The sequence below is a fragment of the Eublepharis macularius genome, chromosome 19 (genome assembly GCF_028583425.1).
Source record: "Eublepharis macularius isolate TG4126 chromosome 19, MPM_Emac_v1.0, whole genome shotgun sequence".
Taxonomy (NCBI): Eukaryota; Metazoa; Chordata; class Lepidosauria; order Squamata; family Eublepharidae; genus Eublepharis; species Eublepharis macularius.
The window spans coordinates 6,021,805-6,092,855 of record NC_072808.1 but is presented as its reverse complement, the minus strand read 5'-3'; the positions used below and the strand labels follow the sequence as shown (position 1 = coordinate 6,092,855).

Here is a 71,051-nt window from a genome sequence, read left to right as displayed (position 1 = left end):
GCGTTCCTCCTTCCCTACAAGAGGCAGCTCAAATCCCTCCCTTCTCCCTGGCAACCACAGATTCATGGAGAGGTATGTGAAATCTTTTCAGAGCCTCTTGACTTCCTGGTGGAATCAGGGGTGATGGGCAGATGAAATGCCAGGGCAAAGTAAAATAAATAAATAAAAATAAATAAAAATCCCCCACCAGCATATGCCAGTATAAACAGACCCCTGGGTAAGTTAAGGAAGCTGAGATATGAGGCAAACATTTTAAAAGAGTGAGATTATTGCAGTGCAGGGCTTTATCTATCGCTTACATTAAGAAGATGGGGCACAGGGAGTCGGATTAATCCCTCGTACTGCTTGATAACAATTATAGTTGAAAATCATAGCTTGCAGGGCCTTGCAATATTTTACTTGATAACAATAAAAGTGACACATAAAGTTAACTGTTTATGTTTTATTTATTAGACTAAATGTGCCAGCGGTGTCGGAGGCTCTGGGCTGGTTGTAACAGTTTTTATGGGGCTGTAAAACGCCATAAATCAGTCACTTGAAATGGTTAGGTCGCTCGCTCTCCCTCTTCCTCTCTCTCTCTCGCTCTCTGGCAAAGGCTTGTGCGAGCTTGTGCGAGCGGTTACTGCTCTTCCTTCTTTCCAAGAAAAGTAATAATTATGATTTTTATAATCAGGAGCACTCTTAGCCTTCCCTGTTCTTTTTAAGTAGGTGGAGCAAGGTAGCTTCTCTGGCTCTCTCCTTCCTTTTTTTTGTTAAAAGTATTTTAAAGTAAGGGGAAAAGAAAAAAAAACAAATGCCACCCCCCTCAGATCTTTGAGGCTTTAATGACAACATCTGCAACTAAGGGGGGCATATCAGAAAGTTAAAGCTCTGGCATCGTCCATATACTCCCCTAGAGACGAATTTGTGATTGAGGCGCAGCACACAAATTCGATTCTACAGGGTACATATAAACGACTGGAGAATTTGGCCTTTGTGGGACTGAGATAAGGAGGGGGTACCTCTCTCCTTCCTAAAAATGAGGTCCTCCAGATTTGGGGCGGTCCTCCCCATGTTCTCAAGGGGGAGGGATTCTCTTTTTAAAAGTCCTCCAGCGAGTTAAACTGTGTCCAGGTAGAGCATGCTGTATGAAGACCAGAAAATCAACCCTGGGCTTGGTTGTATTGCCTCTGGGTTGAAGGCTGTACCTTTACTAAGTTCTTGGCTAACTCTGCCCTTTATTCTGGGTGTGTGTTAATCCGCAGCCTCCAGATCTAAGGCAATAAGGTTGGGTTGTGTCCATCTAAGCTCTGCTCTATTGATGCAAGGGGAGGAGGAGAACAAGGAGGAAGGCTCGGCCCAACGAGAGCAGCAATGATCGAAAAGGGCCCCCCCTCCCTTCCTGAGAGCCCCACGCACAGCTTGGAATAGAGAGCGGCGAGATCCTCTCCCCCAAGTTCTAACTTCTGCTCCTGAGAGCGACGCGCCTACCTCTGCCAATTCAACTCGTTCTAGAGAGGGGGGGGGGGGGTCCCTCGTTTGGCGGCGCCAACTAGGGTGCCCGCACGTGTTAATGAAGCTGTTTTTTTCCTGAATGAAGCTGTTTCCTTTCGCAGTTTTGCCTTTAAAGCAAGCCATTAACATACCCATCCATATTTAAGCACATGTCTCATTGTTTCTAATGGGGGGAAAGAGTTGGCAATTGCCACGACTGCTACTGCCTCTGCTGAGATGATCCTCACTGCTGCCACCACTACTGCTGTTGGTTCTACTACTAGTAGTACGATCTGGCCCATTTGTAACTGTTTTTATGAGGATATAAAATGCCATGAATCAGTCATTAGCCTGGAACGGAGTCTCCTTAGCTCTCTGTCTCTGTCTCTCTCTGTCTCTCTGGCTGGGTGATTTTGCGTTCCCTCTTTCTAGGCAATGAAACCATCATGGTGCTATGACCACGAGCGTCTTCCCTGGGACGGTCGACTGCTTCCTACTTATATAGCGCTTTCGACGCATGTTTAAGGAGCTCGGCGGTGATACCGGACACACGCTTAGCCCTTTCCCACCGATTCCCACGCCCCAGCCTTCCTCAGTACGATTCCCACCCCCCTCAACTTTCCCCAGTGGCTGTTTCTCACCAAAGCTCAGATTGAAATAAATGTTATACCTCCATGAGACGCCAAGGGATTTTTGTCTTATTTTACACGGGCTTGACCATGGATGGACTTAAACCGTTTGCAAATGGAAGGAAGGAAGGAAGGAAGATGTCATTCTTTTAAGGACTGTATATTAAACATATTTCTTAAGAGTCCCACTTGACTCCAAATAGAACTCCTCTTGAGAAGACATGGTTAGGACAGCATTGTAAAAATTAAACAGTTCGCTATTTGTGCAAAACAGCTCCTGCTTTATGAGGGCAATCCTGATAAATATTTTACTAGCATTAATCTACATACCGATCACTATTCTTCTAATTATTATTATTATTTTGCTTGTCTCTGGGAGGGAATGCAACTTCTCCATGTAGAAACCGAATTCCTTGGCAATTGCCTCACTGGCAATAAATTCCTAGAAGCAGCTCCAGTGACACATATTTAAAGCCATTCTTACTGAACACAGTGGGATTAACTTCCGGGTGAATGTGTATATAGGATGAAACTGTGGAATGCCATCCGAGAGCCAGCCTATGCATGCTTACTCGAAAGTAAGCATGTATGAATTCAATGGGTTTTCTTCCCTGCATCTCGAATTACAGGCTCCCCCTCTGTACACACCCGCTACCTCAAAGGGCTTGAAATTAATTACTTCCATGTTAATTTCAATTTACTCCCATGCCTGATTTTAATTGCCCTTCAGTTTTATTTTTTTTAAAAACTGCTCTCTTTTCTAAAGTTTAATTTTCATCAAAAGAACTGTTATTGTTTTTTGAAAGCCTTGCTTTCTTAAGTGTTTGGAACAATTTCCTTTTATTGTCTCTATCGAAGAAGGCTCCAAGGACGTGTGAAAAAAATTAGGGAGCACAAATCTCTTTTGTCTCTAAAGCGTCCTTCCCGCCCCTCTCGCACTGGCCTCAGTTTCTCCCAACCAGTAGAACAATGTCGGCAAAGCAGAATTTGTACACACACACACACACACCCTTCCTTCTAAGCAACACAAGCAAAGAGAAATATAAGACTTCGATCAAATATATTTCTGGTCTTTATTTCCTATCCTAGCCAGGAATCGAGTCGCAAGCACGTTATCTATCTGGTTACCATTTTCAGGACCATTTTTGAGTACAAAGCGCCTCCTTGACAGTACTGAAGAAAAATAAGCGCTCATTGTCCCTGCGGATTCATTGTGAAAGCTATTACCATACTGACCGCTTGGTAACCCACACCTCTGGCCATTTGCAATCTGCGCATCTTGGTTAGAAAAAAAAATATGAAGTGCCTATTCACCGAAGCCTTGCTATTTCAGTGTTTAGGAATCATAATAGTTATAAGACTAATAATAATGATTAGACAACCCTCCCCTCTCTTGCCATTTGAACTGTTTCCTAGTTAAGGTTACACACAATCACCCAGTAAGGGGTGGGGGGACCGCCCAGAAAACAACCAGTGTTTAATAGCTGAAATACAGGGGGCTCCATATAGGCACAGCCTTCTCCAGTATTTCAGACCACGAGTTATTATTCAGCAAAAATACCCATCTCCTAGACTGTTAGGGAAAAAAATAACCAATTAAACTCAATAAATTATACAAAATACTTGGGAGGGGGATTTAATCTTGAATAATATCCAATACAAGGTCTTTGAAACTTACAGGGACTCTTGAGCCATCTGAACCCTGCCCCCTCCCCCATACCCTGCTAAATTTTTACCATTGACTTCAGTAGTTGGATTCTCTGAGATGTTATGTTGACTGAATGATTTTTTAAAAACCAGCTAGTTTTCCTGCAAATAGCAAAGCTAATGTCATTATAGAGTTAAATAATGACTTTCTTTCTTTCTTTCTTTCTTTCTTTCTTTCTTTCTTTCTTTCTTTCTTTCTTTCTTTCTTTCTTTCTTTCTTTCTTTCTTTCTTTCTTTCTTTCTTTCTTTCTTTCTTTCTCCCCCTCCCTCCTCTCCTTGTCCCGCACAACGCAAAGAGACAGGTCTAATTTATGCAAAGAAATATGCAAATGTTTAATTGATTTTTCCTTAAATCTGTTGTCACTAAAAGTAATGAGTCGGCGCAAAACGATTTGAATAACCAAAGCATGTCACCAGAAGTAACACACCCGCACACACACACACACACACAACATATGCACCACACATTTTTCTTTTAGCCTCTCAAGAAACTAAAGTCGTGTAAATATTTATCCCTCCGTTTTAAGGCACTGAAGGCTAATTCTTCCTGTTTGTTAAAGAAGGAAACGTATATATGCAAACAATTTTCTCTTGCTCTCCGAAGGGCCCCCCCGCCCCCGTTTACCCCTCCCTTCCTCTCCCAGGAATTCAATTTTCTTCAAATCTCGTTGAAAGTGGCTTTTTAAGAAGTGGGCGCATTTTAATATTGCTTAGACGGCGTGACCTGAATTTCACCTCAACTGCTTGACTTGATCCAATAGGTCACTGCCAAGGAGTTATTGATGGGGGACCTCCATTGATATTTGTCTCCTGGCAAATGGCCTTTAGATCTTCTAGCGAGTTCAATAACTAGTTATAATGTAAAAGGGGAAAAATGAAGCCCAAAGGCAAACGAATATGATGTTTCATTTTTACGCTGGAGAAATAGTTGTTATTTCTTTCTGCCCCCCCTTTCTTTACCCCCCAATACCACCTTTTTCACCCCCTCAGAACAAACAGATAGGGGGGGGAATCTGGTTTGGGTGAAACAATCCCCTCCCCCCACCCTTTTAGCTGAAGCCACCGTTTCGAATCTATATTGCAAATCTCCTTCATTTATTTATTTATTTGGGGACTAATCGGGGAGTCCCGGTTCATGAACTCTTCAAGAGTCATCTAGTCGGGTGTCCAAAGAATAATTTTCAGCTGGAGAGGAATCAGTTGGCTTTACTGTTTGTTTGGGTTTGTTTAAAGACCTCTATATCTGAAACTATCAATAGACTGAATACAGCAAGCTGGGTCTGTCGAGGATGGAGGGTAAGGTGGTCTCAGATCTTTCCCGGATACCATGTACCTCTTTTTTAAAAAGGCGAACAAATCATCCAACTCTATTAAAATGCTAATTTGAATGCAAACATAGGGAGGAATGGAAAGGAAACAAAGAAAACATCCCTTTTATTTTACTGTAGTTATATTTTCATCAGCCTATGATTAACCCCTCTTAAAGAACTGTTTGGATTTTTAATATATATATATATATTTACTTTTATTTCTGGGCTCCTTTATCTTTGGATCTGGTCACTTAGTCATTGGGTCTCTTAGAAAGTGCTATTCCAGATAAAGATTTCAAGACCTGCTGCAGGGGTGGGGGAGAGACAACCCTCCCCCCTCAATTCCCTATCTTATAAATACCTCGAACGAGTTTTTTTTATCACCCCCTTGCAAAACCAGCAGAACAGCTTCTGAGGAAAGTAGTGTCTTGTTATCAGGGGGAAAAATTACAAAAGGAGAGAGAGAAAAGAATGGAAAGGAAAATAAAAGCACACAGATAAAACTTCTCATTTGTCCACTGCAACGTCCACTGAGAAGTTGTTCTAATACGGGCTGGAAAGGCAGACACTTTTGGGCTGCCTTTGGTGGACAGCCTGAGGGGTCCTGAATAAAAGTCCATTCGGCTTGGGGCATGCCTCCATTCTTGCTTAGTGATAACATCCACAAGTAGGCGGACACAAGAACGTGGTGTTATAAGGTCTACAGCTTGGCTGTGCTTCATTTTGTATCAGATATGTTTCTTAGAGAAAAACTTGGGCAGACGGAATGGTTGAATCTGGAGCAAAGATCCTAAACAGCAGGAATGAAGCCAGACTATTGCTTATATGGTGGTGTTAGTAGGAAAAGGGATACCAATAGTATCATATGTTATGATGCTGAGAAACAGAACTTCATGTTTTTGCCCCTTGTGTCTGGAGACACACAAGACTGATTCACACGTGCATAACATCTCTCCCTGCACTGTCCTGCATGTGGACGTGTGAACAGCCTCTCTGAAAAAATTGCTGCCTTTTTAGATTCGCTGATGGAAAACCTTCCTCTGGGGCGTGTCGTCTGTTCAAGTCATCATCACTCGATGTTGGGGTCCTCCAGGGGTGAACAGGCAGGTATGAACATGCTAACTTGCCAACTACCTTCAGGCCATCTTTTGGCATCTGGACTGAGATAATTTCAGACCTCCCCTCCCCATTCTGACCAGACCTGATTTCAAACGCTGCATGACCTTTTCTTTGACGACCTGAATTTTTATATGAATTCTATTGATCTAAGAGATTTGCATGGATTTGCAGTACCCCAGAAATTACTGAACTACCCGAATGGGCTGGCGCAGACCAATCAATTCTACAGAGAGTTGTGATGGTGGTGGCTACTGGCATAACAGTGCGATCCTATGTAGAGCTAGATCAGACTAAGACCATTGAAACCAACGGGGTTAGAGAGGAGTAATTCTGCTTAGGGTCGCACCGACGGGCGTGAAATTGGAACTCCGTTTTTATTTTTCCCAACTTCCTCTTGAAGTGAGAGAATCTGCCCAAATATCAACATCCTTTAGCGGTTTCACAACAATAGGGAAATGGGGAGAATCACAGGAGGGTGTGTGTGTGCAAAGCTTTCCCTATATATCCTTTCCAAAGTGGGGCTTTGGAATCACGTGTGTGCAGTCTAACCTCGTGAAGACATCACTGCTTACTGCCTTTGGTGCAAAGGTGTGTTATTTTGGATGGCATTTTCACACACACACACACACACACACAAGAAAGAAAGAAAGCTATGTCATGCTTATACGCACTATTCTCAATCATTTTATTTAGGCATTTCCAGGTATATGTATAGATGTATATATATAATATGTATACACATTCATGTATATACTGAATATATCTTTGAGCTGTACGAGTTATCTGACTGCTTACTCTCTCCCCACAAACACCCCCCAAAGAACATGTGTTTTGTACATGTATAATATGTACATATATAATATGTACAAAGAGACATTGCTTTCCCAATAACTGTTTGTTTAAGTAAATATAGTTAGATACTGACCAGCCAACAAAATTTTGGGTAGACGTGCTTCTTCCCACCCCCAACCCGCATATGTCAGATTTTAGTAGCTGCCTTTAGTTATTCTCATTACTTGTATGGACAATCGAGAAAATTCATGATTTGAGATTACAGTGCCCGCGTTTTAAGGAGAGCCAGAGGACTTTAATTCATACGCTGGCAAAGGAGTCAGTTCCTCCGATGTCTACCCAAAGGGCAAAGACTGCAGCCCCGGTAAGATCTGCTTTGGTGACAGAAGAATCACTCTGTATTACAATTAATCTCATTATCTGTGCATCCTTTTACAGGATACTCAAACCTGGAATTTTCTACCTTATTATCTATGAAGCACTGGCTCCATTCCCACCCCCACCCCCCAAAATACGCAGGAAGAGAAGGTATGAAAATGTATATACGGTTGTCTAGGAAGATCCTTCTAATTGCCTTTTAATATCAAATGCGTATTTGAATCCGTTGGAAAAAAAACATCTAGTGAGTTATGTTTTGAGCCTGGGAACAATGGTGTGTTATGCTTAAAGAGGAGCCTTGTTATTTGCAATGTTTATTTTTTTTCCCACCAGGGTACTCTCAGTTTAATCTTTCACAGTGTAATAAACTATTATCTTAGTTAATCCCAAAGGTGAATCCATCAAAACCTTTTAATAAAACGTTTATTAGTTCCAGCAAGTCAGGGAAGGCAGTAGACTGTAAGTACAGTGCAGCAGGCGGAACTTAAAGAAACTTGGGCTGATGGAGGGTGGAGGGGAGGGGGGGAGGTATAAAAAGGGTGTAAATATCTCCCCGCTGAGGTCGGTGATGATAATTCTGCAGCATTTGTCAACTGCAGTTGTCATTAGTCAAGACCAGCGAAGCCAAAGAAGATGCAGGGCCGGACAAAAGAAATCTCAGGAACCATACAGCACAGAACCAGGCCTTCTGCACTGGGTCAGTTCTGATAAGAAATCTCGTGCCTTGTTTGGGAATTGGGGTGGGGGGCGGAGGATTGACTCAGCCTTTTCAACCCGAGTTTCCACGCTCCTCAAATTCAGTACCCAAACTAGTAAGAATAGGAAAGTGGAGACCTGGAATATCAACAAACATCTACCAGGAGACAGCAACAGCGATAGGACGACCCCCCCTCCCCCATAAGGAGTCGCATGGAAGATCACAGAACAAAATGGCAGCTATCCCTAGTCATAACAGCTGTCCAATCCTATCTTTTCATCTTCTTTTGAACAATTCAATAGGAATATATGTGGGGGGGGGATGAACTTGTCATAAAGTATGTTTATACACCTCTTCTTTCGCTTACACGAGACCCAGAAATTTCAAGAAAGCTGGTCCTTGTCTATTTCTCATCGGCATGATAAAAGAATTAATGTCGACAGTCCGGTATCCCATCCAAACGAAAGAACACAGATGTTAAGTGCCCTAGCATGGAGGGCAGGTGAATGTATTTCTCTATATTGGCCCCGAGTCTTGGAAGAATGAAGGACGACTCAAGAGCAGCCGCAGAAATCACAACGGAGAAGAGAGCGGGTTGGGTTGAATGAAAACCGCAGGCTGTGGGTGCCGATTGGAGTGTCATTTCCTACGATTATCGAAGCATTGCGGATTTAGAGGAGGCGAACTTTTTTGTTTGTTTCAGAACTGGTGAAGCACAGCTCTCCAACGCATATGGGAACCCACTCACTTATTCCAGAAAAAGAAGGGGAAGAGTTTCCTTCTATCTGGTCTTTTGCTAGTTTGGTAGGTAGGTGGGTGGATCGATCGATCGATCGACCTTCACAGAAAGAGCATGTTGTACTCTTCAGGGTATACACTCCACCCACCCAGGCCCACCAGCCCTTAGATGGCTATGTAAAATAGACCCCCTTTAATCTCTTTTTTCCCCCTTTAAATATAATCAGGTGTCCTAACAACCCCTCATCAACAGACTGAGTTGTTTGCGGCGCATGTGTCCATGGACTTTTGGCTCGCTGTATTCCCTTTCTCTGTGTGTTTGTTTAAGGAGCAAATCTTGTGAGGTCCCAAACCTCGGTGGCAAAAGCTGACCTTTTCATTCTTTTGCTGTCCTGTCGCAGGGTTAGAACGCTCCACAGTCCAGAGAAGGGGAGGAGGGGAGGGAAGCTCTCCCTTGCCCCCTTGTTAGTTATAGTCCTCAGTCTAGACCTCAGTCCAGAGAGAGCCCTGAGATCCAAGCAACGTCTCGGTCTGTCCAAAGGCTGCCCGCCCCTCTTCGCAGCCTCCCCAGGAAGCCTCGGTGGGGCCAGTCTCGCGAAAGCTTCTGTTCCCTGTCTCTGCTCGAGGGGTCCTGTTTAGTGCAAATGAAGTTACTGTCCAGGGGGAGGCCAATGCGCCTGGCGCATCCATCTTCACTCCTAAGGGGCTCTATCCCAACCATATTAGCAGTCGCCTTAGAGCAGTTGAAAACTACAAATAAACTTGAGATTCCAGGCAAGTGTCTGTTTAAAGCAAAGACCAGAGAGAGAGAGAGAATGACGGCGCCTTCGGTTAGACAGAATACAGTCTTTCCACACTAGAGCACCGAGGGGGTTTATTGGACCCACCTACCCCACCCCCCACCCGTCCGCCCACTCCCACCCCACTCCTCATTCCTTGTTGTTTCATCTTTTCACAGGCACCTTTGAGGAAAAGGAAGGGAAAGCAGAGGGCTGGCAGGTCGGTGGAATTTACAGCTTCCAAGCCACCCATCTCCCCAACCCCCACTTCCTGTGATTAGACAGATCAAAACGGACACCTACCTGCGTTTATGACCCCCTCCCTTTCCTGCCTGGAAAGGGCTCTTGTAATAAAAGTCTAGCCACCCATCGCTTTTATTTGAGGAGTGGGGGGATTGTATGATTGTACACCACCTGGTGAGGCAAGCCTGGGGGAGGGGGAGAGAAACTAGGATGATTCTAGAGGGGGGTGTGTGCTATATCCTTTTTGAGAAAGAAGGGGTTCCCAGTAACACTAGGTTTTTTCCTCTACTGCCCCTCCCCTTCCTACAATCAAGAAAGAAAGAAAGAAAGAAAGAAAGAAAGAAAGAAAGAAAGAAAGAAAGAAAGAAAGAAAGAAAGAAAGAAAGAAAGAAAGAAAGAAAGAAAGAAAGAAAAGTTTCCTGCCTTGAGGATTGCTACAGCGGATGAGTGTATTTACCACTGACATACTTAAGGGACTTCCTAAATCTCTTGCATTACATTACAGTTCATGTTACTGTTACTGTTTATGTTATAGACTCAAGCAAACGCTGATCCTTCCTCGGACAGAAAATAAATACTGAGGTCAACAGTAGTGACTTGCTTTCCCCACGTGACTGTTCCCTCCTTGGTCAGGAATGGAGAGAGATCTGTACTTGTCAGGAAATTCCAGGCACGGTCACATTAATAGTTATGTAGATATAGGGCTACAATCATCTATGTGCATATATCCTCGTATATAGGATATGTGCAATATATATCCTCGTGTATAGGATATATGCAGATAGCTATATAATATAATATAATATAATATAATATAATATAATATAATATAATATAATATAATATAATATAATATAATATAATATAATATAATATAATATAATATAATATAATATAATATAATATAATATAATAGGGGTAATGGACTGTATATGATTTGTCAGTTTTTGCCTCCTGTAAATTATTCTTTCCCATTTTCTACGCTGCAAAAAGCAAGGGGGGCTATTAGATATGTGGGTGCATGGGTGGGTGGAGAAATTGATTTGTTTTATAACACACACAAACACATTCCAATCAGAAGGTGTTTATACTATTGAGTATTGTGTAAGCGTTGGATTCCTAGGAAGGGTTTCAAGCCCGGATGTCCCCAAGCCACCAAGAAGGACGCAAGGAAGGGGAAGGAAGTCGTGTTTACCATCCTAGGGGGTAGTTAAGATGGGTATCTGGCAGGAGAGCTAGAAACTGCAAGTCAAGCAAGCCATAATCATACAAAAATCAATAGCTGGGAATTCAACTCTTGACCGAATAGAAACGCCATTTGATAGAGCCTCTCGTTCAGAACTGGACCATAAATCAATGCAACCAACAAATCAATGCAGTTTGCACCGGTGCAAGATATACTCCTTTTTTTTTTTAAGGAGATAAAATCTAATATATTCAACCATCTTTCTCCCCTTGCCCAGAAAAAGGCAGCTGAGATTTAACAGAAACTATTGAACTCAGTACAAGCAGCCACGCCGGTGTCACCATTATATCTTTCCAACCTCTCCCCCGCTTTTCATCGAGATGACTCAACCTATTACAATATTTTAAAGGAGAATATTTTCAAACGCCCTCCCACAGATTCATTAATATTCTCAATGGGCTTCTCCTAAGAAGCAAATTCTTTAGTGTTCTAATTTATAAAGCACCCACGGGAGACATACAAATAGAATTCCATTCACAATATCCTAATATTGGAACACGGAAAAGGAAAGGAGATGATTTTCCAATAAAGAGTGTGTGTGTGTGTGTGTGTGTGTGTGTGTGTGTGTGCGTGTGCGTGTGCGTGTGCGTGTGTGTGTGAGACAGAGAGAGAGGGAGAGAGCATTTTGAAACATGCATTTCCCCAAAAGGAAATACTTTAATGGTCTCTTTAGTGGTGAGAATGTAATAAAACGCAGTCATTTGCTCTTTGCACGGAAAAAAAGGAGGGGGGAATGAAAACCCCATTTAAATAATCGAGATTTGTCTACACGTTGCTGGAGGTAGGTCTTTGCGGGGGACAAGAGGCACTACTTCGGACGCTCAGACCCTAGACATATTTGCCCAGAACTGAGAGCGCTGATTTTGCCTGAACACCTCTCCCACAAGAATTTGCATTTTTGCTTTTTGTATACACAGTTGAAACATACGTGCCTGGGACCGGGAGGGAGGGAATGAAACCAGGCAGTTGCCATAAAATGCAAACCCCAACCTTTTCGACTCCAGCCCCTGGGATTGTTAAGGCGCTCCTGCGCCCTGTCTCGTGTTAATGTCTGCAAGGCTCACAGCTACCGTGGCTCCCTCCCCTCAGGTCCTGCCTGAAGTATTGGGTCAAGATGTCATGTGCCACCATCCCTTGAAGTAAGATTCTCGAATGGGAAGGCGCTTTTGTACCCTGGCTTAACAACACTGGGCTCAGCTTGTAGAGCGTCCTTGCAAACTTTGCGCAACTCTTCAGACACACGGAGCTTCTGCGGACCAGCTGTACAAAAAAGCTCCACTCCTTTCCCTCCTGTGTCTATTCCTGATAGTTACTCGGCTTCAGCCTACAGGACTGGGAGGGAGATCCCTGTATAAATTCACCGCAGTCTTATACCCTCCTCTCTTTGAGTTCGAATTGCACCAAGCGCCACCGTCCCTTCAGACGCATGCAAAGACAGATAAATTGCTCCATGAAAAGGCCACCTGGTTTTTCACAACCTCGTGAGCGGCTATTGTTTCTCCTGCCCTCCCGCCACCCCCAGGTCGCTCCGACTTTTATTTTTAACTCCCTATTTTTCCATACATCACGTAAGGCAAAATCTCCCTCCCCCTCCCTTCCTACCCAGCTCGTTTGTTATCTCTCCCCTCCCCCAATCGTTCAGAAAGAATTTGATAGAGAATGCCGACGAATTACAAATATTTCCAATGAGAGAACACAAGACGAATCGCTGAGCATTGCGATCTATCCACTCTACCTGTGGTGGAACATGGGCTGTCTTTATGGTTCATTGAAAAGGGGGGGTGGGTGGGATACAACTTCCCACAATGATACAATTTCTAAGTCAAAATAAAATATCAGGCTCCGACTAATGAAATTGGACCGGATTGCTTGGTGGGGGGAGGGGGTGGAAATGTGGCAGACGTGTGCGAATATCACATTGCCTCTGTCTGTCAAAAGATGTCCCCCTCTGTTTGGCTTTGGTATACATATATTATGTGCGATTTCCTCTTCTGGAGTGGAGGGCTGGGATCACGTGGGCCCACTCCGGGCATGCTCCCGGTCCTTCTAGAAATAGTTTGCGATTTCACACAAGGGCACAAATCTTCTAACTACCTTCCCATCATTCGGAGGAAGAAAGGCCAGTAAAAAAAAAGGATCGGCCACCCCCAAATATCAATTATCAGGAAACAAAACAAAAGAAGGGCAGGAAAGGGTAGAGTGGATGGATGGGGGAAGGCGACCCCAAGCTTGCGATGATCCTAACTCCTCCAAGTAATTCCCTCCCACGATATAGATGGAACGCTTTGCCAAGAGCTTTTCAGGTGTGCGCAGAGGTTCCTTCCGTGGGAGTTAATAATAAGGGAACTGGAAATCAAAGGGAAAGTATCTAGCGCCGTGTAAATAAGGGTGTAGACCGAGCGAGATCTTTTTGGCTATCAGGAGGCTATCAGAGATCGATCATAGGTACTCAAGAATCAAGATCTATTAGTGTCCAGCCTCGGCTAACTGATATTCTAGGACCCAACCGCAGAACATGAATCTGACAGCTGCCCCCTGATACTTGCCATCAGCGTTTGGAAGCGATTCGTGGCCATTGGTATTTTTTCCCCTCAGAGTGGACATTATCACCTTTGCATTGGCTCTCTCCATAAACGAATGATGCGTTCTAGAAGCACATGAATGCAAACCCAAACCCCGTTGCCTGCGCTCATCTCTCTCGGAACCGGAGTTGCCGGATGAAGCCATATTTGAAAGCCCGGAGAAAGTGAGCTGCGACAAAGACACGGATCCCAGCCTCAACCTTGGCCCGACCTCTTGAAACCCTGATTTCTCCATCTGCCTGTGAGCTCCCTTGGCAACAGGACCTTGACGGCTTTTTACATTAATTGGGCGTACCGCTTAGGAGAAAACCCCAAGTTTAGGATCCAGGCAGGAGCATTTTGGATGCCCAGCAGCCAGCTCTTTCGCCGAGTGGAGCTGCCATGTCAATAGGGCACCAGCAGTCCGTTTTCCAACTGGCTTCCCCTGGCTCCCAGCACCAACATTAAGGGAGCTCAGCTGTCGCCTAGTCCAAGCGCCTTGGGGCGATGCTGGATCTTCTCTGCACCGGAGCACAATGCCTGGGCGCAGGTTGAGCTACACATGTTTGGAAGGCTAAAATGCCCGTCCTGAACTTAATTGAACACCATGTTGTTCAGTCTGACGGAGCCAAGGCGAGCTAGGTGTGCTACTGCGTCACGCTTTGAAGTAATCACTGATTTCTCCTATATTGCATCCCCGTTGGTTTGTTGCAGACATCTTCCACCCCGATTTGTGTGTGTGTGTGTTGACCAAAGGAATAAAAATTAGGAAAACCATCATCATAGGCATGTGCAGCTCTTCCCACACAGCTCTTCCCACCCTACATCTCTCAAGGAGCGCCTTCCCAAGGATACAGCGCTGTACAAATCCAGGCTCCTCTTTCTCCTCCCTATCCTCCATTGTCTGTCGACTCTTTGGACTGTTGGATGTTTCAGAAAGATCGTGTGCCTCAAATGAGTGGAGCCGCGTGGCATAGACTTTCCCCTTAACAGGATTCTAACTACAGATTGCACCCCTGGAAGTATATTACAAGTGGAGGAAAACCCAAAAGACACCTGCCAATCCGTTCCCCCTTTAGGCATCTTCAGAACAGATTGGATTTCCCAAGGCGTCTGGGGAGGTGGTGACCATAATGAGTTTAGTTACCCTGGTCCCAAAACAGGAAGATCTGGAACCACAGAAAATCTGCTCCCCCCCGGATTCCACCCCCCCCCCCTTTCTATGATTGAAAGGCGTCTCTGAAAATCTCCTCCACGAAGAAACAAGGACTCGCCTGGCTTCATTTCACAAAACATTTCCCTTAAATGAAAAAGAGTCGTTGCCATCACAATGGGCTCATTCGGTATGCAGTAGGGATTGCTGTTGTGTACCTCTACTAAATACTGACAAGGCACAGGAAGTGGTCTTACTTCAGGCCTGTTAAGTGTCTTCCCATCCGAGAATCACCCGATCCAGTAAAACTGGAGTTCTAGCACGCACCTGCCTAAATTCTGTTGCAATACAGAGAGGGTATGTGTTTTAAAAGTACAAGAGTCTGGTCCAATAGCACCTTAAAGACCGACTAGATTGACAGAGTGTAAGCTTTCCAGAGGGAGCTTTGACTCTCAAAAGTTCATACCCTGGAAATCTACTTGATCTAGAGAATCTTGCACTTCTACTGCAGATCATCACAGCTGCCCATCTGAAATTATCTGTAAAACTTCTGGATTCCCATTACAGGCACAGTTCTGGCCTACAAAGGTTCTCTGAGGCCTTATATACATACAAGAGTGTGGAAACTCTTCAGTAGAAGTCAGGTGTGTGTAACCATGCTTACATAAAATGGCACACGCTGCATACAAAACACACACACACAAATACACTATGACATGTTCTGGAAGTGTGGCTCTGTTGTACTGAAAGAGAAGGAGTGACCGGCATTCTCGATCTCTCCACCAACGCAAATCAAACCCAGTGAAAATAATAAATTTATTTTCAAGGAAGATGTTTTCTTCTGAGTACTAAAGTGCAATTCATATCAGGTTTCACTCTCCCTTTTGTACGTGTGAGAGGGGGCACAGAAAAAAAATGAATGTGATTTTGTGTTTAGGAAAAGTTGCAGAGAGGGAGCTTTGTTCGAAAGGGGTTGTGAGGGAGTGTACACTTGTGTGTGTGACCTTTGCTCCACAGTTCTCTTTCGGCCACTGCTGTTAACTGAATAGCCCAGTCCACAATCCATTACAGCTTAAATGCTTGATTTTGCCCCTATTTATGCTTCTCTTAAATATGTTCCTTCAAAAGCACCTCTTATTGATTCTTGGTAGGTTTTACTTTCAAATAAGTGCAACCTTTGAGCCATCTGCTGAAACAGAAGCAATTTGGTTTAGAGTCAAAGCGGGACAGTTCTGTGATGTTGATGGCTCCCATTGTAATACTCTTTTCAGGAGGCCCAAGAATAATAAAAAAATGTGGTGGGTTCCAAACTTATACCAGGGAATTCTGTTGTGCGGCCTAAAGTAGGAGCATGGAGTCCTTAGAAACTCAAGATTTTAATATATATATATATTGTCTGTTGTGCATGCTTAAACTCACTGGCTCTGGGAGCTCTATATATGCAGCTGTGTCAACTTTTCTTTTCTGATGTTTACAACAGGGATACCATATAGGGAAAAGGCTATTATCGGGACAGAATGGAAACTAATCAGAACAATGCTACAGGGGTTTTTGGGGAGGTACATTTTTTCTTGTTAGGATTACCAAGAAACTAAACTGTACAGAGTTATTCCAGTCTAAGCCCTTTTGCACTGTAAACCACAGAAAGAGTAACCAGAAAAAGGTACCCCCAGGAAAGGAATATCTATCCTGTCTCCCTAAAGCAGAACCTTCTTCTACAAAGACCTACTGACTTTCTCAAGGGCTTTGAAGGCCCTTGGCCGTGGTTTTTACGCTTAACAGGAAAAGTTGCCTGAACAGACTATCAGAAGCTTTCATGAGTGAAATTTGATCATTCTGCTCTTTCTCAATATGGATGGGAAGACTGGTAAATGCAGTCTCTGAGTTGCACTTGTCCCAATGAACGCAGGGTAGACACCCAACATTGCTCTTACAAGGATTTTTTCCCCAATAAAGCAGATCTGTTTTCCTTCCCCTATGCTCATCACCCATTGCTTAAGGCCAGGCTTTTCTCCATTTTCTTGAGGATGTATGAAGGAGGAAGCTTTTCCTTCTAACTGATGTCTTCTGAGTGCTAAACAAATGACTGCCCGGTAGCCTGGCGACACATTTGAGCCCATTTCAGAACCTTGTGGGACAGTGAATCTTGCCAAAGGCTGCCCACCTGCTCTCCAGTCTCCTTCCCATCTCACTCAAAACCTTTGTCAACTCCCCAGGTCCCCTCAAGAGCCTTTGGCTGGTGCGTCTCATCAATGAAGCAAGACAAGGCACTCCTTCCAAAGCATGATGCCTCCTGGCTGTTCTGAAGCTCCTATGTTGCTGTCTAGGGGGCCATGGGACGTTTGGGGAAGCCAAAGAAGTCCTCTAGACAGGATAAAAGAACTTCCCCCATTGATTTCAGGGAAGGAGGATGTCAAGGATTTGTTCAGTGAACTCTTTAAAAATGATAAGTTACAAATATACCTGAATCCTAACTACAACTGTCCTCTGTCTGTCTGTCTGTCTTGCAACAGTCACTGCAATACCCAAGCATCTACCCAAATTCCAGTAAAGGCAGCCTCAGCGTGATTCTCTTCGAATCACCTACCCTTTTTAGGGTGACAAAAGGTGAGAAAGTCTCCAGGTTAGACTATATTGGCTGGGTGGGGGGGGGGGAGAGTCAAGGAGCTGTGGCCCCTTAGAAATTAAAAGGGTTGTGGTGCTTTAAACGAACTGCGTAAATGCATAAAGCGAATTGACATGGATGGGAGAGGACGTCTCAAGGATAGAGCCGCACTGCCAGTACTAGCATTTGCCTAACACTTTATGGAGTGGGCAAAGCACTTCACAGGCCTCAAGATTACCCAGTAGGCAGCCTAATCTTATCATCTTCAGATTGCCTGTGAGCTGAAATGGAGAGGCCGTGGTTTGCCAAAGGCCACCAAACTACTTTATGAAAGAGGCCTGGTTGGAAGACAGGATGTCCTAGCTTGGGGTTCAGGGAGAGCTCTGTTGGTGAACTGCCTCTTCAATCTCCCTGGCAGTTAGCAGAGCACGTGCCCCTCCCTGTAGTATTCCTTTGGGCCAGGGGAGGAGGGGGGGGTCAAAGGGAAGGACTTGTGAAGCAGGTTTCTGAAAACGGACGCATACAATGCCGCTGGGACATCAGATCTCTACCCAAAAGCATCCTCCAACTTTCCTTTCTCTCCACTCCCATCTTTCTACCTCTCTCCTTTCTTTCTGGCGCTTCCTCCTGTACCCCACCTGCCTACCCTACCAAAAGACAGAGAGTTGCAAACTTTCCAGCCCACCTCCAATGCGCATGCACTTTCCTTTTCAAACCCCCCCCCCGTCCCTTCCCCCATTCCTTTTCAAGCTATCATTGTACTTATGAACAAAGTATCCAGAGCCAAAACTTCTTGACAGGAGTTTCTCTTTCGCAGCCACCTCGCTCTCACTCTCAACCTCCCCCCCCCTCCAGGAATCGAGCTTTGCAGAGAGGAATGAGAGAGGGGAGAAGCCATCTCAGCTTCGCCAGTCTAATAAGCCTTGGCTCCTTATCTAATTTTTCACAAGCCCCGAGGAAGTAAGCCATGGGGGAAGAGCTCTGGTCTTACTCCAGAACCAGCGGCGCAGCTCCCACAACAGCTACTTGCACAACTTTGATACACAACACTTCCCCCAACTCAAGGTGCAACTGAATTCACACACCCAACACATACACACAAACAAAGGTTGAAACAGCGTTGGAACAGAGGAGAGAGAGAGAGGAAGAGGAGGGGGAAGAGGGGGTAAAAAACCGAAATTAACTTACAGATCTCGCCAGGGATCCATTTGAGAAGACGTACCTTCACTAACTGCAGCCCGAGAAGTCGTAATCCGCTCTAACTGCCTTGTCCCACCGTCCCAGCATTAAACAGCTCTAGCAGCTGCGATGGTGGACAGTTAAGATTATATATGATGTAAATATATTGTGGGTATGTCAGCTCCCCCAAACCATAAAACTTAGTTTAATGACACCACGTGCTCACCGAGAGCCATTCAGGGCTTTTGCTTTGGGCTATCCACATAAATAACCTTCAAAAGTTTTAAACTACTAAATTCACTTAGAAGCCACGGGTATTTCGGCTAATGTTCTGAGGGAAAGCCTTGGCTTTTAAAGTCCTGGATTATTATTATTTGTTGTTGTTTTTTTCCCCCCTCTCCTCCTCTGTGTCTCTTTGAAAGCGCACACACAAACACTGGAACTTTGGGGGTCTCTCTCTCTCTCTCTCCCTTCCTTCTCCCCCCTACCCTTTCTTTCTTGTTTGGAGGCCTTTTTTTAAAGTCCCTACTGTGTTGACACGGATGACAGTGAAGGTAAGCGATGTTTCATTTCCTTCTTGACTTTGTAAGAGTTCTCTAGGAAGGGGTGGGGGGGGGGGAAGCAGGCAAGAAGGGGGAGGGAACTAGGTAGTGAATACCAAAAAGCCAACGACAAGCTCAACAACCAAATATTAATCAGTCCTGAAAAATTACTTTTTAAAAAGACAGGGAAGAGGCCCAAATAGTCCCACGTTGTTCGCTGGATAAACGAATAATTAATCATAAGGCCGTGTATACTCGCCTGGTTCGCGTTATGGTAATGGAAAAGTTTGGACTGCTACGCGCGAAGGGTCTCTCGCTTTCTCTCTTCTTCCTCCCCCCCCCCCTACATTTAAGATAAAACAAAAGTGCGTCTGATTTTGTTAACTCTAACCTGTCAGGCCCAATTATTCTTTGGCAGACTTCCGATTAAAGGGAAAGCAAACCCCACGACTTAAAGAAAAGAAGGGAGGGCAGAAAAGACAGAATAGATTGAAACAGATGTGTTAAAAAAAAAACACCTACCGGTTTCAGAGAAGAGTTACCTATATAGGCGACGATCTACTCTGTGCCTGACTAAATAGGTGCACACAAGGTTTATTTTTCAAACATGGACAGAAGATATATTTGAAATTATTACATAATGGGCCATTATTTTGATTCCCCCTTGGAAATCGTGCGTGATAAGGCATAGCATAATATAAAAGGCATTTTTTATTATTTTTAAAAAATCTGAACAACAGCCCTAGATCAGACAAGAAAGCCTAGAGCTTTGATCTGGTTTACCCTTGTTTTATTTGACATTTGATGGCTAAACAAGCAAGCAAATAAATAAATAAATACATGAAATGACAAGATGAGCCAGGAAAGGGGAAGAGAGAGGCTTCCAAATGGACTGTAAAATTGCAATAAAATAAATCGGTCATCTTATTATTTGATCTTGTTGGGGACTCACTAATAATTACAATAATAAATTCAATAGGCTGCGGGAAGAGAAGAGAGTACACGGGTCTGAGGGACGCTGTGTCAAGCTGGAAATTTGTTGGGGGACTGCTGCAGTGGTACCCTTAGAAGCTTCCTCCACCATGAAAAGAAATGTTTGTTTCCAGCTCCAGGAAATTGCTCCATTGTTTGCAATGTGTAAAGGAAATACTATAAAAGTTTTATTGAGCCATTGAGGTTCCGCACCCCACCCCAAATTTGTTTCCACTGTAAATCGCTCTGAAGACGGGTCAGGCACATCCATTGTGAATGTGTGTGCGCGCATGAGAAAGAAAGAGGGAGGGCAGAGAGACAGACAGAGAGAATGGTTGGTGTATACAGCGAATGCATGTATGTATATTGCCACACACGCACACAAAATACATGTGCAAGCTCTCAATGTCTACTGGCCTGTACCTCCAGTTAAGTCAAACTTCAAGATTCTTGGACAAGTTAACTATATAAGATGATATGAGCTATTTTTATAAAAACCATTAGAAATTGGGGGTGAGGTCTTCAGGCACCCCGAGAAAGCTAGATTTCAAGGAACACGGTCGTACTTCCTTCTTATCTAACATCTAAAGCATAGAATGTTTCCCAAAACAAACTACTTGTTAAAATCCTACAAATGAGTACGACCTACCTTACTGGCGTAGATGTCTGTCCTGCAGTTCTCACCTGATCAAAGTGTATACATTCTTGTGCTAAAACACACCCTCTCAGAAAGTACAATTACCTTCACAAAGTCAGTGGTAAAGTTATCTGGATGAGGCTATACATATAAAAATGGATTCTTTGGCAAGAGGGTCTTGTTTATTAACTGAGCGATCCCAGTTTTGCAAGCGAGAGAAAGGGAAAGGAGGAAACATATCAAGTCCTTTAAAGGCCTTTCAAAGGACTCACAGCTATGATACATACAAGCTAGGATGTATCAAGGACTGTTCAACATTTCAGCAAGGAAAGGGAAGACAGTAGAGACAGACCAATGGAATACACACAGTCCAAAGTACTTTTTCCCCCACGAGGAAAGAAAATCTACAAGTGTCCCCAACTCCTCCTAAACTAGCTCCCACAGCAATCCCATACATATTTATTTCAAGGTGTTACGTTTGTTTATAATCAGTTGGACTCTCTTACAGCTTGTGTTTGAGGACTAACGAGTAAGACCCATTGATCTGCAGAGCACTTAAGAAATCCAGTGACTGCAACTAGTGAAAGTTTGGGTTTAGCCTTTTGTTTGTGCGTTTTAACCCTCCCTTCGGACTCAATGGGCTTTCAAAGAGGTTCGCTGTGGTTGAGTCCTATCTCAAGATTTTTTAAAAAACTTGACAAGGGGAGTGGGTTAAAATCGGCAGGATTCCTCCCCCCCCCCCAGTACCTGAGATAATTTGAAACAAACAGTTGATAGGGGGGAAGTTGGATACTGACCAACCGCTCGAGAAAAAAGGCACCTCAAAAGATTTCTCCTTTCCGCACGCCAATCTCGGCCTCCATTGTTGAAGTATTCTTTAACGTTTATTCAATATGACAAAATATATATGTTCCATGGTCTTTCACATATGAAATTACAACCAATAAATATATGGAATACAACATCAGGGAGAGAGGAGGAGGAAGTGGCTAGAATGGGCTACATGTAAACAAAAGGTGTACATTTGTATGAAACGTCAGTATATTTTTTTTTGCAAAGCTACATTAATTACGCAACAAATAAATACACAGGAATATTTAAGTCAAGAGACTTCACACTCTTCTCCCCTCGCCCGCCCCCTCCCCAACAGTGCTTCAATATTTTTGCACAGATATCTCCCAGGAGAGATGCGAAAGCAAACATGTTCATTGTCCATTGACTTTTCTTTCATATGCAAATAATACAAAAATAAGTCAGCGAGGAGGGGTGGGGTAATAACATGAAACACACATACACACTCGCACACCACCCCCGAAGAACTCATCTCTTGAGCGAGCATACCCTCCCCAACATTTCAAGTTAAGTGCATTCAGACAACCACCCGCGTGGCCAACTTTCCCTCCGCGTCACAAGTCAACAGGCGCTCTCACATTTAGGGCGCTCTGCTCGACCTGATGCGCCTTTACTCGGAAGTAAGTCTCCACGGAGTCTGGTGGGACTCGCCCGCAACTAAAGCGTGCCCAGTTCTTGTAGTTTTCAACCCCATTGGCCTTGGACAGGACAGTCCCCAGGCATGTCAGAGAAGCTGACTTCCGAGTCCAGCCGAGTGAAGCTTCAGGACTTCCTAAAAGTAACCAGGATACCACCACCACCCCACTTCTGCCCCTTACTTTTCAAACTCATAACTTGGCCTTCGGGGGAATTTCCCAGGCTGACGATAGCGCCACGGGTATGACTGGGTCGAGGACTGGTCAAATGGCGCCCATTCAACTCTGAGATGGGTTTGGGTTTGACCCACACACACACACCCCAGTTCTCACCCATCCGCGGCTGCAACGAGCCTTCCAGGGGGGCATGAAGCGAAGGTCCGGGGGCTTTATTTTGCATACTAATAAGAAAACGCCTTTGTCTGATAACTCTGCCAGAATGTGTCCTTCAGTCCAGTCCGCGACACCCCACCACCCTTTCCCACTCTTCCCGCCAAAGGGGAAAAAAAAAGTTTTCCCAACATAGTGTCGACACGAACTGACTCCCCCCGCCCCCGCCGCCGCCCCCCGCCCCAGCCCAGACGTCTACCTAAAGGGTCTCTTTGCTTTTCATTTTGGAATCTTTCTTCCATTTCATTCTCCGGTTCTGAAACCATATTTTGATTTGCCTTTCATTCAAACACAGGTTGTTGGCGATCTCTATGCGCCTCCGGCGGGTGAGATATCTGTTAAAATGGAATTCTTTTTCTAGTTCCAGAGTTTGGTAGCGGGTGTAGCTGGTTCTGGAACGTTTCCCATCTGCTTCTGGAAAATAAAAGACACCGGATAAAAGCCCCCCCAAAAGCATAAAGTTTTGGTGTGTTGTTGTTTTTTTTTAAGAACAGAGGGAGACAAAATGTTGGAAAGGCCAAAAGAGAGGAAAGGAGATTTCTTGGTTTTAGCCAGTTTGTAAAATTTTACTGGTAGATCCAGGGAGGTACATTTTCCAATACCTTCTCCTTAAAGTTTGGAGTTCAAGCTAAGGTTGGCCTCCAAGGAAATTATTTCTACTCAAACAACGAGAAAAGGGGCTTTGAGAAGGAAAATTATACCTAGTCGTCCATTTCCTAGGCTAGGAAAGTCATAGTTTATGGAATAATGTGGTTACGTTTGAAATCCATAATCCCCTTTCTCCTTCTTATTAAAGAACGCCTGCGTTTCCAAGTTCTCTCCCCCCCTTAAAAATCTTTCCTTCTTCCCTACTCCACCCGCCCCCCCCCAAATGGAATATTGCCTTTATACCCGTTTTGTTTCTATGATCCAATTATGCCGCCATAAATTTGGGCGTATAGAGCCTCTAAGCCTTTTAGAGGACAGTTTTACGAGCAATTGATGCCTTAGTCGTAAAATTTACGACCCCAGGTTTTTTTTCCCCCCTTATTATTTGCCCCGTATGGCCTATAAAACCCAGGCAAATCCTGCGAAACAAAATCGAGAAGCGAAAGTTTACCGTGGCTCATGTGCAGTTTGGTCATCCACGGATATATTTGTGGAGGCGGCTGCGGCTGCGGGTGCTGCTGCGGCGCTGGCGGCCCGCTTTTCTGGGCTGCTTGCACCGGTTCACTCTTGATTTCCCCACTGCTTTTAGATCTATCTTCCATCGGCGTGTTGCTGTGACCCGTTTTCTGAGTGTAAATTCCTGGGTTTAGAGAATCTTGGTCGTCTCTGCCTAAAGTGTGCCCTGAAGGTCCCATAACTGTACAGGACGGTCGGTCGGGGTTAGTTCTGGGAGTTGAAGTCATGTCCAAACCGTTCAGAGAGTTGGAAGCCCCCGATGAAGGGAATGTAATGCTCAGATCCAGCCCACTGTAGCAATACCTGGATGGATGAACCTCAGATACAGATCCATAATTCCCATAACTTTGCATGGCATAGGCTGGAACATTTGAATTTTGCTTATAGAACGAATTGGCTACGTAGGAACTCATGTCAAGAGTTATATTTTCCCCCACTCTCTCTCTCTCTCTCCCTCTCTCTCTCCCTCTCTCACACCCCTTTGATTAGGCTTGATTTGTGGCCCTTTTGAAGTTCAGGGTTTTTTGTTCTGTAAAGTGCAGAATTTATAGGTGGAGATTCTTCTTTTCTTTATTCTATGTGCGCTGCCCAAATATGGGATGTTTAAATAGAATCACGTGACGGTGTTGGCCAGTCATAAATTTGGCTTGATGACCCCAGGAGGTTATTGATGGAAGCCCGTGAAACGTATGTGATATGTTGGCATAGCGAAACCAAGAGGAAAAAAAAGGCCCCACACTCAAAACACGGAGACAATGAGACTATAGCGTCACCTGGTGCTGGGTCCGGGGTATGACGTTTCATAAAATACTACCCCTTTGCTAGCGCTCCAGGCTTAAGGGTGTGGATCAACTTAATACGCACAGACGCCCTAAGCTTGCAAAGGATGGAAGGCGCGAGCTAATTTCCCGTCCGCAGAGATTCCAAGGGAACGTTCTACCTTTGGTGTAGATAATGCGAAATATGGCTCTGAGAAGAAACGCGTGTAATAATAGTTCCGTGTGTGTAGCCCGGATATGAGACGCTATCCAGTGGAAAACACGTTTAGGTTGTACACGGGTGCGCGCGCGCCTGTCTCAGTTCTGTGCGAGGGCCTGGATTTAATATAGATGCCAGAAACATATTCGACCGTCCCTTGGTGCAAAATTCAGCAAGCGTTGGATTCGAATTCTCACGGGTTCACAGGGAAACCATGTGTACATGGGACCAGTCATAGGCAATGTTCTCAGAATGTTTCATCTGTATTCGGATCCCCGTGGTTGGTGTGCATGCATGTGGTGTACATGATGCAACCTTCCCATGCATGGACTCTTCCCATGCACGCATGCATAATTGATCGCACAGAGCTGCTATTGTGCTCTACCACATGCGCAGATGGAAACCTAGGCTATATTAATCTTCCGGTCTCTGTGTGCAGTATCTGTGAGCCATGTTGATATCTGTGCCTGTGTGTTTGTGTGTGTGTGTATATATCCAATGGCGGCTGTGAATCAAATCGGCCCGGTCATAAATCATTTTTGTACCTTGGGTGAATGAAATAAACACAGACCTTGCTTCTCCTTTATATGGGTTGTATGTGGGCACGTGAGAAGACTGTTTATAAAGCCTGGGTTTCTTGGTAATGCACAGGTAAAGGTATGTGTTCCCATCCCCCTTGCTCATTTTAAATTTACTGCTTGCAAACATGAGGGTGGCTTTACCGGGGAGTCTGGAGAAATAAAATAACTTCCTGGGAGTTTAGTAAACACCTGAGACCATTCAAGAGCTCTTTCCCTTTTGCTAAATGTTTTAAATTCAGGCAGGGGACGAGTGTAAACCTAATTTCTTCTACCTCTGCTCCAATTTTGAAGTTTTGGGGGGTAGGTGACTTAAAAACTTCTCCTCTTACATCCTAAATCTCTTGCAGGCTTTAAAAAACCTTTATATAATCTCTGGCTAGGTTTTTTTTAATTTATTTTTTTATTTTTAGTTAATTTTATTTTAGCCCAGCCTATAGCCAAAAGTTTGGGGGCGTGGGATTGATCAGGATAGTTAAACAAGACCTTATAATAGAGAGGAAAGGAATGCGTATGTGTGCTTATAGATAGATAGAGATATATTTACTGTACTTATTAAATGATCTTACTTAAGAATTGAGTTCTGTCTTATACACATGCCGGTAGCAAGGAAGAACTTGGGACTCTCTCTCTCACTCGCACGCACACACAAACACACACAGAGACAGACAGACAAACAGACAGAGAGAGGGAATATAACACGTCCACTGATGCATACACACCCGAAGACACATTGGAAGGGCTGTGGAGAAGTAGAGATCAACAAACTGCGCCGATGTTAACTGGCCTTTTTGTTTAGTTCAGTTGGCGCCTGATGGTTTAACGCTACACGTTAAAGGAGCAGCTCAGGCTTCCTAGCAAGTGGATATACTTAGATACAAAGATTTCCCTTTCAAGTATTTATCTGTTTCTAAGGTGCCTCTAAACATAACAGGCAGGGCAATTGACGCCCCAGCGGTCCCAATGAAGCCCGAATGGGTGCGATATCACACGAGGGCATTGTTAACTGAACTTTTAAAGCGTCTGCCTTCCAAAACGTTTTTTTTTCTCCCACTGCCTTGTTCCTTATGGCGAAATAAATTTAGAAAAGGGTGTTCCAGATCTTTAGAGAGACAAGGTAGTGGCCGAGGAAGGAGGGGGGTGGGAGAAAACGCTGTTTTGGTATTTGTAATATATTTTAAAAGGATCGTTTGATCTCGGCGACCATAAAACAACCACTTCCGCCTGAGATTGTAAAATCAGACCGCCAGAAGGGGTAGAAACAGGGTTTTTAGGTAGTTTTCACCGCACAGTTGCGAATAGGGTCTCTCCATCTTTTGGCGTGTTTACACACACACACAAACCGACACGTAGGCACACAGAAAAGGATCCTACGCTGGCCGAACTGAACCTAAGCTCCCCCGAACTCAACGGGATTTACTTCCGAGTAAACATGGCTGAGCTCCCACTGAAAGGGACGAAGTGCCCTGGCACCTCGAGAAAGGGCACAGGGGCAAAATCTCCACCTCGCCCGTCCATCTCAGGTGTCCCCATTGAATTTCAAAAGCCATTCAGTAAATTTTAAAAATAATATCCAGTTTTTATTAAATACTCAACCATAGTCCTCTGGACGCGACCTTTATACATGATGTTAGAGAGTGTTAACACAAGAATTCTTTTTCCTACTTGCTATAATTCCATTCACTTGATACTGTTTGGACATTACAGTGCTAAACATAAATATAAATACAAGAGACCACAAATACAGCTAAAAATATTCACACAGAAACGGTCACAGTTTGTAGAATGCATCATGACCCCAGGTAGTGTTTAAATACAATTAGTTTACTCTGGAAAAAAATGCTATATTTAGGTAGACGTAGCTTAGAGGCTGGAAGAGGGGGGCATGGAGGAAAATATTTTTCACAGGGACTGGAAACTCAATGGTGCCCACCACGCCAGTTATAGTTATTGTTTTGGAAGCGAAACTGCGTGGAGTTCATATTGACATGGTTGGTTTCCAATGAAGCCAGAAGCGGCCCTGCAGGGCGCTCTACCTTTTTTGTAAGCACAGGAGAAGAAATGGAAGGGTGTGTGTGTGTGGGGGGGGGTGTTGCATTAAATACAGTCCGTATGCAAAGGTGGATGAATAGGCTCGGATGCCAGGAGCAAGGGTGGGTGGGGCTGGTGGCAAAGGGCTGGTAGGCTTTCTGGGCAGAAAGTAAAGACGATTTTGGACCTCGTTGTGAAATGGGTGCATCAGTGCTAGAGATGGGGGAGGGGGAGGGGAAGGGTATTTCCCCCCCCCCCTGCGTCCACAGTCCTCTCTCTCTCTTTCCCTCTCAATGTACAGAATTTGACAGTGGTGGCAGAAGCCAAGCAGCAACGTGGAGTGGAGGTGGAAGAAAAGGGGACCTCGTGTTTTTGGAGGGCAGGGGAGGGGAAGAAGGCGCGGGCGCCATCCACGTTCATTCCTTTGGCTTCTCCTCCTCTGTGTCCTCTCGTTTCTCTTCCTTCGCGCCCAAGCTATCCGCAGCAGCTCCGGCGCCGCCTGCCCCGGACAGAGTGGAGCTCAAGTTGCTCTCTTTTTTCCATTTCATCCTCCTGTTCTGGAACCAGATCTTGATTTGGCGTTCAGTGAGGCAAAGCGCGTTGGCGATCTCGATTCGCCTCCTCCGCGTCAAGTAGCGGTTGAAATGGAATTCCTTCTCCAGCTCCAGGGTCTGGTAACGGGAGTAGATCTGTCGCCCCCTCCTCCGGTCTGCTCCATAGCCGACCCCTATGGATTCGGAAACCAAACAAACTAAAAACGATTAGCTGCGGGTTTGGGGGGGACGACAACAGCAGCAGCAGCAACAACAACTGGAGGAATAAAAACGAGAAAAATCGAGGTCCACCATCTACCTCCATCCCCATCGCTCAGTGCTCTGTCTTCATTGTCATCCATCGACACCCCCCCCCCCAATCTAATTCTGTTCCTTAGCTTTGCTGCCCATTAAAATCTTGCTGTAGAGGGAGGGCGAGGGGGTGGCTGGTTTCTAATTGAAAGCGTGTCCCTATCTTATTTGCAAAGATTCGGAATGTGTTGGTTTTAATTATTTCTTTAAAAAAATCTAATTAGATCTTACTCCAACGTTGCTTTAATTACTAAGATCAGGCACTCCTTCCATACATGATGAAGTCAAGCTCCTTCATAAATCCCCATTTCTAAACCTGTTATTGGACAAGACATTTTGCATTCCCCCCCCCCTTCATAAAAACGCCCTTGCTCACCTATCAGGAATAGATATGTATATATGTGTATATATATTTATATGGGACAGAATGTATTGAAGATTTAGGTAGATGTATATAAATATACACACACACAAACACACCCCAGTTCTGTCCTGTCCTTTAATTCCACCCCCCCCCCTTCCAAGACAAAAAATCAGAGCTGAATGCACTTATTATAGATATTTTACACTCTCGAAGTCTTTTAATTAGAAAGAGCATAACAAGCCATATTTGCTTGCAACAACTTAACAAATAAAAGGCCTGTAGCGGCAACTGTGAGGAAGCTATATTATTGTTTTTATGGGGCCATAAAAAGTCGCTGCGCCTGTTCTGCTAGGGAGACGGTCGTAAAGATGGTTCAGTTTATTTAATTTATCTCTGCAAGCTGTAAAACTTACCACTGTGGGAGTTCATACGCTGCATCCACGGGTATATCTGAATGCTAGTTTTCTGTTCCTGGGAAGTGCTCCTGTTTTGGTCACTGGTAAAATCCTGTGCAATGGAAGTTTGTGTGTTGTGTCCCATAGAATTTTGCCTGCAGCTAGAAAGCATGTCTTTTTCTTGATAAAAGGCATTAGATCCGTAATCATATGGTCCTCGACTGGAGCTAAAGACAACATTATCTTGCGGTGAATAAAAGGAGATGAATAGATCCGGTTTTGAGCAACCGCTGCTCCATAAGTTGAAAAATGCCTTACAGGGTCATAAGCAGTGGAATTGAGAGCCACGTTGGGTAGGACTTCTTGACCACTGGTGAGGTGGCAAGACAACGACGGGTTTGTGAAATAGGAATTCATATCTTCCCCCCTATACCTGGCTGTTTGATTTCTTTAATATTTATTTCTGTCTCCAGTTTGTAGTCTGAACTAGATTGTTATAGGACGGCTCCACTCCAGGACAGACAAAATGACAAAGTCAGCTGACCCGTTGTGAGCCAATAGGAAGCTAGATGTCAAGACACGGAAAAATTGCTTTTGGTTGTGTTGATTCCCCAGTTGAAACTAAGTATGCATTGAAAGTAAGTCTCGAAATTCTAAATATAAGATGGTTTAGAAGAAGAGGGGGAGAAAAGAGTAAGTATGGTTTGGGGGGAGGGGTGGGAGAGGGGGAGGAGGGAGGGGCACAGAAAGAAAGAAAGAAAGAAAGAAAGAAAGAAAGAAAGAAAGAAAGAAAGAAAGAAAGAAAGAAAGAAAGAAAGAAAGAAAGAAAGAAAGAAAGAAAGAAAGGACTTCCTTAAAAAATTCACAATCCAATTATACTTTTATATTTTTTTAAAAAAATTAAATGATTATGGAGATCAGGATATTTGGTTTCCCCACCTCCCAATGCTTCCTTAATATCTAGCTACCCAAATAGCCCAGAAATTATAGCCATAAATCTCAAGTGTGCATAAAATATTAAACCATAAATTCTCTTTCCCTCCACTAATTTACTGTTGGTCAATAAATGTGAGATCAAGTGCTTGCGCTCCTTTATAAGACAATCTTAAAAGCAAGGAATGGAAACAGGGTGACAGCTGGACAGATAGTCTGTGTGTCTTTTAGGGCATTTCTGGACTTTAAAATTTTAAGAACTTTGTTCTCTCTCTCTCTCTCACACACACACACACACACACTCACTCACTCACTCATTCACTCATCAAACCACAAAAATTCTGAGTTCACTTCCAAATCTCCTCTTTTACTACATTCCGACGTTTCGGTTTGAAATTCTCATTTCGTTTTTTTTCAGAGAGTTTGAAATTGTTGGGGTCACGTTCCCATGGACACCACAAACAGTCCCCACAGCTTGACTTTTCCATTTGCAGTGGAGTTTTGTTAGCAAAAGCTGGTCGTACTTACGGTTTGCCCCCCAAAACGAAAAGCAGCTCCCTCCCACCCAGTATTTATGGCTCCAGATATCTGTAGCTGATTAGACAACTTCCCTTGAAATGTTTAGTTAGATTAGAGAGGGGCTTATATTCTCCTCCTGTGTGGATTTGCACCGACGCACTAATTGAAATGAAGACAGCAAATCTCATTTTAATTTCAACCCAGTGCCATAAATTGTTCCTTCAATGTAAAATATACCTGCTGATCAGTAAATACAGCCAGACTCCTTCAGCATTCCAGTGGCTTGCTATTTAAAAATTCAATTAGGCTGGGAAACCTTGGCCTTATTTCCCATGTACTTGTTGGAGGACCTTTATTTTTTTAAAAAAATAAAAAATAAAAATAAAGGTAAGATCTATCTGGGATAGTCCATAAAATGAAATCAGACGAATATCTGGAAAGAGTATTTCTCAATGGGTTTGCTCGTAATGAATCAATACTTCTCATTCCTCTATGGGGGGAAGTATCTCTAAGCAGATTTTCGTTGGGAATGAAGGGGAACACATCTCTCCCCCCCCCCTCACCTCCACCCCCACGCCCTGCTTTAACAGAAACCCGGATGCCAAAGGATTTTATGATCTTTTTCCTCTGTGCAACAAAGCAATCAATGGTAGTAATAAAACCATAAACGAGACTACAGCTGACAAAAAACGGGTCTCAAGTATTCATCTTGTACAACATTAAGCGTTGCTTGAGTGTCACTATGAAAAAAAAATAAAAGTTTCCCTTTTTTCTTAAAAAAAAAATGAGGGAACATGAAAAGACTGCAGAGAAGTGTGGGTTTGTTATGAAGCTCGGTTCCCCTCCCTATTGAATGTGCATGTCTGCTATCCCACAGCAGCTGTCATTCAAACTTGTACACATTGAAGACTGGTACACATGGAGACCATTTACCAGTATGTAGATTTTTGAGATTCTGTCTGATTTGTTTTCATTTTCCCCCCTTTCCTCTCTGTTCACCACGTTATTGACAGGAACTCTATACTCTCACAAACCCCTTACTTTCCTAGGAGGAGGAAAGGCACCCACCTCTACTCAGAAAGATATACATAACAATGTGTTCAGTGTGCCTTCACATATAGACATGTGTACATACAGGCCGGAAGGTAGGTCGAAAGCAGACAGACAGACAAACGTAGACATCCTGAAGACAATAAAAAACATTTCACTTCGAATTGCTCTGAAAAACCAAGGATATAAATTGAAAAACTTTAAAATGTGGAAAGGTTTCTAGGCACAACAACTCAAACTGAGAGCGAGATCTGCCCCTACAAACACACCCTTTTTTTCCTTTAACGAGTGTTTGAGTTTCCTTGCTATTTAAAAATTCCCTCTCCCATATACCTGCCTGCTTGTTTGTATTTAGGCTAGACAGTGGACTGGCCACTATCAAGGACAAAACCCTGCAATGTAAATTAGCAATGTGTTAATTAACAGGACTTCAGGCCTTTGTGTGTTCGACTGGGGAGGGAGATTCTCTAGTTTGTTATACTTTGGTAATAATCCTAATGCTAGAGAGTCAGAGTTTTGGGTGAAGGGTTGGAAGCTTTTACACAGGTCCTGGTTTTGAGCGACCAGTGTAACTACCAAGTGACTCGAGTGGAGAAAGCTAAGTGTTTTATTACTTTTCTAAACAGAAGAGAAGATCTAAAAGTCTGGTGGAATTATAGGGAAGAGAAACAGCTGGCGCAAAGAAACTTAGCATAGGAATGTTCTACTCTTTAAATTTGGTTGGGTAGGAAAGGAGGGGGCTAGAGAATATATGGACACAAACAGTGTTTCACTAGTTCTATTCCTCCTCCAAACGCTGTTAGCTAATGGATCTTTTACAGAACTGGGACTGATTTTATGGGAGGGGGGGGAGGAATATATCTATATATAATTAAGATTTTGAGAATATCAGTATCAGGTACTCGCCTTTCCACCTCTCCCCGAAAAAAGTATGGACAGGGAAATGTGTAGGACCCTTTCTGGTTAAATTGGTCTGCAAACAATTACGTAAACTCATCAGCAGAAGCAAGAACAGATGTTTTATTAAAACTGCTACACAGCAGTGAAAATATGCCCAAGTCCTCGAGTAGATCTTTAATAGCAGTTGGGTCTCTCCCCCCCCCACCCCGCCTGCCCCCTGGAGTTAAAAAGCCCACAGAAAGCTGCAATAACATCCCCTGACTCATAAGCTGCTTTCCCTTTTTTTTTTGTTTTAACCCCCAATTTTACCCCACACTGATGTTAAGGAGAAAAAAAATATGTCTCCTTAGAATTCTCTCTCTCCCTCTCTCTGCTGTAATTAGCAAATTGATGAACTGATTTAAAGAAAGGCTTCAAAAATGCACACTCAATCACAATGTGTTTTCTATCCCACTAATTGCTGAAAGGAAACAAGAGCAATCGCTGAGTCCTCTCTCTGGACAGCTTGGCACTTCTCTCCAGTAAGATGCTATCCGATTTTGATTTTGCTATAAAATTTGGAATTCAGACCCGTTTGTTTGCTTGTCTGCCCTGTTTGTTTGTTTCAAAAGGCAGTAGTGGCTGGGGGGGGGGGGGGGAGGAGGTGGGGGATGTTAATGAGATGGCAATCAGCTGAGACAGTTAACACAAGTGCAACCAGAAAGCTCCACAATTTCTCTCCCAGTCTGTTGCCTAGGTGTAGAAAACTGCTTATCTATAAATGCAAGTTGTGTCTGCTTGGGTTTAAATACGCCTCTCCAATGGCCCCAAGTCAAATGCATCTGTTTACTGGCCATGTGTTGGCTTACCTTGCACTCTGGTCTGGTATAGTTTATTATTCGTGGATAGATTGATAAGCACTCCCCCTACTAACACACACACACACCCTGTTTATCATGTATGCTCATCTTTTCCTAATACATTTCAGCCTACAGAGTTTTGCACGCAATGATACCCCATAGGCAAATTAGTGTGCGTGTATGATGCGCATGTATGTACAGAAACGTGGATGCGTGAGTATAGGGCAAGGCATACAGTTCCAAAGTGAGCGAGAAAGTGAGTCGCTTCTCCCTACTCCCTTTTAAAAAGCGGATTTGTATATGTGTGTATATCCATTGAAGCAGAAGATCTACAGATACAGCCGAATATAAATAAGTGTCCAATGAGGTCATCATTTTAACAGGAGAAACCCCTGTTATTTTCTCGGTGTCCTATGTAAATACACGTGGGCACCTTCAACTGCATACCTCGTTGGAGCTGATCTCACCTTAAATATGTTATCTCGGCCTTTTTAGACTTGACATTTATTACACGCAGGCGCTTCTTGCCTCGTAATTATTTATTTAGAGCGTTTGCACTCGAATTATCCCTGCTCCTTCGGAACACCCTTCTTAATCAAACCCTGCTTCTGCCCGTAAATAACGGGGGGGGGGGGAGCCAACTCAGAACAGTGGCGTAGAAACGCCAGGAGCCAATTGTGCCTGACGGATATCTTTGCATTGTTATGGACTGTCCCTTCTATTACAGTAAATACATCCAGATTATTTTAAGTATAGTTTCCCACCCTGCTTTTTTTTACTCAACGTTGCTTCAACCGGGTTTCAATGTTGCTGGCAAAAATACTCCGGAGTAGGAGAGCGAAGGCGCCCAGTAAATACTTTCTGTTGACAAAGGTAACCCCCATCGAGAATTCATACTAATGCTAACCAGTGGTTTCCCCCCAATTCCTGCTCTCTCTTTCCTTCCTGGACGATTCTCCCCTGGTCTGTTTTTGAGGTTCGGCCTGCAACTTTCTTAGCAGAACTAGTCCTTTCTAGAAGGCGAAAGAGCCAACTCGCTCCATTTAAAACACAACGCGAAGTCCTGGTTTATTTGTGATTGCTTCCCTATGGCTCCAGGAGGGGTTTCTGAAAATATAATTCCAACTTTCAGGTATTTTGGAAAGTGCTTTCGCTTCCCCCCTTCCGTCTTGTCCCGCAATGTTATGTTTGCTTCAAAAAGTGAAAGCTTCCAGTTCTAACCGTCAACATTGCAGAAGCCGGACTTTTACTCGAAAAGTGATAACCCGCGGGGCAATTCGAGAGCAGAGAAAAGTGTGTAGAGGGGTGGATTGGCAGGAAAAGCATTTTATTTTTCTACCCTAGGAACGCCAAGAGCTGACCACTGGACACTTTTTGGAAAGGAAAGGGGAGGTGGGAATTCTGGAAATGGTCAAAACACACATTTGCTAATGGCAAAACAATTATGGCTGGAAGTGTGGGGGAGGTGGGGGGAAGGGGAGAAAGAAATGAATTTAATACCCCATCGATTGCTTTCCTGCTGGTAATAAAGATTCAAGTTCTTCTGGCGTTCTCAAGCCTTTATGCCTCTCTGATCAATATGTTCCTGATGCCTAAAGCATTCCTGCCATACATGTTTCCTCCTTTATTTGTTTGTTTGTTTATTTCTCCCTCTTTTCTTTTTTGTCCTTCATTTCAGATCTCTTGCTTCCGCCTCGACCCCAAGGTTCGAAATCTTCCGGAATCCCGTGCGGAAAGCCCCAGCCGTACATCATTCCCAAGTAACAACGTACTGTTGACAAACTTGTCTTCCACATTTAATGACCCCCCCCTTAATGCAGCTCGAAATGTTTTTTAAAAAATCAATTAAAGCAATTCACCGCCTTCAAGAATTGAGAACGCTCTGTGTAGTGAATTTGGAGACTGGGGGCGGGGGTCAGGGTTGGAATCCAGAGCTAGTCTGCCTAAAATATATATTTTTTTAATTTTCTGTTATGTTTTGTTTTATATTTCTTGCAATTTGAAACTATACATGGGCCTGACCGTTCAGGAGGTAACGATATTATTGGTTAATTTGATCCTTTGGAGATTTGCTTTTTGCTAGCTCATGTGGAATGTCTATTACAACCCTATAGCAGAGCAAACTTCACCAAAGGATTTCAGTTTCGAGAACTTTATGGTTGACTTGGATTGCTCCGTTTTATGGCACGGAAATGTTCTCTGCAATGATCTCCCGCCCTCCTTCCTGACATTCAAGAGAGTTGCGGTCGTGACGTCACACCGAGTTGTCATGGAGAATAGCTACCGGCTTAAAAATTATAAAGCGTGATATTATAGCGCTATATAAAATATGGATATAAGGAACTACTTACGCCCGCGAACAGATTAAACAAAGAAGAATACGATTTTAATACGTTCAGGAAGAATAATTCAACTATGAGAAATGGTTGTCATTATCTATGAGTTCTTATTTTATTTTATTGTTTGCACATGGGGGTGGGGGAGAGAGAAAAATTAATCTTAGGACGCCACGAGAGAGAGAAAGAAGAAACAATAAGTCAAGACACGATATTATTTGCCTTAATGATGTGTGGTTTTTAAAAGAAGTGATCGCTTAGAAAGAATTAAACGCTATATTTGGAGAGGCCCTTTTTTGCACTTTACAAAATGCAGTCAATCTGCCTTGCCTTTAAAGGAGCTCCTAGGATTTAGTATTTAGGGATTTGCTTGAATTCACTTATTTTTTGCCCTCCAGGAAAGCGGGGGACAGGAGGGGCTATCCCAAGCCTAGACGCCTTTTTCTATTTTTATGAATACATTAACGTTGGAAACTATTGAAGACGCTGCATGGTAGAAGGGGAGGGGGGAAGATCCCTCAAAGAACAACTGGGTGGGGAGCCAGCAAGGTATTTCCAATGAATAGATACCATCTCGAACTTCCAAATAGCTTTAGGAGACCAAACTTCCTAAAGTCCTAAGTGTCCGACCAGCACCTTAATAGGGGGCTGTTTATGCGACTGCAGAAGGAAAGGAGGGGGCGGAGACTGCCCTAGCTTTGAAAGTAATAAAAGTCCACACGATTCCGGCCTTTATGGCAGACTAGTCTCTCCCCCCCCCCCCCGAAAAAACGTTATTTTGTCTCACTCTTTCTCCAACCCTCTCCCACCCACCCTCATCCTCCGAAAGAAAGGGGGGAGACACCAAATTGGAAAACTGCTGGCTTGCCAAGTTTCAGTCACTTGGTGGCAGTATACAAAACAAGTAAACAACAAAAAGAGAAATTTAAAAAGGGGGGGGGGCTGCAAGCAAGCATTTTTGTTAACATTCCCCCTGTCAATAAAACACAATATAAAGGACGTGGGGGCGCGTATGCTAGCAATATCTACGAGCATACACATCCGGAAGGGAAATCTCCCGAGCAGTTCTCGTTAACTCTGCAAAAGAGGTAGTTTAGCCCTTCATTCCAATGAGTCGAGACTGGAGTACCTCTTCTTAGGATGAATTTCTGTTAATTAAGTGGGAAAGGGAGCTACGGCCTGTCACAAAGCTGTTGCAACGATGTGACACCCAAGTAGCTCTTTAGTGGCGGTTCATTGGAGGTAGATGACACCCCGTTTTCCATTGGTTTGTGAGAAGCCTATTTCATGCTGTATGCACTGCACGAGGCAGGGACACACGCACATGCACATACACACAACATCCTGAAAAACAGGCATGTATTCTACAAGATCCCAAATTATTATCTGCAACTTGAGACAATGGCTTTGAAACGACTGTCTATACCAATATCCCAAACAACCAATTTCTTCCTTTTTCAGCCCTTCTCTCCTCGAGAAAATAAATAAAGAATAGCAGCAAAGTGGTTTGGAGTACGTGAACTTCCCCGCAGCACATTTCTGCAGACCCCCTGCCATGGGATTCAAGACGACCCTTCCCAGTTCTACACATTTGGTCCAGCCAAATCATCGCATGCAATGCCGGAACGGTTCTGAAACCCAGCTAAGGCCCCAGAGCTCAGGGCGATTTCTCTCCAGAAGACTCGATGCCTAGACTGCTCCCGAGCAAGAGGCGGAAGGACAGGGGCAGGGCGGAAATCGGGCAGACATTTCTGAAGGCAGAGATTACATTTCAGAGGGGAAGCCACGTTAGTCCATTGTAGCAGAGGAGAAGTCCAGTGGCACCTCCAAGTCTTTCAGTTTTTATTCCGGCATGAGTTCGGACAGCTCCTGCTGGAATTAAAATTATTTGTCTTTAAGGTGCTCCTGGACTTCTGTTTCAGAGATGAAATCTACAAACAAAGATAGCATATATATTTTTTTCTTTAGCTCCCAAGTACAGTTCTTCATAACTCTTCAGAGCCTCTTCTCCATTTCTTTTTTAAAATATGCCTACCCCCTCTGTGACCAATCTGTGTCAGTTCGGAGAGTCACCATAGCTTTGTTTTGTCTTGCTTATTTAAAAAAAACAACTCCTATTTCAAAACACACATACACAAGATCCAGCCGCACAACAGACTACCGGGAGATTTAAACCCCTGCTTCAATAATCTGCCATCGAAACCAACCAGTCTTAAATGTCTACATTTGCAGAAAACCTCTCACACACACACCCATTTCCGAAATCCTAGGCCCATGGGCTCGGAGCAACACACAACTGGACGAAACCAACCACGCATATTAAGAAGCCAAAAGTTCCAGCGCCGCAACTGAAACGATATTTTTTTTTCAAAAAGCCAAAGCCACACTGAAAATTGTTCCTATTCTCCTACTTTTTAAAGCAATAATTCAAGGGGACTGTTCCGATGTTGATGCTTTTCACTCAAATCTTCTTTCCCCGAGCAACCTGGCCCTTCTGTTGCAATATTAATTGTTCCAAATTGGACCACTGCAGGAAACTGTAATGATTTCCCCCGTGCCTCTATCCACCTTTCCCCTTTTCCTCTCTCCCTCTCCTCCACACCAGGGAATGAAACAAGCTTATCACATGTTTTCAAAGAGTGCTAACATTTAAAAACTTGGACTTCTGTCTGTGGAATGGGGGGGGGGAATGGTGTCACGTTAGGATGCGGTGACTGTTATAACCCTTATGATCTCTGGATGAACCGTTTTGCTGTTTTTAATATCAATGGTACACATCTTAATAAACACACACGCTTGCTGTTGCCAAGTCAAATGTGTGGTTTTTGGTGTTCGTTTTTTATTGCAGTGTTTATGAGGTTGTTCCAGGATTAAACGCTGCCTGCTGGGCCAACATAGCTTCAACGGCAGTTACAGGATCGAATTTGGGTTGCAAACCATGTGTTCTTTCTTTTCACCCGCGTGTGTGTCAATAATACTTGGGCTTTTCCATTAGGATCCCTATTCTTATAGATGGCATAGATAAAAGGCGCCTGTCCATTTCTTTTCGTTTTGTGCGTTAAAATGCAGAGAATATAAATCAAGACTTTAACCGCCCCCCCTTCCTATATCTACTGAAATGCTTTGACTTTATGAACAACGGCAATATGTCACCTTAAGGAGAAAATCAATACATTAAAATGTGTTTTGTATGGGCGATCCTTCGCCCTTAAGAGAGAGATGATTGTTGCGGAAGTCTGGAAGAACGGACGCAACAAATCAGATTTTATAACTGAGAAAGAAGCGTGAGATTCATTCGCCAGAGCACACCTAGTTCTACACGGAGAAAGCAGGCGCACAAACCACGGAAGCCCCGAGAAGTGACAGAAAAAGCACGTTTCGCCAGCCGTGCTGTTCAACTCATCGCTTGCTCATAAAAAAAGCCTCGACCAAACGACCCTCGTAAGACAACAGCCGCCACACTGGCACATCGAGAGGTGTGTTTTAGTTCGCTGCCCCGAGCCTTCACCCACTCGCTTGCAAGCCTCTTACAACACCCTTGTATTAAACCCTTTGACCAAAGAAAGCAAGCCGTTCCCATTAACCCGAGAGGAACGTACAGCCATTTTAATATTCAAGGACCGCAGAACAACGTCATTTACTCTCAAGTAAATGTGTAGCCGGCAGGGCAAAACAGTCGGTATATTCGAGATATGGCATGCCCCAGAAACCTGTCCTCCAAAACATATCTTATCTCTTATCTCTTATCGTTAAGACATACATACACACACACACACACAGGGAGCACTTACCGGCTGCGAGGTTTTGTTTCTCTTATTTACAGAAGCCGAGAGGGCTGATTCTTGTTGTTGTTTCCCCCAAGACTAAAATGGCAGACACCTCCGGGATGCGTTTGATCAAATATCTGCTCACCAACCCCCCGGAAAAAGGACAGCTATTTTTGCCACTATTATAAACAATAGTCATTCATTGCAACACTTCCAGCAAACCAATTAGAAATCGTAACCCTTCGAAAAGCCCCGCACCCCGTATCCTCAGTGGCCTTTATAAACCTGGATGCGGAATGTGTTAAATATTTCATTAAGGAACCGAGCCGAAGGACCTTTAAAATCAGAGACAAACAGGGTGCAGTTGCAAAGATTTGCACTTCCACATATTGTATTAATATTGGCAAGGGGAAGCCATTTGTAATAATTCAGGAAGGAACCTCGGTCTTTGTTCCCCTCCCCCCCCCCACACACACACTTTTTTGACAGAAGTGCGATTGTCTCAGCCTTCGTTTTGTTAATATTGTGTTTCAGTTATTTTGTAATCATTGGCATACAACACTCACCGAGGAAGCCCGGGATTTCAGTCAAACCTAGATATGCCCGTACATTTTTAACCTCTTTTCTTTGATCAGCCCACTGTTATTAGTAAATTAATATATTGAGAGGAGGGGAGGAAAGAAAGAAAGAAAGAAAGAAAGAAAGAAAGAAAGAAAGAAAGAAAGAAAGAAAGAAAGAAAGAAAGAAAGAAAGAAAGAAAGAAAGAAAGAAAGAAAGAAAGAAAATCTCATGTACTTTATTAAAACATTGGGAGGAAATATTGTGACTCAATTCGACAACGCACTGAGAATGGACAACCAGCTCAAACGTGTTAAATTTTGGGAGGTGGAAATCTCGGGGATACCCTATCATTCTGCAAAGCACGTTCGGTTGTAACAGTGAAACCGGACAGAACCGAGAGACACATAAAGGCATAATGGTTTTCTTTGGATAGCACCTTTCTGCAGAAGAGGGGGAGAAAGGGCGTGAGTCTGGCACAGCACCGGGCAAAGGCGAACAGGCTAAAAAGGAGAGAAGCAACTCCTAAAAATAATCTTAAAATCCGATTCTGAAAGGATCCCCCGCCGGCAGCGTCCATGGGAAGAAGGGGGTGGGCGGGAAGGGAGGAGAAAAGCGAGGGACCTGCTGATACACAACAAACAAGAGCCAGCCCATAATTGCTCATTAAAAATGGCACTCCAGCTTGCCGGCTGTACACCAGGGGGGGTTCCTCCCGTTTCCCTGATGAGGCGCTGCACTGCGCATGTGCCTGAAGTACCCAGCGCACCCCCCTGGAAAGTTGCTATTGTTATTTATTTATTTATTTATTTAAGAAAACGAGATATTTTATATATATAAAAAAAGCATTGGAGTCAGTGACCTTTGCCCAATCTTATGCTCGACTCAGCCGCTCTCCCTTGGATTTAACCACTGGGCACTACCACCCCGGGCTCTGTCTCCTCTCCCCCTTCCTTCCCAGCCCTCCCGCCACCCTCCCCACCCCAATAAACACTGCACCATTGTAAAAGGGAGGCAGACTGCAGTCGGCTTCCTCCGTCTCCAGCAAACCAGACCGCAGTGACATCACCACGAGCAGCAACCGCCCCCCCCCGCGAGAATTAACCACATTTGCGCCGATTCTTCTTGGATCATATTCTATCATAACCGGGCTACACCCCTCTTTTCGTCTGCCTCGCGAAAACGATGCATCATTATCTTTAACACCCACCGCCATGGATCATTAGTTACACATTTTAGCCAATAAGGGAACACTTACCAGACTCTCTCTCCCTCTTTTTTTCCTCTTTCTCTCTCTCTCTCTCCCTCTTTCTCTCTCTCTCTCTCTTTCTTTTTTTGCCTCTTTTCTGTTCCGCTGACGCTGTGTTCAGCTCCACAGAAATATTAAAAAAAGAGAAACAAAAAAAAGGGGAAAAATAAAGAAAATAAACCAAAACACAAAATAGTCCTTGGTTTCTCTCTTTTTTTTAAACACGGGGGTTAAGGGGAGCAGCCTAGGGTAGCATATCTTTTTTTTTCCTTAAAAAAATTTAAAGGTATTTACAATTCCGTCTCCCCCTCGTCATTGCATTCTCCCAAGGAAATGTGTTGCGTTTTTGCCCCTAGGGGTGGGGGAAGGGAGGAGGAGGAGGAGGCGAAGCAGCCGCAACAGTAAACTCGTTATTCCTAAAATGCCCAGAGCAACCAACAATTCCAACCCCAAGGAAGGAAAAAAAAAAACAGAGACAAATCCCTCCCCCCCCCCAACAAAAATACTAATAATAATCAAAGGAAAAAAATACAGATACCATCGTACCCCCGTTTCAACGGCACTGCGTGGACTGTTAAAGGAAGGACTACTGCGAAAGAGTCATAAGAGAAACCACAATAAAAAGTTCACGTTCAGGGATGGAGTCCACATGACTTCCTGTGGCCAATCCAACTTGTGATTCAGTCGTAAACTTTTATTGCTGCGCTGTAAATTTTCTGCAAACAACCAAGAATGCGTTGCATTTTTTTTTTTGGTGAGGAGCGCAAACGCTCTTCTCTGTCGCCATGTTTATAGAATTCTTCTGTCTCTGGATCTACATGCGTGTAAGGGTGTGTTGGGTGTGTATAGAGATACACACGCATACACACGCTCGCTCTCTCATACAGACACACGCACGCACGCACTTTGCTCTCAAAGTCTTCCTTTTGTCAACCATATTTCCCCTCATTAAACGACATGAATACCGGATACATTTGGCCAGATCGGAGAAGGCGTGCCTGTTTTTAAGGCTATTTATTCATCTCTTTCCAAACAGGCTAATATGAGGGGGGGCGGGGACACGGGGAGGGGGGGATGCGGGCCTCCGCCATGCAATGCTACCCTTTTTATTATGGCTGGTAATTTGCTTCTTGTTTCCATGTGCAATCTTGTTTGCTTATTCTGTGGGCAAACACACATGTCCAAATTACCTCTGGTCGCATCTTTAATCTAGCAGATCACCGAGTGGGGGGGAAATGCAACCCGGAAAAAAAACCAGACAGAGAATAAAGGGAATCTCAGCATTTATGATTAGGGGATTATATAGCCACCCAGCCCTTTTCTCAGTACCCAACAGAAATGAATTATAAAAGCCATCTCCGGGAGAAGGGTTGATAGACCCAAATCTGAGTTAAACTCCAAAGGGACCTTTTCCTGAATAGACTGCCCTACCTAGAACGGCGCATCCTCCAACATCCCCAACACTCTCATTTCCCTTTCATTAACTGATTCACTTTCTAGAATCCATATTCTGGAAGCGACCCTGTAAATGGAACAGACGAAATACCACCCAACCGCAACTCTTGTTCACTGGGTCCTCATTGGTTTCACCCCAAGAACTTCGGCTATTCCTCGAATAGAAGTTGGCCTTTAAAATAAAAAAAGCAAATGGCCTTCAAGTCCAACAAGCGTCCTGCCCAAAGTAGCCGGTATCCACATTCGTTTGATTCCGACTTAATACACAGCCGTGCAATTCACCCCTGGAGCACCGAAAGAATTGCAATATCTGGTCAGAGTTAAGACTCTCAATATCTGGTCAGAGTTAAGAGCTGGTTGTTTGAGATTTAGGTCTCTAGCGTATTACTATTACTATTACTATTACTATTACTATTACTGTTACTGTTACTGTTACTGTTACTGTTACTGTTACTGTTACTGTTACTATTATTGCTTAAATGGCTAGAAATAGTTCTTTGAAATAGGGGGAATAACATGTCTTGGGAAGAACCGTGAGATTACCTGGAAACTGCAGATAATTTTTTTTTGCCTTTAAAATTGATAACAGAAAGCCATTGCAAAGACAGAGACAAATATACAAAGACAGACCGACAGACGACAGTCAGACCCATCCTCTTTGAAAGCCCTGAAACTATTGACATTGCTGGCTCCAAAGACATTCATAAAACTGCAAGTTTCGAGTCCAGTAGCACCTTAAAGACCACGAATAATTCCAGGGTATAAACTCTGGAGAGGCAAACGTCCCTTCTTGTTGGTCTCGGAAGTGCTACTGGACTCCAATCTTGCGATTCCACTACAGACCAACTCAGATACCCATGTGAAACCCATAGAACCAAATCATAACCTTGGGAGAACTGGGTTGGTGGGGCTGGAAAAGAAAGGCACCTTTTGTCCAAATATCTGTCCCGACTTTACCTGAATTCCAACGGATTCTAATAGGACTGTATCGCACCCATATAGTCCTAAAACTGCATGGCAGTTAACTTTCCCTTTTATGTTTCGAAATCCTTCGGTGGGGAAAGAAGGGCGAGTGGGTGGGTGTCTCTGTCTATGCCAGAGTGGGTGTCTGTCTGCGACCACATTATAGGTTGTAATCCAACCGGATGGAAGGGAAATTACTTTTTTCACTTTACAAACCGCCAATAAATTTTATAACAGGTAGTTAAAAGTTACGACGAGGAAGGGACCCCTGGAGACAATGGACTCCCCTTTTTCCGGGGAGAAAAGGGTCCATAAAGAGAACAGGAAATTTTATCTCCGCACCAAGAGAGCAACCTGTTCGGCACGTTTTCCATCCATCGCAAAGAGGCTCTTCTACACATTTCCCTCCTTCCGTTTTGCATCTATTCCGCATTCCCTTCAGACAGCTTTCCAACAGCCGCACCCTCCTTTCCGCGGAGGTGATGCGGATTTCACCTCGCCTGTGGCGGCAGGGTGGAAGGAAAGTGGTTGAAGGGTACCTAACTTGCTCAAGACGAAACACTAAACTGCTAACTTGAAGTTGAGAACGAAAAAGAGAGAGAGAGAGAGAAGAGGTGATGGAGAGAGAGAAGAGGAGGAAAAGGGAATCCATTTCTCTCCGGTTTTGGTACTTTTTTTTGGTTCGCATTTTTCCAACCCCAAGTCCCAAAACTTTGTTGTTCCGGTGAAATATCATTTGTGTACATTCCCAAGTATCGAAGGGGAACTATTCCTCCCCCCGCCTCCCACCCCCGCCCGCTTAATGGATGTATTATCATGTAACGGCTGCTGTGATTAGAATAATAAATTAAGCGAAAATGAGCAATATGCTACTGTGCAGCATTTCGAGGAATTATATTTTTCACAAATCACAAATGAAGATTTGAAGGAATTGTGATTGGCTAATAAAAAAAGCGCAGAATAGAATGATATTTCTTACTCCAGGCGGGTAGATGAATCTCATTTCAGTAATACTGAAGTAATGATCGTTTCCGAATCAGCCACTTTGTGGAAACCGTTATCTTCTTTCAAATTACTTCGCCCCATAAAAATGGCCTCCCCCCCCCCACTCTTTTCTTCGCGGTCCTGAAATGATGGAGTGATCAACACCCCCCCCCCAAATGCATGTCATTTAAAGATGTGACTCGGGTGTGTTGACTATATGCCATAAACACCCCCCCTCCAAAGTAACAGCTTTTTTTCTTGCAATTTCAATAATTTAACATCTAACCCTATGATAGATAAGCATAGTTAGGGATATTCCTTCAAATCAAATCACTTAGAAATGTTGATTTAAATATGATGGATAACATGCAGATACAGCTTTTTTTTTCCCCCACCCCTTGTCCTCTCCCCCACCTCAATTTCCTTTATTTCGAAATTAACTAAGTTTTCTTGCCTCTCCCCTCCTCCCATCTCGCAGCTACTCAAAAATCACCAAAGATGTCTAGTTAGGACTTCCTTAAACCTTTGGGGAGATGGTGGACGGGTCGAGGGGGAAAGAAGATGAGCTGTAAAGCGAATTATGACCAGTTAGTTAACAGGGTGCTAAGACGGTCCTAAGCTTGGCTTTGAAAAGAGGTGGGTCAACTTTTGAGCTCCTTCGCTACAAGGTAGCTAGTCTGCGGAAGGTGAAGCCGCCTTCGTAATGGCTGGTGAGAAAAACAAACTCCGAATATACATTTAACAGCTCGGTTAAGCTAGGCCAGGCCTGGCCTGGTTATGACGAGTAATAAAACGACTTACCTTTCTACTCTGCAGCCTCGACAGGCCTCGAGCATGGAGGCTTTTATTGTCCACCATCCCTTGCAAAGAGAAAGCGAATTGATAGCACCTGGTATGTCCACTGAAGGATAGGCTTGTTAATAACAGGGGTGTGTGCCTTGCCTAGGCAAGAGCGTTTGCTTCGTGTTATGGATTCGAATTCTAGCAGCGGGTGCTGTGGGATGTCTTAAGATGCCTGCGTTGGGGAATAGCGCACAATTATACCAGTAACATTGTCATATTTACCCCCTTCCTCCCCTCCCCCAGAACGAACTAGGATGTTGAAAGAGGCCTCTTATATTCTTTATCACGGAAAAAAGTGTAAAAAAAAAAGCGTGTTCTTTGTTTTTGGAGAAGCCAGCTTGTCTACACAGTCACCTGCAGCAGAACTGTAGTTATAGCATGTGAAGAATCAACTTGATATAATGTCTTTAATCTTCCAGGTGTCTTCAGTCTCGACCAGAATTCTAAAGTCCAAATCAGGCACTAAGCTGGAATATTTTAAGACACCAAAGCACAGAGCTATATATGCGTGTGCACGCCTGCACGCACACACAAATACGTCTACACATGTGTGTGTATAGACATACGTGTGGACAGACATATGTGGATACACATAATGTATATACACCTCTCATAAGGTTCCCCTTCGTACAGTTTTCTTCTGTAATGTTGTGTTTCTTTCTCCGTCAGTCTCTCTCTCTCACACACACACACACACACATGCACACACACTCCTTTATGTATTGAAAACTTCAGGACTGATGTTCAGAGGTTAGGAATGCTCCCAACATCCCAAAATCTTTTCCATATTCAGTTTACTAAGCCAGAATGCCTCTTCGGAATTCTGCAACGTCTTATCCGGGGAATCAATATAAACAACCTGTCCACTTCCATACCGAATATTGCTGTAGGATGCAGTCCTTTTCTCAGCACAGCAGATAGGAGATTACCTCCGTCCGCCCCCACCCCCCACTTAGAAAAGCACATATAGAACTCACACAAGATACATTTGCCAATAGCATTTTGTCTTAAAGTGTGTACGTTAGTTGGTCAATAACATCGTGGGAAAAATAATATGAACCCCTCAATTCACTCATCTTACTCTCGTATGGCCCAAGTATGCCTTTTGTGGAGACTGCTGCATCGCAAAATACATTTTCCCTCCCCCCCCCTCCATAATAACTCCTTACAGTATCCTAACTGTGTTGTTAGGGAGAATTGCAAGGAGATTGTTTCTTTTGAGCAATGCCCACCAACTTTGCACAATAACTCCAAGACGCTTTGTGAAATATACCAAATATTGCCTGCAAGTCCACTACCCTAATAAATGCCATAGCGGGGAAGACATACATTCTAAGCATGCTATTCTGGAATGCCAGAGGAGGTAAAGGGGGAGGAAGAAGAGGACATCTCACAGCAACTAAAGAAAAGTAGCAAAGACACAGTAATCTGGAGTGTGTCGGTAGAATAGGAAGGCGGGGTGGATCTGTGAATCTCTAGGAGGGAATAATTCCACCATGTGTAGATAATGTCATTTTAGTGTTACCAAAAGATCTCCTCTTATGGATCAATAATATTAGCTGTGGATTGGGATGCTATTGGTTTCCCCTCCCCTCTTTGTTTACTCAGGTGCTACCGAGATGCTAAACCTGCTGAATTGCATATTCCACGGATCTTGGTTTCCAATTAAATTAGTGTAAGATTTTAATCCTGTGAAGGTGCTCACAAAACAGATGGTTTTGAACTGCTCTGAACTGTTCCATAACTGAAACGTTTGAATTGTTCCCTACCAGTGGAGTTTATGGGTCCCAGGAATTGTCCAACTATTTAAAAAGCCTCCATTCTTTTGTGGTTTTTTTGGCCTCTTTTTATTGTTTATTTACGTAATGTCTCACGTATACAATACAAATCCACGGTTGCCAGAATTGGTATTCTGGCAGAAATTGCTACATTCAGAGTTTTGAACACGCAGAGAACTATGGTTTACATAAAACAAATGACATTTTTTTTTGTAATTCGAGCATGTTGCATTAACAGATAAGTCAAGACAAATAGATAACTATACATTCAGTGCAATTTAAGTCCTAAACTACATTATAAGCACAATAAAATAATACAATACTGTGCGTTCTTATCTAGGCAGTTTCAGTTGTTGGGAATTAAATTTATTTTTTTTCCCAAGAAAAATAAGCAGCAACTTAGGACAACAAAACCGCGATACAAATACTTTCGAAGCATGACTCCTTCTATAGGTAGTGATAAGATACATTACAATGTGTTTTTTATTCTTTTTTTATTACTTATTATTCTTATTAATTTCTGCTACTTAGTAGCTTGCATTAGGGCAATACACAACTCTTCTTTTTAAAAATGATTTTTTTTAACCATGTTTATTTATTTATTTACTTATTTCTCCTCCGTCTGTGTAAGCCCCCCACCTTGTTGCTAACAGAATATTATTGCAGGTTTCCCATTAGGTAGTATGTTAAGAATTTCGAGTGCTCACACAAGTCCCATAGTAAACAACATCCATATCAATCATTCTATGTTTCCATGTCCTTCACAACTATGCACATTGACTCAAAAGTAAGCCCCCCTGGATTTGGGTGGGATTTGCTTCCAGGTTAAGATGCATAGGTCTTCAGCCTTCGGCTGCCAAATAACAGGGCATATATAGGTAGACTTTACATACAGATATATTCATAGATAACTAGTAAGCAAGAGAATCTGTCCTCAGGCACACGTCAAGCCTCCATTTCCCACCCACCCCCAAATTGTCCTTTAGTAAGAACAGGCTGAGAGCGAAAAGTTAAAACCATAAACGGACTTTAACGTGGAAGAATACATAGGTAGATAGGTTTTTAAGACTAAGCATAAAGCATTGCGGCTCTCTCCTACCCTCACTCTTCCCCCCCTTCCATGATTAAACTTGGAGAGCACACAAGGTGGAGGAGAAACCGTCCTACGTCGAAAGAAATACATAAGAGGGGTTGTTGTTTCTAGTTAGAATAGAGCAAGGAGTGAAAAGGGGTGGGGTCGCTGCTGGTGGTAGTTATGGCGAGGTCCATTTCTTTGCAGATAGATATGGGTCGTAGTCAACCCAGCTCTATATTTATTTTATTGAAAGCCAAAGAGAGGGGGGGGAATTGCTGCTATAAGGAAGGGGGAAAACCTAGGGGAAGTTCTATGACAATAAAAAGGGGGGCTACAACTGTTTGACAGGTAGTTACTGTTGTGTGAGTCTCTCCATTCTATACTCTATAAAAGCGAATGACCGTCGTAAACATCTCGATTTATCATCTGCCATAAAACGAGGACTTCAAGGAGCTGCGCGAGATCACTCCTTGCTTTCTTCTTTCTCCTCTTCTTCTTTCTCCTCTTCCTCGTTGGCTTCCTCCTCCGCTTTCTCCTCGTCCCTGGCCCCGGGGAGTTTATCCTTGTTGTTCTCTTTCTTCCATTTCATCCTTCTGTTCTGGAACCATATCTTGACCTGCCTCTCGGTCAGTCCCAGGGCGTGAGAGACCTCAATCCGCCGCTTTCGAGTCAAATAGGGGTTGAAGAGGAACTCTTTTTCTAGCTCCAGGGTTTGATACCGGCTGTAAGTCTGCCTGCCGCTGCGCCTTCCGGGAGCTGGGGAACAGCAACAACAACAAGGGAGGGGGGTGGTGGAGGAAAAAACTTGTTAGTCTCTCTCCCCTTTGCTTTGATTCTGTCTTCTCTCCACTTTCCCCCTCTGTCACTGGAAGCCCTAGAACCTTTGTAGCATTCCAGCGATCCAATAAAAGAAACCATTTCTTGAAATAAAACAGCGCCAGTGTTCTTAGGCGTCTTTCCATTCAGCCTACGACCCCCACACACCCCTTCCTCTCCTGGTAATATTTACCTTTTTAGCCTCCTGGTGCAAATCTCATTCTTTAAAATATAGCCCCCTGGTTCCCCATTCTGCCTTGGTAGCCCTCAGGATAGATATTTCCCTACGACTATTTTGTTTTTGTTTTTAAAATCTAGGCTATGTTTCTTCTTTCTGAAGGAGCGTCTCTTTATACATCCACACTTAGGGATGTGAGAAGCCCAGTACATAAACAGGGAGAAGGTACCCAAAGCAAATACTAAAATGATTTTATGTTATGTAATAAAACCGAGATGGCATCTGTATCTCTGTATATGTGCACACAGCCACATGCATAGGTATGTATAGATAGTGTATGTATGCACATACATACATATACAGTACTCTATTTAATAAACACCCTATATAAATCCTACTTTAGCAGTTTTCCTATTGGGGAGGAGTCTGCTTCACAAAAGTAACTTTAAAACCTTTTCTTTTACTCCTTCTTTCTCTTATTTCAAGCTCTCATGAGCCACATCCTAGCAATGTTTACAAGACAACTGTCTTTTAAAGAAGGCTAATTTCCCACTTAAAACAACTTAACCTTCATGTGAATAAACAAATCTTCTAAGTAGAGAGAGTGAAATTTGCTCTGGGTGAGAATTATAGCACTGGTAGAGCTGCAGACAATCAATTGTATATTATTAATATATTATGCATATTATTATTATTATTATTATTCTTTTCTTTCTGGTGCAGAGGAGCGTAAAGTCATCTCCCTCTTTTCCTTTCTTAAAAAATACTGAACAAAGTTGCCCTTTCAAGTTTAAACTTTTGATTTCAAGCACCCCTCCAAACGTCTAAAGGGTCTTAAGCAAAGCATAGACCCCCCCTCCAAATCCTCTCACCTTTTAGCTCAAGACGTCAAGCAGTTAAGAAAAGCTGTATGACATTTTAGGAGGTATTATGAACATGCTAATAACCTCGTGGGAGCTGTATCTTACTGCTCTCCTCGAGGCAAGCCATTAAAAAAAAGTTTTACTTTATTGTGATTTAAACCCAGAAATCACCTTGCTGGCTTTCTAAGCCAACTACACCCTTGTTTACTTTTTAAAAGGATCCCCCCCCCCAAAAACAGGAAGAAGAAACATTACTGCAACCGAACCTTCTATCTGCCTTTCTCTGTCTCTTCCCAATACAAATACATCCCCCCCCCTTGCTCACACCCCTTCCTTTCATTCTCTGCTTAAATAAATTAAAAAAGCAAACACATTTAAAGAAGAAGGAGGAAGGAAAAAAAAGAATCCTAACCGTGCGGTCGCATCCAGGGGAACATGAGACTGGGTGAAGAATTTTGATTTAAATGCCCTTGTCCCTCGCTAGAGTTACTGTTGGAAGAGGATTTACAGTCAGGATATTGTACCACGGCCGCCTCTTGCTGGGCACCATAAAGCGATTGCCTTGGTAGGGCTTCGTATCCATAGAATTTAGACGCGTCTCCGTGGCACGCCAGGGCGCAAGGATTTTGCTGGTATCCCGAGTTAGAAATGCCGGAGGTTCCGTGGTGGAAGAACTCTTGGACGTGGTGTGAAGGGTGTTGGAAGCTGGGAGCCGTGGTGCCCGGACCATACACCAGAGCATGGCTTCTGCTTACACTCTGTGGAAATCTGCAGTCGTAGTAAGTTGGTTCCAGGGACTCGCCGCCTTTGTACTTGGAGAAAAGAGGATTGACAAAGTACGAACTCATGGCTTTCGCATGAAAGAAAGGAAGAAGCCAACCTTTAAAAAAAAAAGTCTTTAATGCTCTAAGAGATCGGTACTAAGGACTCTCGCTCTCCCCTCTCCCTGGACTCTGGGAAGTCCTGGTTAGTGGCTGGTTGTGTGTGTGTTTTTTTTTTTAATGCGCTCTCTCAAAGACGTTTCATAGTGCCTGAGTGGGTATGGCTGCTTATGCCTAATGCTCTTGACTTCTCTTATATCCGTCGATAGGTAGAGCTCTCTCTCAGTTTCTCTTACTTGTTCCCTTTAACACCACAGGCAAATTCCTCAGAATCCCGGCGGTGAGGCTTTCACACGCGATCTGGCTTCATCAATCCACCACGCCGAGACAGGCTAGGAAGAAAATGACAAGGAAATCGGGGGGCTCGAGGGGTGACGGGGAGGTGAAAGAACCAGCCCTTCAGAAAGAGGAAAGAGGGGGAAAAACACACACCCTCATATCTGGTGAATGGAACAGGGTTATGAAAGGTGCGCAGTAATACCCTTAGGTGCTCTTCCCCCCCCCCTTCCCTATGCAACGGAGCCTCTTCACTTATCTGAGCAAATACATGCGCCGGCGAGGTCAATTTAGGTTACTTCAACAGGTAATAGGTAAAAAAGGATCAATGTTTGTATGGGGGGGTATTTTTAGGTGGCCATAGAAGGGACACAATAATGCTAAGGGAACCCTCTATCTACCCTTCTCGACTATTGCAATGGAATGGTTCCCAGTTATGTGACTCTCAAGGGGGGGGGGGTGCGATGGGGGCAATGCCCCCCCTTTTTAAAAAAGTGAAGAAAACAGTATGGAAAGTCCATTGGGTGCGTTATGGCTGCTCCTTTGATGTATAGATTTGCCTTTAAAAAAAAAGAAAAATAAAGATTTCAGGAATGTGATTCTCTTTCCTGTCTTTCTGTGGGCGAGAGGGGAAATGCCCCCCCCCTTGAAAATAACTGGAAAGCGTCACTTGAAGCTGTGACTACAGGGTAGGTTTTATCCAAGGAATATGAAGGGGGGGGCACAGGATATGAAGTCCTTGCCAGGGTGGGAGAATGGGGGTAGTATCTACCCCCCAAACGCTGGGGGATTTGTCCACATATCTTGCGTGCCTATTATGCATGTAGTAGGGAAAACCAGCCCTTTTTCAGCCTGTACTTTTCTAACTCTGGAGTGACCATTGGCTGAAACCATTTTTTACGACTGCGTTAGAGAGCTCAGGCCATTAAACAGGGGCATTAAAAACCAGGAGCCGTTCTTCTTTGGAAAGTTGGCAAATTAATATTTCCTGAACTGGTTTTTGAAGCTGCTTGAAAATGACAAAAAAATCATACTCACTTCTATAAATTAACTGTCCGCAAGACCCCTTCCAAAACTCATCAGTAGCCCCCCTCCGCCCCCTCCAAATCTCTTCTAGGGTTTCTCCCCCGCCCCCCCCCAATAGCAAATAAATGAATTTCGTCGGGGGAAGCAAACCCAGACTGAGGAAATCCCTACTGTTAGGAAGCCCTGCACAATCGTAAAACACTCTTCGGAATTAATCTATGGACATAGAATTTCTCTCTCCCCCCCTCACCTCCCGCCTTGTGAACAACCTAGCCCTAATTCCGATGTTCTTATGTTAGTCAATAATAATAATAATAATAATAATAATAATAATAATAATAATAATAAAAACGTAGGTTGTAATTTTTTTCAGCAAACGTTTCTTCTGAGGATAGAAAAACCTTTTCCACCCAGTTTACCAGAACAAATAAGTCTCTTCTATCCAAACTGTTTCAGAAATTAAGCTCCTTACAATTCCACCCCGTCTCTACCCCCAGAAATAAAGACACCAAAGAGCTGTTGCTGTTTTGTTGTTTCTGTTTTGCATTAAAAAGGGCACACTGTGAGTGGAAATGAGATTATGGTATTTTCCTCCACCACCCCCTTTTTAAAGGGATGGGTTCACTTGCTAAACAGTACAGGAGAGACTGATGCAGGAGCTCCGAAACAACCTCGGCGACTCCTGACAGGGCTTAATTTGCAGATAAGAGTCAATGGCCTCATTGCTCAGAGATGTTGATCAATAACGGCTCTCCAGGTTGGCAATCCTAGTAGCGAAAGCTTTCCTTTTTTATTGCAACATTGCACGAGGACGCAGGTCCGGGACTTCTAGGGAGTGCTCTTGACCATCATTCTATGAATTCCGGTGAAGGTAGAAAGTTGCCAAATGTACATTTCGTATATACTCTACCCCCCTCCCCCAGCCCCCCCCCCCCCAAATCAGCACAAAAAGGAAAAATTGGAAGGGTTGTGAATTTTGAGACATGGATTTCAAAACGCATAAATGAATATGGTCACACACACACACACCCCCCAAAATCCATACCGAGAAAGCATTTTAATACCATTCAATCAGAAGCCATCATTTTGTCGTCCTTGGAAAAATGGCTCTTTGTTTCTGCTGAGCGGTGGCTTGTTTCGGTATAAATGCGTGTGAAATCACGACATCGCTTTATACTTCTTTTAAAAATGTATCACTCTTTATGAGATTTACCACTGAGATGTTCTCGAGAGGTTCAGCCGGACCTAGCTTTAATCAAGAAAATGGAGGTCGAGCAGTTTTTTTCTACTAGCGTTGGTATAGTTTACTAGTCCTCGTTGCTGGACCGAAGGCCCTTCTTTCACCACCAGTGTGTGTTTCATGTGCACATAGGGGTACAACGCACAAATATAAACTCCTCTCTGGCCTCCTCTCAGAGATGCGTTTGCATCGAAATGCCTGCCCACACTTAATCTAGGTCTGACGTTCTTTGGCAAGTCAGCGCGAATAGAGTAGCAGGTGAGGGGACTTTATATACATATTTGTTGAGCTTCGCTTTCCTGCCAATCGCCGAGAAGGGCCCAAAGGTGTTAACCTGAGGTTTTGATAGGACTAATCGCGTCTAAGATTGAGCAACAGCGCCATCTTGCGCCACCTTTCCCCAAGGCACCCGTCTTCCAAACAAAACCTTTCGGTCCAAACATGGAGAAAGATCTCCCACCACCAAAGCAGCACCCCCCCCCTCCGGTTTCTTTTTTACTCCCCCCCCTCTCCAGGATTTCTTGTGCAAGCATCCGATCCAGCCCCAAAGGGAACCGAACACACCCCAAACCGGATTTCGCTCAATAGGGGCCATTTTGAATGTGGCGGTCACATTAATCAATCCATCCAGGGCTGGTTTTTAGGTATCAGCAAAAAAAAAATGGCATTTTGACTTGATTAAAAAAAAAAATGTCATGCCGGCACAGTTGCTCATTTTCCTGCTCCCTCCCCTTAGGCCCCCTAAACACCCACCCATTGTCATCACAATGCACACATATGCGTGTACACACACTTACTTGAATATGCCACCGAAATGCTGCAGCTTCTCTTATCTCGCCTACCAACCGCTCCCCCCGCCCCCGCCGCGCAATGTTTTAAAAGGTTTCTCCCCTCTCCCTCCTCTGCCAAAGGGAGGGGGTGGCATGGGGTGTGGGTCTGTTGTTTGTTGCTGGTAGACAAAACATTCCAATAAGCCGGTTTCAAAGAGGAGAGCGCCCACCTTATTTAAACCATAAAACAATTAAGGCCAGACGTCTAGCCGGTTCTGTGGTCCTGTTTTGTTCAATTCTATTCAGCGCACACAGCAGTGAGACAAACAGAGTTGTAAAGCTGGCATTTTTGGGCTGCGGAAATGTACCTATGGGTTGCTTTCAAAGGAGCTGCATCCTGTCTTTTTGTTGCGTGTTGTCTAAAAAGGGCCGTTTTAAAAGCTGTGAATAAGAGGTCTTTCTCTCCACTTAGATAGATAGATAGATCCAGTCTATCTATCTATCTATCTATCTATCTATCTATCTATCTATCTATCTATCTATCTATCTATCTATCTATCTATCTATCTATCTATCTATCTATCTATCTATCTATCTATCTATCTAATCTTTGCGAGTGTACACAATGCACCCACATTTACACATCATCACACAATATTCAGGAACACACACGCACGCCTGGATCTGCAGTTTTGGGGAGAAACTGGTAGGATTTTGTCCTTTAAAATTAATACTAATAATAAATACACCAGCCCAGCCTGCTCGAAGGCTTTCGGGGGGGGGGGATGCGTGCTTTGGTCTTGTCTAAAGACGTAGAGTCCCAATACACCCTTACCTAGGAGTAAATCCCATTGAATTTATTGGGAGGAAACTGGTCTGCAAGTCTTGCAATCTTATACACATATAAGTTCCCAATGGGCTTACTTCCGAGTAAAGGTGCCTAAGAAACCGACTACCTATATAGTCAGTGGAGAGTCCGCCTGCATTTTAGACGGAAAACCCTTGTACATGAACTGAAACTGTATTCGGACTTAAAACAAAGCAAGTCAGAAAGAGAGAGCGCCAGAAGGGGAGGGGGGGGAGAGAGAGAACAACAGCCTTATGGAGACAAAGGGAACATAACTTACATTCTTTTCGTCCCCATTAGCTCCAATGGGAGTTCAGCCCAGCTGAAGACTGTCGGGTAGGGTGTGTGTGTGTGGGGAGGGGGGGGGTTGGAAGGTGAAAGAGATGGGCTCTTTGGTCATCTTGAAAATGAGGTTTGTGGGAATCGGGGCGTTCTACAAACAGGGTGAAGGATCAAAGTTAGTAAAAAAAACCAGCATCGTGGTGAACTCTGTAGGTGGCAAAGAGGACAGTGCGGGGAGAAAGAAAAGAAAAAGAGACAGAAAGATAGAAGGGGGACCTCCTTATTCTTTCTCTCTACTTCCCTCCACAATTAAACGCATATAAGTACACAGTCAGGGGAAGCTAACAATACGAATGGTTTCCAAACCATCTCCATTCGTTTAAACATTCGGTTATCTTAAGGAGCCGGGGAAAGAAGGGGAAGGATAAATAAATTACTGCTGGCAGATTTTTTTTGTCTTTAAAAAATCATTTAACTGTAATCCCTCCCTGCCCAGAATCTCTTTCCTGTCTCTTCCCAGTGCCTATTCTTCCCGGGTGCTCAACTAAGGCTTGGAAGGACCTTGTCCGATTTTGTCGACTGTAGCGAATCGCCTCCACCCATTTTTCCCTCCTGAAGGAAAAGAAGTCCCTTTGCAGTAAATCAAATAAATAAAATTACAACCCACTATGAATGGAATCAAAACGCAAGACACGATGGAAGAAACCAAGCTTATGACATCAGCGGGGGTAATGGCTTCCAGATTTTTATTTTGTTTTTTAAGCATTTTATTTCTTGCTCCAGAAGGTAGGATCCGGCGGACAAGCCCCGAACCACGATTACGTCGATCTGTTTATCATTAGAAAGATTAAAACGCTGCCCGGCTCATTTCATTAAAGAAAGAGGCCCGTAACGAGTCGTGACGATGAAACATCTCGCGGCTGCTCATTTTTTATGCCTTGACTTTCATTTAGCAAGCACTTCGGACACATCCTCTGGCGAAAATGTATTGTTTTTTTAAAAAAATGAGACCCCCTCGCTTCCCCCCCCCCGCTCCCACTCACCCCGTGTCACTTAACTCGTTCTTAAGAAATACAAACATTAGATTTTTGGGAGACTGTTTTAGACTTGCCTTCTGCCTGCCAGAGCAAATCGAGGAAAGCTCTTTGTGTGGAAAGTGGTTTTCTTTAAAAAGGGGTGGGCGGGCATTCTTCCAGCTCTCGACTCCACTTCCTTAGTCTTTAAAAAAAACAACTTCTCTTTTTCATTTTGTTGACGATCGCTCTTCCTCCCCCCCCCCCCAATACGCACAAAACATTGATTGATTTTGGGTTCTTTGCTCCTGCACTGTAATTAGATGGTGGCCCCCGAAGCAATACTCGAATACGTTTCTGGCACTTCATTGATAATCCCGAAAACTTCCAATAGAGTTGTCTCCGACAGATAACAAAAAGTAAGACTGTTGCTGTAAGCACCGGGTACCTACCACACATATTTAATCTTGTACATATCGTCTGATTGCTCGAGGGGTCATAAATTAGTACAATTAATTACCCCAGACTAAATGTGTAGCCCACAGTTAGTTGCCCTTACGCCAAGTTCTTCTTTTACAAGTTTACCTCTGTATAGATACTGATATATATCTCTATGTACGGGGAAAGAGAAAGAGGAGGAGAGAAAGAGAGGGAATATTCTGAGCGGAAGTTCGATTCTTTTCCCGTTCCATCTTGCTTCCTGAAAGAAGAGGTTCCTCCAATCCACCCCCCCCCCCCCAAGGGATCCGAGATTATTGTTCACTCCTAATGTCTTGGGGTTTATCTTCCAGGGCTTTTACCAATGGATTTTGCCACCCACTTCTTTGTGGGGGTTGTTGTTTCAATGCAGTTTAAACAAACAAACAAACAAAAAAGACACCTCGATTAAGAAACGTTTTTTCCTCTTTTTTGTGACGTTAGCTATATACAGAAAGCTGCTCTATCACAGCAAAACATAACAGCGTTACAGAACGGTTCTGTGACAATCAAAAAAGACACTAATAGGTACACCGGAAACGTTCAACACTATGACAGAAACATGGTTGGAGCGATCACCCCAATTTTTTTTTCTTTCGTCTTCCTTCCCCCCGTTTTTTCCTCTTTCCTTTTGTACAAAATATGCAGCCACGAAGTCATGAAATTAAAAAAAAAATAACCTGGATAAATTTAAGTTACAAAATAAAATACTAAAAAAAATAATTCAAGTACTTTGCTGTTTTCTGAAAAGAACAAAAATGTTTATTTTTAGTTGCAATTATTATTATTCTTTTTTTTTAGAAAAGCGCTTTTTTTTTGTCTTTTGCTCCACAAGGTTGCTGTGTTTAACTAATTCTAAACACTTATCAGCACACTGAAAAAAAAGTCAGAAACACGTCGAACCCCAAGGAAGAGACGGCAGCGCCTCGGTTTCTCCTTTCACTCGAGGGACTCGGCCAATTTCACTGCTGGTCTTTATTATCGGTTTTCTCCTTGTTCATTTTCTTCATTTTCATTCGCCTGTTCTGAAACCAGATTTTGACCTGGCGCTCCGTGAGATTAAGAACGCGGGCCACTTCGTAACGGCGGTCCCGTGTAAGGTACATATTGAACAAAAACTCCTTTTCTAATTCCAGCGTTTGATACTTCGTGTAGGGACATCTTTTCTTCCTTGTCGAACGTGCATGGATCCAGTTTGCCACCGGGTTGTCTAGAAAAGAAGAGTCGGACGTGTTTAACATAAATCTCTATCTACGCATCTCTTACCCATCATTACATTTAGCTGTGGAGTTCCCCAAGCCAGCCCTAGATAATAATTATCCTTTCATTCTGAGCATAGGCGTCCCTTTTTGGCAACATTATCTAATTATTTCTGCACTGACCTTCAGGGTAGTTTAAGGGCGTGTGTATTCTTTAATAGGAAGTGAGAAGGTGCAATCCACATCAACGGTGAAGGCAACCAGCCATTTCTCCTTGCAATTTAGGCAGGCTTGGCTTGGCACCCTCTTTCTGAATAATATTTTATTTTCAACTAGGTGACCATTGTCTCCTGACAAGTTCCAGGTTTTTAAAAAAAAAACAGAACCAGAGCAAAGGGTTTCATAACAATATATTAGTGCACATGGAAACTGGCAAGAGTCATCCAAGAACATAGTCATAAAAAGTCAAAATTCCCACCACTTCACAGGCCCATAAACTCTGTTTACAACCATTCTCTCCAATCCTCTCTCTATAACCTTCCTACTGGAACTGCTGCCATTTTTTTTTAATATCTGGAGAATGCTCCAGGATAAACTGCCTTGCTCCATAAACCGCCCTCCCCCCCGCCCAAAAAAACCTTCTTTTTTACTAAACCTCTTTACAACTTTGTTAGGGGGGAATAAACAACATTTTCAACTAATCAACTCTTTGGGAGATTTTGAAACCTATGTTCCTGAACCCCATTCCTTGGAGTGTGTTCCCAGTCAAGGATCCTTGTGTCTATGTGTCTGTCTATAAGGGCTACAGGAGTGTAAAGTGTGAACATCCACAAAAAAATTTATCAGAACCAAATCAGCATTTGATCAGATTGTTTAGGCCTGAAGGCGTTGTAAACACCTGGCAGGAGAATGGGGCAGCCAGAATAAGGTCTACATAGAAATGCACACACACGTGCCATATGCACACGAATTGGCATGAATTCGAGTTCCACGTTGCTTGGAAGGTTGGTGGTTGCAATTCTATATCTTTTGCTTGCAGTATGCTCATTGCCCAGAAACAATCACCCATGCTGAAATGGCTGAAGTCCACTTAAAAAGTGAACCTTTAAACTGTGCAGAAGAATAATTACTTTTTAAACCACGAAGGCACAAGTCCTTTCAACGCCCTATATCTGCTTTTAAAAAACTATGTTCAAGGGTATTTATTCTTTTTCTCCTTTCTCTGGCAAGTTGAACAGCAGCACACTTTTTTAAAAAAAATGGCATGGTCCATTGCTTTTCCTACTGAACCCCCTCCCAGTCTATCAAACTCCAGGAGCTATTTATACTTTCCCCAGACCAATTATTTAGCTTTGGATAATCTACATTAGTTTTTTTTCCCTCCCCCCTCCTTTCCCAGGGCATTCCCCTTTGGCAAGACGCGCAGATTTTATGAATCATGACATGAGCGTGGGGTTTCTGCTCGATCCCCCCCACACTTTAAAATATAAGGACGAAAATGATTTTCTTTTTCACCTCCCCATACTTTCAGCTCGACCTGTTCTCTGAAAGCTCAGAAGAACCGAGGGCAAAGAAGCCGAGGGCTTGGGGGGTTATGAATATTTTATCAATTAAATGGATTCTCCTATCCAAGGCACCAAAATAGTCATAATAATAATAATAATAAAAAGACTGCCCCCCCTTCTCCTCCCGCCCTTCCCTCCCAAACCAGACAAAACTACCAGCAGTTGGTATGATCTTCTAAGTTCGGTTTTTGAGCTTTGGCATTTGGAAGTTTCGAGGCAGGGACGCCAAGAATTCTAAACAGCAAGGTAATTCCTTTTTATTGAGTGCCCTGCACGGAGGCTGTAATGCCATGCCGGTTGTAAACAAGAATGACTTCGACTTACTAGGGTCCAATTCGGTCTTTTCTTCTTTGTGTTTGTTGGAAGCGATGGCCTCAGAATCCGGGGAGGGAATGGTCTGCGGAGTTCTGTCCCTGAGATCTCCCGGGGATCCGTACATATAATCCGGATAACTACGTGCGTCCACCGGTCCGCAGTCCCTGCGGCCGTGGAAGGCGTCGGGTTTAAGCCCGTAGTGCCGGCTGCTGGCTGGAAAACCTGGGAAGGAGACCGCGCCGGAGATAGGCTCCAACCAAGTGCGCATATATCTGGTGTCAGCTCCAATGTGCGGCTGGTGGGTGTAGGGGTGGTAGACCACAGACGACTGGGAGTGCACGGGAGCCCACGAAGTAGTAAAAACGGCCGGTTTGGGGGCAAAGCTGCAGGATGGAAAATCTGCACACTCCGGGACCAGTCCTGAAGGTCTGGCTGCAGCAGGGTGAGAGCCAGTAGCTGGGAACCTTGATGCCAACAGTTCGTCGCTTTCATGACTAATCAAGGAATCTACATAATAGTTGCTTATGGGACCCGAAGCCGACATTGTTCCCCCCTCTTTTACATTCATAAGATTATTGTATGAACTGTATGTGTACTTTTTATCTTCTCATAGAACAATCAGGGCAGGTAATTATTTTTTCAGCCTTTCCGAGTTGGCCATTGGCTCCCAGCTCTCACGTGATTGTATTTACCCAAAATTACAGTGTAGATCAATCCGCAGGTCTTTTTTTTTCCTCCCCTCTTTCTATTTCCCCCCCTTTAAATAGCGCCTATGCGACTTGGGTTTTCCAAAAAAAAAAAAAAAACAGCCCTCTTGAAATAATGCAGATATTAGCAGCAGTTGGATCTTACGTGCCGTTCGCTGGAAGGCGGCTCGCTCGCTCCCTGCCTCTCTCTGGCTCTGCGACCTGGTTTTGCCCATAGCCCTGCGGTTAATGAGCGTGCAAGGTATCTGGCGTAGCAAGGTATCACAGGAACTATTTCTTGACGCAATTTGTCTCTGTCTGTTCGCTCTACTTCTACGGCTTGTATTCTATAATGGATACATTACATGGAATATCTAAAAGAGGAGGGGGGGACAGTTCAAGGTCCTACCAGGATTCTGCAGCTTGCTCGACCCCTCCTCAGTACCAACACAAGAATGGCTAAGATCATTATATTTTTCTCCCTCTTTTTTCCCCCCCTGAAAAAAAGAGACTTTGGGGTCATCAACACTGCGGTGCACATTCGTCAGTCTACTTGAGAGCAAGAAGTCTTGGGGGTCACGTGCTCTTCTTTCTCGCTTCTGAGTGTATGTATGTGTGTGCATTTTAAGAAAGAATATGTGTATGTATATATGTGTGTGTGTATATACACACAGTGTGTGTGTGTGTGTGTGTTTGTGTGTGTTTTTACAATGAAGAGACTGGGTATCTACTGGGAGGGAAGGGTGACCTTGTAAAACAAGAGTGAAAAATAATAACAACCAAAAATGTGTCTCCCAGCTTTGTATTCTGGGAGAGGCTACGTTATTAGGCAACTGCTCCTGGGTGTTTTTATGTCCTTCAATAAAATTTTTATGAGGATCATTTGATTGTTCATAAATGTGTCGTTCATTAAATAAAACTGTACGAGTAAGTTTCAGTTAGAAGGCTCAGCTGGGAAGAAGGGATCTTTTCCATAGTTGGAGAGCAAAGCAAAAGTGCCTGGATTGGGAAGAGACCCCTCCACACACGTTTTTCTTGCTTCGTGATTAGTGTTCTTTTTAAATAATAATAATAAGGTTATTGAAACTTGTTATTTACCCAATCGATTGGAGAACTTGCCTTTTTTTTAAAAAAAAAGTTTCCTTGGAGAAGCAAGGTGGATGGGTCTATAGCTCACACGCTTAGAAGTCTGAAAGGATGGCGCTCTGGGAAAGAAACCTGGAAAAAGATAGACATCTCCCCCCCCCCTCCAAAAATACAACAACAACATGGAGAAGAAGAACAGAAGGAGAGGGGTTCTCAGCGGTGTCAAAGAGGATGCAAACGTTTCCAATATAATACAGCAGAGGAGATTTGGGGACGCGGTAAATTTGCAACCAAAGGGGAGGAGGAGACGCAAGAAAAGTGTAAGCAGAGGGGGTTATGGAGGCTTTTTCGAGAGGGAGGAAGGCAGAAGGCAGAGGAGAAGGAGAAGGGGGGGGGCATGTGCCTCAGAGGGATGCTGCGTCCACTGGTGACTTTCCCCTGGATGTAGCGTTGGCAAGCTCCCCTATTCACACTCGAGCAGTTGGTTTTTTGCACCCTGCTTTGGGATTCCGGAGGCTGAGAAGGAAGGAGATACAGCGGAGCTCCTTGCAAATATCAATATTCACCCTCTCTCCCCTCGCTCCCCCCCTCCCCTTTAAAGACTCTGGCAAAAGTTGCCCGCCTTCAGGAATTGAAGAGCGCTGCCAGCATCTTCATCCAGCGGTCCCTGATAGTTACACAGCAGCCTTTTCGAGCTGGTGTCGAGCAACCACGTTCCATTCCATAAAGGCGCACTCTTGAAACAGAAAGAGATTCGGAGGTGCTCGTGTGGAGTGTCTATGCACGCTTGCGTGTCCGCCAAGAAATTCAGCTTTGCAAACAGCCTGGCTGTGAAACCTGAACTAAGCCTCACCACCCCTCTATTCCCATTCTGATTTCAACCTAGCACTTTATTGAGAGTGCTTTAAGAGAAATATACCTATAGGAGTGTAATATGTCCTCTGGCCTTTCTTGAGTTCAGTTTATCTGTCAATCAAAAGTCTCCGGTGGCTTCATTTTTTAAAAAATGTTCAAGAGACAGCTTATGCTCAGCCTGGCTCTGACTTTTTTCTCCCAAGGTCCTCTTTAGGAATAAGGATGTGTGTGGAGGGAGGGGGGTACAAAAGGCGTCCGTTCGCTGTAGTTGCATGCAAGAAATACATTTTCTTTCCATTAAAAAAAAATCAAATCTTGCAACGGAAGGAATAGTTGCTTCGACACGCAGAAATCTTTCACTCCCTTTCAAAGGCACCCAGAAACATACCAAAGGGCAAGAGAGCAGAGGAAAACAACGAGAGACAAAACAGGATTGTTATTTATATGTGTGTATATAAATATACATAAAGGCAAGAAATCTAACATAGAAAAGAAACATACGGATAACGATGGCTTTTCAAAGACACCACAGCAAACATCGTAGCGGCCACTTTAATGCAAACAAGCAAGGTCATTCCGTTATTAAATGACAGAGCAGTTTTAGTGTTACTCCAAATAATACCTTGAAGCTAAAATGTCTCTTATTTACAACAGCCCGCCATACAGCCAGCCCCCCCCCCAATCCTTTCCGCCACTGCTGCAGGTTCTTTGCCATAATCCTTTCGGGCTGGCAGCTCAAAGGGGCCCTGCACCCTAGCAAGCTGAAGCTAGAGAGAAGGGAGTCGTTTGTCTACAAATACAACCGGCACATGTCCTTAACACACCAGGCTCTGGGCATTTTCCCCCCAGCTGCATTCAGAGCCGCAGGAGCATCCTTTGAGACCTGTGTAAGGATTCTGCAGGCATACTTTTGTATTTCGGTGGGCTCCGTGCGCAGAGGAAACTTAGGCGCCCTTCCTGGAGAAGAAATGCATCCAATTCTGAAAAATCCCTCTTTGGGGGGGTATATTTCCAGCCGAATTGGGTGACAGGTTGGCATCAAGGTTTTGCTTAAGATTCGGGTCCAATAGCACCTTAAAGACCAACTAGAATTCCAAGGTATGAGCTCTGGAGATGGCTACATTTCTGCCCGTCCTGTCCAAAGGCTCAACAACAGCCTCTTTCCATCAAATTCCTTCTCCCTTTGATGAAAGACCATCAGTTCCGAAATGATGGGACCAATCACTGGTTTCTTATGGCTTTTTTTTAAAAAAATGCCTCGAAAAGGTAAATATTAAAACGGTAAATGTTTTTTTTTAAAGGTTGCTGGGAGGAGGGAACGGGAAAGGTGAATTTTTAAAGCCGTCTTTGTAGATGCATAAAAGAAATTGGGTCGTCATCTGTGACGTGAGTGAGAAAAAAAAACAGCCAACGCCCAAACCCTGACCACAACTAGTTACTTTATTGATCCTCAGTTTAGACCTGACACTAAAAATCGTTACCTTCTGACTACTACCGCCATGTTTTCATTATAAGTAAGAGAGGCTTGCATAGGAAAGAAATTTGAACCTTCTTAAGAAACTTTCCCCCTGTCTCCTTCACCCCCCTCCCCAAATTCTATTTACGCATAACTGGACTTCTGTGGTTCCGTCTCATCCTTAGGGCTTCCTCTGTGAGGATTCTTATCAAATTTCAAAGGAGGAGGACAAAGGCTGAAAAGACCACATCGCCTTTCTGAAGGGTGGGGATTTTTCCACACACCCCCTTTAGGACCACCACCTTGCCCCCCCCCCGCCACACCCAAACGAGCTGCCTTGAAACGTCCTTTGGTGTCACCAGCAGAGAATGACTCCAGGCCAGAGGGACCTGAGCCTGCCCTCCCCCTACACACACACACACACACCACACACACACACGGCTCCGGAGCAGCTGCTGGATTCGCCCCAGGAAGCTGCGAAGAAGTAAGCAGGGAGGACGCAGCGGAGCGTTTCCTAAACAGCTAACTGGAGGACGACACAGGCCCGGGGGCTTGGATCAACAAAACCTCCAGCCAGGGCCCTGGGCTTCGCAGACCAAGCCGCCACCCTTGACACGCAGCCCAGCGGCCAGGCCACTCTTCCCTCGCCTTCCTGCGCTCCGCGTTGCCACTTGGTTCAATAAACACCGTCAAGTTCGGATTTTTAAAAAAATCCACTTTTCTCCTCCGCTCGGGAGCTCCCGGCAGAGGTTTCCTTTCTCCTGCAGGCCCCACAGCTGTAAGCTCCACGGCGTTGCTGTGCTGACAGCCTTTCACAAGCGAAAGCAAGCTAAGCATAAAGCCATGCCTTGAAGTTTCCCCATGCGGAGACCCCCTTTCGCTCGCTTCTGTTGGCAAGGCTGCGATCCCCCGCATCCGGGCTGGGAAGGAAGTGGTACTGAAATCAAAGAGGCTTAGTTCGAAGTCGTGGAGTTTAAGATCGGGGAGCGGTTTCTGCGATGCTCCTCTCTGTTCTACCAGCAACGTTTCCGCCTCTACCATTCTGGTTTTTCCCTTTTCTCCTTCTGGGAATTTTTGGGTGTTTTTTTTTAAGTCAGTAAAGATTCGGCTACCTGATTACCCTTCGTATTAAGCCCAAGTCTCATATTGTAACAGTCTTATTGCATTGGTAAGGGACATTCCAGTTAAAATTAAATAATAACAATCATCATACAAACTTTAGAGGCACATAATCAGTATTTATTTTCTGGATTTCTTAAAGATATGGCTCAGGGTTCTGCCCTCCTCATGTAAGACCTTGCTGGATGCAAACACATATTCAAAGATGTTTTTTTTTTCCCCATGGACAAGATCTTTAAATTTAACCCAAGGGTAAAGGGTGGGAGGAGGGAAACAAGATTTAGAGGGCATAGTCAATTTAAATTTACTCCGGAGAAGTTTGTACCTGTTTAATGGCCCTTCTTTTTCTCTATGTCTCTCCCCCCCCCCTTCCAGCTTGTTGCTAAGAATTTTGTCAGCTGTTATGACTTTGGATTCCAGACTCTTTAGTGAGACAATAAATTCCGAAGTGCAATTAAAGCTCAGGACCAATTTATTTCGCTGTGCTGTGGTGTCTTTCCAAACATTTCAGGTTTTCTCTAGGAGAATGCCGAGGAGGAAGAAGAAGAAGATTCAGGCAAGAGTAGGAGCAGCTATGTTTAAACCAGACATAAAATGGTTGGTCCCCTGAGCCACTTCTTGCATCTTATCTTGGGGGTCAAAGACACACACACACAGGCCAGGAGATTTCCCCATGAAATTAATATAAAGGATTATCAGCAGCATAAGGTTAAATCCACCAAGTCCAGTTGCGTGAAAACACACAGACACCCCATATTTCTATAACTCTCCCACCAGGGTTTTGTTCTTTTCTGCCAAGAGAGGCTGTGATGGTTTCCATCCCAGATAACTCTACTCCTAGGGTGCGAGTTGCGTTGTCTGTTTACAGCTGCTGTCGAGGATCTGCACAGCCAAGCTAGAAGGAAAGGTGTTAAGGTGCACACAGACAGAGCATTTATATAACAAGGGCAAGTTTCAACTGAAGGCGGGCACATTCCAAGGCGAATCTTAAAACTCCACAGGCAAAGTTCCTCTAGGCCTCCGTTAATTCATACCTGCCTTCGGTGCCCCAGCCTCTAGGAAAGGGAACTTTCTCTTCACCAGACATCCCACACGCAGAGGCATACCAGCCAACCCCACAGAGGCACACAGCCCTTCCTCGTACTCCGTGAAGCAATCTTGGGCAGGCCCTTTGGACTTTCCAGGAACTGTTTCAACGACATGGCAATGAGGGGAAGGCACCAGGGGAGCCGGACAAACACCTAGCAGCCATACCATCCGTTGCTTTTGCTCTTATCCTGACCGCGCACGACGAAGCCTTTGAAATCCAACAAGATATATACAGATATATACAGCGAACAACGCAAGATTCTAGAACGTCAAATCGAAACTACAAAGGAATAAAACACAGGGAGCAATGCCCTAACACAGAGGAACTTTTCCAACGCATGATGAAGAAGTTATACTTTTTCATATCTATCTATCCATCCATCTCTTTAGCCATCTATCCATCCAGACAGAGTGAGGAGACTGACACACAAGAAGCAATGCCTATATACAATCTAGCACAGGATAGGCGAGTGCGTTTGTGCTCACGATCAGTCTGTACACCTCTGTATAGCCAAGTCTCCCACAAACTCTCTGAAACAGGATTAAAACCTGTCCGGAACAGCCAGGCGATAGAGCCAGACACAAAAGAAATTACACCTGCTGTGAAATGCGGAGTTACAGCAACATGCACCAGAGGAAAAAAACAACCGAAGCAACCCTGAAATGCGGCTAGTATTTTATACTCCAAACAACAGCCCCTGAAAAGACAGGCACATTTAGCACTGCAATGTATATGTATATATATATTATATGTTTGATCAGGGGAGAGATTATACACGAAACAGCACGAGGCTCTTATAATTACACATGTCTTCACATAAGAGAGAAAGGAGCACGCGGCAATAATGTTTTAAGTCTGTAAATCCTTTGCTTTCATCCTGATCTAATAGAATCGTTTAAACAGAGAGAAACACAGTAGGGGAGGATTTAACTTTTATTACATTTCTTGACTTGGGTCGATTAAACATATATTACACTCGACTTCCCCTCTGTAGGTGTGTGTGCGAGATAGAGACACAGAGAGAGAAAGAGAGAGAGATTAAAATTAAACTTCATAAATGCTTGATAGATATCTTCCCCCCGTCCTTCTTTCACGCTGTTAGAAAAAGGGGGGGCTCGATCTGAGCGTGGTTAATCCAGAAAAGAGGAAACTTTTGTATAAATAATGAATAGTGAAATCAATCAATTACCGCAGGACTATGGCGAATAATTATGCTACCTATGATCAGCCATTTATCTGTTGAAATGCTAATTTACAGTAACAAAGCGGAAAGAGCGGTTCTCGGTATGGTTTGTGTTAACGTTTGGCTTATTAAAATGTCTCAAGCCTGGAGACTGCGTGCCTGTTCGCGCGTGTTCCGCCTCCGAAGGGATCAAAACTCGCCGCTAATCCAGACGCTCTCAACCTTAAACCCAAACCCACACCTATTTTGTCATTAGCAAGCCTGTTTTAAAAAGGCAAATAACGAACGTAAACAACCAGGAAGACGCGTAGCCCGAAGCCAGTCTGTTTGCGCCATTACAAACGCGTTTGGAAGGCCAGGTTTAGGCGTCTCGGTTATTATAGGCTAAGCGTGTCCCTGGACCTGTTCCTTTCGGCAAGAAGTTTGCTGTGGGGCTAGAGCGTTTAAAAAACTAGAGGGGGAAAACCGGCAGCAACAGCCCCAAGCTCCTTCCCAATGGAAGGGAGACGGAACTATCCTCTTTCTAGGAACGGTTCTCATCCGAAAATGAACGTGGAAGAAATAAAAAACCATCATACCGTCTGCCATCTTGCATTTCTAGAAAGGACAACGCTCCTATCCACTTTCTCCACAGACCCTTCGCAAATATTTTGGTCCTGACTGTGAAGTCCATATATAGCACAGAAAGTTCCTTTTTAAAACGAGGACGTGCACAAAAATCTGATGGGTCTTGGCTTGTTATAAGAGGGCGCCTCCTTCTTAATGCCTGGAGGTCTTCTCGAGTAAGACCCCGAGTCTTATAGAGAAGCGTGGAGAAGAAGAGGGAGGAAATGCACAAATAAGCATTTTCCCCCCTCCATAAACCGTAGGCTTTTATCTGGGAACGGTGATTTCCACGTTGCTGGTTTTCCTCCACCGGACCCTTTTTGATATCACCCCCACACATACACACCCCACAACCATGGCACCCAAGAAGAATAACAACTTCTTCCTTGTCAAACTGAGCCCACTCGTTCTCTTAGCCAACAGTTACTTAGCTTTCAAAGATCTCCTCAGTGGAAAAAGCAGATTAGATTCCAGTTTGTGTTCACCACGTCAGAGAGAGACCCAAGCTAGAGATAGCCCACCCTGGAATTTTTTAGCACGTAAAATGGCTATTAAATTTTAAAACGGAGCTCTTTGGGGGCTCTTAAGGAAAGACAGCCAGCCTTGGCTTCCATTTACTGCTTTGTTCTTCAATCCACCTTCTAGGAACATAATATGCTATAACTTATCTGATTTAATACTCGGACTACTGGCCAGGATATGGCAACAGGAGACGGCTGGAGAAGTGACTGGGCTGCAATTTTAGCCTTCCAATCACCGACAACGTGCTGCTTTATCGAGCACACACACAGGCACGTAAGTAAACAGCCCCGTTGCCACCAAAGAGGCTACTCCTTTGCGTGCTCCTGTTCCCAGAAAGAGAACACCGAAGAAGGGAGAAGAGCCAAACCGCGCGTTAAGAAGACAGGGTGGCACTAGAGAACCGAGGCGCGGTTGCCAGTCGGGCAAGCCTGGCGGCCTTAAGATGAGCAAACTCAATAACATGATGAGGAATTCTCAAGAAGGAACCCCACTGTCCGCCTGCAAAGCACCCGCCGGCCTGAAACAATAGCAGCAAGGGGGGGGTCTCCTAAGTCCATAAGTAACTATGTATGTGTGGAGTAGAAGGGGGAGGGAGTAAATGCTTGGAGAAGATTGGGGGGTATAGTAGTCTGCCTCACCTACCAAACTGTGTTCCCCCACCTCCTTTTTTCCCTCAATTTTTTTAAAAATTCTGCATGATACAAATTGCTCTTTTTGGCTTCGCCTTTGCCTTTGGGGACGGGACCCGTTTCTCGCAGCTCTGGTCTCGCTGCGAGTGCGAAACGAAAGGGGGGCTGGTTGGGGGAAAAAAGGGAAGGTTGCCCTTGATGAAGACTAACTGACGTAATTAAGGCAGTTTCTTGTTGCCGAGTTAAAAGCCAACCCCAACAACATGAAACTACCTAAACCACGGATCAGCTGCAGGACAGGGCTGGCGGATCCACGCTCATTTCTGGCAAGAGGGGAGGAAAGACAAAAAAAAGCGAAGGAGGGAGGGAGAGAGAAGAGAGAGAGAGAGAGAGAGAGAGAGAGAGAGAGAGAGAGAAAGGAGAAAAAGAAATCCCTTTGTGGGCATGGGAAGGTATGACTCCCTAACCGAACTGAGGGACGGAGGGATGCCAGAGCGAAATCATCTCCCCCAAGAAAACAGTCTTCAAATTACGGCAACATCTTTAATCTCTTCATTAAGATCCCCCTTCCTTCTCCTCCTCCTCCTCCTCCTCCTCCCCCCCTCCTCCTCCCCCTTTAATAGAATCTGCAGCCACCTCTGCCTCTAGTTGCCTGTGTCTCTGCGGTTGAAACGTTTAACCGAGCTGCTTGGAAATCTTGAATTATAGCGCGCTACGCTATCCTTCACTGGCAAAGTGGCTCCGTTCTGACATTATCCGTTTTCAATTGCAGAGGTAACTGGTATTGCTGGCTGTCCCAAGGCTAATGACAACAACACAAAATTGGGGGGAGCCACAAAGGAAAGGGGGGGGGGATGTGTGTCCACAACATTCCAAAAATGCCAACAAATCCTCCAGTCTTCCACTGTCTTTTGCCCACCAAACTCCTGGAATCAAAAGGCAGGTTAAGCGCAAACCCAACTGCGACGTGCTTGGAATTCCCCAAGTCCTCCAACCAAAAGATCAAAGATCTCCAACCCTATGGTGCCAAGCACTCAAGAGTCCAACTTCACCACAAGTAAGTTAAAAAAAAAGGGGGAAAAAGAAGGGTGGGGTAGGATATTTAATGATTGTGGGAGATCAAAATGGAAATATCTGCGCCACAGTTCCCCAGCCATACATATTCTGGTCGAAAATGAGCTGTCAACCCAAGGAAACAGAAAACTCGACCCGAAAGACCACTCCGAAGAAAGCCAGCCGAACGCCTCCTCGCCTCGGTGTAAAAAGCAGGGTCGCTTCAAAGTGGAGTTCACATCCATTCCGCCTTTACCTTGGCTACACACGCGCGCACGCAGGAAAACCGAGCCCACTCGCACCTCAACCATGCATCTTAGCCAAGAAATTGTCTGTCTTACCTTTCCACGTCTTCCGTCCTGACATCCCATTTTCTTTCTCTCTCTGTGTGTGTTTTTTAAAAAATAGCGTATTCCCGTTTTTATAGAGTGATTCTTCGAGAGGAGGCAAAGAAGCGTGTTTTTTCCTTGGAAAAAAAAGACCCAAAGCCATGAGGAGTGTGTATCCCAAGAACGCAGCTCGGCTTCTGACTTGCTTCCCTCCTCCACAGTCACCTTTAAATGCATCTTTTACTGCTGCCTCACATTATATTTGCAGATCATAAAATCCACCTCCAGCGCTTAGGAAGACTGTCCTGACATTACTGTTTTATGACCTTGACTTATTGTGGTCACCTGGATAATATTTAAATCAACGTTATGGTCTCTCACTTATATTAAACCCGCTAGGATACTCTCCTGGAAGCCTTAAAAGGATGAGTCCTGGGGAAAAAAATAC

At 44.1% G+C, this 71,051-nt stretch overlaps 4 protein-coding genes across 5 annotated transcripts; all 4 read right to left on the bottom strand.

Moving 5' to 3' along the window:
* Positions 1–22,836: 22,836 nt before the first annotated feature.
* HOXC5 (homeobox C5) lies at positions 22,837–24,214 on the bottom strand. Its single transcript, XM_055003989.1, has 2 exons — positions 23,737–24,214; positions 22,837–23,051 (listed from the first exon to the last, which is right to left on the bottom strand). The coding sequence occupies exons 1-2, from the start codon at positions 24,212–24,214 to the stop codon at positions 22,837–22,839; spliced, it is 693 nt and encodes a 230-aa protein (XP_054859964.1).
* Positions 24,215–26,936: 2,722 nt separating this feature from the next.
* Positions 26,937–29,554, bottom strand: HOXC6 (homeobox C6). Its single transcript, XM_055003988.1, is given in 3 exon segments — positions 26,937–28,115; positions 29,011–29,250; positions 29,253–29,554. Coding segments are annotated over 3 exon segments (708 nt in total). The 5' UTR covers positions 29,410–29,554; the 3' UTR covers positions 26,937–27,804.
* Positions 29,555–47,239: 17,685 nt separating this feature from the next.
* HOXC8 (homeobox C8) lies at positions 47,240–51,113 on the bottom strand. Its single transcript, XM_055003462.1, has 2 exons — positions 50,511–51,113; positions 47,240–48,997 (listed from the first exon to the last, which is right to left on the bottom strand). The coding sequence occupies exons 1-2, from the start codon at positions 50,944–50,946 to the stop codon at positions 48,705–48,707; spliced, it is 729 nt and encodes a 242-aa protein (XP_054859437.1). The 5' UTR covers positions 50,947–51,113; the 3' UTR covers positions 47,240–48,704.
* Positions 51,114–57,324: 6,211 nt separating this feature from the next.
* On the bottom strand, positions 57,325–60,914 carry HOXC9 (homeobox C9). Of its 2 annotated transcripts, none has more exons than XM_055003520.1 (2): positions 59,999–60,809; positions 57,325–58,120 (listed from the first exon to the last, which is right to left on the bottom strand). In XM_055003520.1, exons 1-2 carry the CDS (start codon positions 60,555–60,557, stop codon positions 57,873–57,875), a joined length of 807 nt encoding a protein of 268 aa, XP_054859495.1. In that variant the 5' UTR covers positions 60,558–60,809; the 3' UTR covers positions 57,325–57,872. The 2 variants fall into 2 exon arrangements, 1 of the variants encoding a protein (XP_054859495.1); XR_008598723.1 differs by lacking the exon at positions 59,999–60,809 and adding an exon at positions 60,842–60,914 and having other exon boundaries at positions 58,031–58,120.
* Between the last annotated feature and the right edge of the window lie 10,137 nt (positions 60,915–71,051).

Excerpts from the sequence above, each read along its gene's own strand:
- HOXC5 (XM_055003989.1), bottom strand. The coding sequence starts at position 24,214 with ATGAGTTCCTACGTAGCCAATTCGTTCTATAAGCAAAATTCAAATGTT. Across the intron at positions 23,052-23,736 it reads CAAACTGCACATGAGCCACG|AAGCAGATGGGAAACGTTCC; the intron begins GTAAACTTTCGC and ends TTTATTTTCCAG.
- HOXC8 (XM_055003462.1), bottom strand. The coding sequence starts at position 50,946 with ATGAGTTCGTACTTTGTCAATCCTCTTTTCTCCAAGTACAAAGGCGGC. Across the intron at positions 48,998-50,510 it reads CCCCTGGATGCGACCGCACG|CTCCCGGAAGGCGCAGCGGC; the intron begins GTTAGGATTCTT and ends GCTGTTCCCCAG.
- HOXC9 (XM_055003520.1), bottom strand. The coding sequence starts at position 60,557 with ATGAATGTAAAAGAGGGGGGAACAATGTCGGCTTCGGGTCCCATAAGC. Across the intron at positions 58,121-59,998 it reads AAAGACCGAATTGGACCCTA|ACAACCCGGTGGCAAACTGG; the intron begins GTAAGTCGAAGT and ends CTTCTTTTCTAG.